Source organism: Triticum dicoccoides, chromosome 7B (assembly GCF_002162155.2).
Source record: "Triticum dicoccoides isolate Atlit2015 ecotype Zavitan chromosome 7B, WEW_v2.0, whole genome shotgun sequence".
NCBI lineage: Eukaryota > Viridiplantae > Streptophyta > Magnoliopsida > Poales > Poaceae > Triticum > Triticum dicoccoides.
Window position 1 is genome coordinate 372729818 of NC_041393.1, and position 72089 is coordinate 372801906.

Below are 72089 nucleotides of genomic sequence, written 5' to 3' on the forward strand. Positions count from 1 at the left end.
TGTACATATATATTATTAATTATTTCATGTTATTAGGTATTCAATTATTTATTATGTTCATGATGAAGATACACACTTAAATTTTTATGTTTATGTTGTACTAATTTCGTTTACTCTTCGTCATTGCAGGTGTGTTGACAGATGGTGGGCGCGGGTCGAGAGCGCTCTGAGCCTCCTTCCTCGGCGTGTGCAGGGAGGGGTGCTATTATTCCACCCTAGCACCTTCGGAGGACGCTGGTAGACAGTATGCAGACACTGGCGGACGCTTCTTCTTAGGCTGGGAGATGTCGGGGGAAGATGAAGAGGGGTGCTAGAGGTGGACTTGGTAGTGGGAGAGGTAGGAAGGCTGCTGCGCCTTCCTGGCCACTACCCTATCCGAGAGGAACTCGAATGTCCCACCAAGGATAGAAGCGCATACTGAAGACGCTTTGCAAGGTTGATATCATTACATCGTACCATTACATAATAGATGGGGATACATACAAAAGGCATAGAATGCCACATGAATTCAACAACATCATACATAAGAGCAACATCTGACTACGGATGAAACACAAATAGAAACTCAAACGACATCAACCCTGCTAGCCCAGGCTGCCGACCAGGAACCTATCCCCTGAACGAAGAAGAAGCAGAAGTAGAACTCCAAAACAAGCGAACTTCGCTCTCACGTCATGATCATCGCATTATTTGTTGTAGTAGTCTGTGAGCCATCAGGACTGAGCAATCCCATTACCATGGTATCAAGACTAGCAAAGCTAAATCGGTATGGAATGGATAAGTGGTGAGCTTGTAGCAAGCGACTAAGCAATGTATGGTGGCTAACTTACTAGTACAAGAATAAGATGAGAAGCTACGCAAACGGTTGCAAACTAGTAATGATCAAGAAGTGATCCTAAACTACTTACGTTAAAACATAACCCCACCGTGTTCTCTTCTCGACCCACTCGAAAATAGACCATCATGGTTACGCACGCGGTTGGTGTATTTTAATTCAAGTCTGGTGTCAAGTTCTCTATAACCGGACATTAAAAATTCCCATCTGCCACATAACCGCGGGCACGACTCTCAAAAGTTTAAACCCTGCAGGGGTGTCCCAACTTAGCCCATCACAAGCTCACGATCCATGGAGACAATCCTCCATCTCGGAAATCCGATCAGACTCGGGATCCCGGTGCACAAGACATTTCGACAATGGTAAAACAAGTCCAGCAAGACCTCCCGACGTGCTGACACCCTGATAGTAGCCACGCGTATCTCGTCTCAGGCCACGGTCGGATGAGCTAAGCTTACGGTCATTGAAACCCAAGTTGCCAAGGGGGCGCCGCAAGGTTCTCTAGTTTGGACCAGTGCCAGCAGCACTGGCCCCCCTGTATTATGTGGAATTACTCCTCAGGTAGCGCTAACTCCCTATGCGTTAAATTTAATATCAAGTTTAGTTGTTATGTTGGGCAAATGGTAAAATCAATGTTGGGCTTTTTTGGAAGACTTTTATTCAAAGCGAACTGTCAAGAGGGGCCCATAAACCCTCATCGTGTTAGGGACGCAAAATCAACGAACATAACACCAGTATGACGGAAACTAGGGTGGCAAGAATGGAACAAAACACCAGGCATAAGGCCGAGCCTTCCACCCTTTACCAAGTATATATGTGCATTAATTAAATAAGAGATATTGTGATATCCCAAGATATCCATGATATCCATGTCCCAACATGGAACAAACTGCAACTGCACCTGCAACTAACAATGCTATAAGAGGATCTGAGCAAAGCGGTATCATCGTCAAACAACGGTTTGCTGGGATGGCGAAAAAAGGTTAGAGGCTGTTTCATGGCAATTTGGAAGGCTTGATAAACAAGTGGTAGGAAACACGACATAGCAATAGCGTCGAGACAACTTGCATATCAATGATATTAGTGAGATCCAGGGCAACAGTCATCTTGCCTGAAATCCCGCTAGGAAGAAGATCGAGTCCATGAAGAAGACGAATGGGCATAGATGGACCAAGTGTAGTCGAACGAATCCTCACGATCGCAACGAAACGAATTATCGAGAAGAAGCACAAGCGGAAAGAAGCAAACAACATGGTAAACACACAACACATAAACATGACATGATGCTCAACCAAGTATAATGCATTACAAGGCTACAAGATGCTACTCATGGCAAGAGATGATGCATACAATAACATCACATCAAAGCAAGTTTAAATGAGGCCGGAAACAACAAATAACAATTCCGGAAAATCCTCAGATGCAATTTTTTAATTTGCTACTGTTTTACCCTATACACAATTTTAGAGTTGTTAAACATGCAAAGTAAGTGCACCATGTTATTCTATGCATTTTTCTATCCCATTTACATACAAAGTTTATTTAAAACGGAGCTACGGTTATTTAGCTATGAAATAAACCATTTTAGCATGTCATTTATGCAAATTAGATGCAAAGAGCAATTTAAACATTTTTAGCATGGATGAAAAATTGCAGATTATGAATGTACAGGAAAATCTGAGCATTTTACATATATGAGATGTTTAAATCCAATGCACAATTATTAAGTTATAGGCATGCAAAAAAATGACATTTCTGTAAATATGCACGCAGTGGAAGAATAGAGAAAAACCGCAGCGAAGAAAGAAAAACATACGCTGGCCAGAAGCAACATAGTGCAGCGGCCCGGTAGCGAAGGAGGCCCAAGCGGCTGGTTGTGTGGTGTGCAAAAAGATAAATAAGAGGAAACGTGGCAAAAATTGGGGTTGCTAGAAATCGAACCTAGAACCTCTGGCAAGCAAACAAGTGTGCTAACCACTGGGGTAGATGCGTGTGCTTGTAGGATTGATGCGCCTGGATATACTAGAGCGACGTCCGGAAGGCTGAGCCTTTTGCCATTGCTACGCAGAGAACACCGGCGCCGGCGATGGCGAGCTAGGAGGCGACGACCCGTGATACAAAGCAGCGACAAGCCTACAACAATGTGGTGTGGGTGCGCTCATGCATATGGAGCAGCTATGGGAGATGTGCGCATGGGGTTGCTGGAGCTCAAGCTTGCACTCGACCCGGGCACGGCACAGCTCGGCGAGCGACAGCAACTGCTTGACGGCACAGGGTGAGGAGCAGGGTAAACCACGAGCATGCGAGAACAGGGGGTAGATGCTACATGGGCGTATGGTGCATGCTCGTGGCGTGGATGTACGCGGCAGAGTCTCCATGAGATTATGCCCGTGACCATGAAACACGATGGGCAAGGGCGAGGGCTGTGTGCAAGTGCGCGAGCTGGAGGTGGCGTGGGTGCGGACAAAGGAGGGGAGTGCGCTGCAAGATGCACGTGTGCACGCGCTGCAAGATGCATACATTGGATCAAAACCAAACGAAGCAAGACAGAGAGACAGGGCCGGGCTTGGAGGTCAAGGCACTCGGCCACGGCCACGGCGAGGCGTGCAGCGGGGCATGCATGTGGCACTTGAGGCAAGGCTGCAGCGAGGCGGCGAGGTGAAGCGAAGCAGGGGCCCGAGCAAGGCAAGCAGGGACAAGATCTGGACGAGGCACGGCGGTGTTTCTCTGGAAGTTTCAGAGATTCGCCGGAGCAGCAAGGGCATGATGATGTCATGGATCTAGTAGTGACTCCGGTGACCTAAACGTGACAGGAAGAAGAGGGAGGGAAGCAGGTATACCTAGGGCACCCCAGGACACGGCGACGGTCACGGAGACGAACCGGCGGCAATGCGGACAAGCTCTGAACCCGACGCAGTTCCTGTCCAAGGAAGAAGGAAGCAGGGGAAGACGCCAGGCGCGGGACTTGGCGACACAGAGGAAGCAGACGAAGACTAGGAAGAAGATCGCGGCGCCCTTGGACACTTCTTGCTCCTGGCCTTGCTTGTAGTTAAAGAAGATGACGAGGAGGCCTCACAAACAATGGCGGAACGCGCTCGGTGGTTCTCTGATCCTCTGTTTCCTGAGGAAGAAGGAGAAACAGAGGGAAGGAAAGGGATGGCAGCGGTGACAGGGAAACCCTAGGGGCACGGACACCAAGCAGGGCTTCTTATAGGTGGCTAGGAAGGGTGCGGACGGCGAAACCTCGACGTCCGTGAAGTAGATCTCATGGCGCTAGCGCTCCTGAAGGCAGAGGAGGGAGACGGCTCTGTAGTGGAGCAGGTAGCCGCTAGGCGCTTGGGGATGGGCTGGACCTGGAGGAAGTAGGATGGCCCAGGTGGCTTCAGTCAGGTGAGTGGGCTGCTGCTTCTCCCTATGTTTCCCATTTTTCAACAACAGGAAGAGAGAGAGAGAAAAGTGTAGAGAGTTTGAAAAGGGATGTGGCAAAGATGAAAATTGTTATGAGCTCCTAGAATTATGTAGGATTTGAGTAAATTGATCTGGCAATTTTGAGAGCTAGGAAAATAATTCAAGTTTGAATGGAATTCAAACTTGAGCATTTTTTAACCCAACCAAATCATATTCAGATGAGCCGAAAATTGGAAGAGAGGGTGTAGGCATGATGAACTAGCATCAGGAAAAGAATGAACATTATTTGAGGCAGGAAAATGTCACTCAAGTAAATGGCTAAAATTTGAAAGAAACGAAGACGGAGATGGGGTTTGGTTGGAGATGGATTAACTTGAAGGGTGAAGATGCCAACAACAATGAAGATGAAAAGAAAGCGATCATATAGAAAGAGATCATACAATGACATACTCAAACACAATGAAAATGCAACAAGAAGCAAGATGATCATGATGCATGATGCAACAAAAGATAAGGGCAACATCCATAATATGATTGGTATGCAACAAGGATGGAAAAAATACAATCAACAATGAATATGATGCAAGAAGCAAAATGCCAAGGGCACACAACATGATCATGGCATGCAACATAGTTGAATGAAATATGCAAAACAATTATGATAATGCAACAAACACAATAAACATGCGACAACAACAAAAAATAAATGGAGGGCAACTGGAGCATCGGTCTTAGGGTGTCACAAGACAAGGAAAGGGGTGGACTTCAACCCGATCCAGAATCCCTTTGATCTAGAGATTCTGATGCTATCTGGTGGTGGGAGGTAGCATGGCTCTGTAGCATTGGGGATGGACTCATACATTGTCCTAGAACTCTCCCGGAGATCAAGAAGCGCCAGATGAGCTCTTATCCTAAGATAAGGACTCATCCACGGCCAATGGAGCTCGCCATGGAGGCTAGGGCCTAGGAGCTTCGGGTGGAGGCAAACAGGCAGGCAGCACAAAGGGAGAGGGAGTTGGAAGAGAGGACGTCTAGTCTGTTGGAGGCGGAGAGGAACCGGAACGGCGCGTCTAACCGGGCCCTATACGAGCTCCTCATGGTAAGTTTCACCTGGATATTAGCCAAATCATGCACGTAATGTCGTTTCATTACTAACTATTATGACTGACTCGTGAACACAAAATGTGCAGTCCGTGTGCGAGAAAAACAGTCAGACCCCTCTGCCGATGCCCCAGGTTGGTATAGCGGATATGGTGAGTTTCATTCGAATGGTCATTAGTTACTAGTATTCACATTTCAGTTGTATCATGCTAATGAGACATTGCAAATGATCTTTGGTGCAGCATGCCTCCTGACAAGCATCGACCGATCCTTCTCCATCTGGCACTAGCGCAACCCCGACCGGTCCTTCTCCGTCTGGCACTAGCGCAAACCCGACTGATCCTTCACCTCCATGATGATGGTAAGTTTCCCAAGTGTTTTTCGTAGCAAATGCATACTTAGCTTAAGAAATGAACTACTTAGCTCCAAAATGATCAATACTTAGCTTATTTCCTCGAAAATGACATAATAACCTTACTTTGCTCCAAAATGACATATTTTACCTAGGATAGCTATAAAATGACCTATACTTAGCATTTTCCCTCCAAAAAGACTTGATATGCTTAGTTAGCTAAACAATGGCATAACTACCTAGGATAGCTCAATAATGATCTATACTAGCTTAGCTAGTTCATTTATGAGATAATTAGCCCACTTAGGTAAAAATGGCATAATAACCTTGGTTTAGCTCCAAAATGACCTATACTCCTCGAAAATGACATAATAACCTTACTTAGGTCCAAACTGACATACTTTACCTAGGATAGCTATAAAATGACCTATACTTAGCATTTTTCCTCCAAAATGACAAAATAACCTTATCTACCTCTAGAATGACCGATTTTAACTAGGATATATCTAAACTAACCTATACTTGTCATTTTCCCTCCAAAATGAATAAATATGCTTAGTTAGCTCAAAAATGGCATAACTACCTACGTTAGCTCTAAAATGACCTATACTTAGCTTCTTTAGTTCATTTATGACATACTTAGCATACTTAGGTACAAAAATGGCATGATAACCTTGGTTTAGCTCCTAAATGACATGGACTTATCTTATTATGCTACAAAATGACATGGACTTATCTTATTATGCTACAAAATTGAATGAATTTAAGAAAAAACAGGGGCTATACAGGCTCTTTGCTGTCTGCTGGCAGACGACAAAGAGCTTTGCCATCAGCCAGTAGACGACAAAGCTGCTGCGTGGAAGCTACCTGTGCAACCTGGGGGGGGCACTGGGCTGGCCTATATGGTTGCTTTGCCAACTGATGACAAAGGGCAAAGACCTTTGCATCTTTGCCGTCTGCCAGTCGACGGCAAAGCACGTCGTTAACCCCTTAAAGGACCTAAGCTACCACGTGTGTCATCCAGGCCCTTTGCCGTCTGCTGGCATACGACAAGGCCTTTGCATCTTTGCCATCTGCTAGCATACGGCAAAGAGCCCTTTCCCGTAGTTTGTTCAGCCGGATGTGTTGCCATCTGCTAGCTGATGGCAAAGGCCTTTGCTATTAGCAAGTCATGCCTTTGCCATCAGCCATGGTAGACGGCAAAGTTCCTGATTCTTTTAGGATACCTATCATAAAGTCTCATCTCTTGCATTTACATTATTTGCCATTTGCCTCTTGTTTTCCTCTCCCCCACTTCTAAAACATTTTCAAAAAAACACAAAAATATTTGCCTTCTTATCATTTTTATTTTCGTTTGCTTTTTGTGAGTTAGGTTGCTTTGAACCTATCATCATGAGTGATTTTGGTATGATAGAAACAGAGGATGGTAGAACTCCTAAAACTGGACGTTCTGGTAATCTGGATGCTAAAACTTTTGTCTTGGGACAAGGGAATGTTATAGGAAAAGAAACCATTCAAGATTTTGTTGGGACTCTGACTTATGATGATGTTCCCATACTTAAAAGAACTAAAACATATGCAGAAGCTATTTCCCCTCTTGTTCTTAAACTAGAGAAAATATTTATTCGACACACCCTACCTTGCAAAGAATGTTTTATGGGCTACATGAGATAAAGGACCCTAAAGCTAAGAAAATAGCTACCCTTGTCCTCATGAATGAGTTTGATCATATAGTACGGGAAGCTAGGGAAATCTTTGATTTTTATGGTATGAGCCGTGAGAAACCAGTAATAGATGAGATCCTCTACAATAGTAATTATGTTTTAAGAACTTTGCTTGGCAGTAATCAAATCTTTGATGAGAACCTTACAAAGGCTATTCCTGTTTTAGATATAATCCAACAAGTTTTTAACAATGATAACAAAAATTATTCTTGGATTGTAGCCGGTAATAAAAGGGGATATGTCGGTGGACAACTTGATAATGCTAAAATTTCTATGGATGATGTGTTTCACATTATATTTGGAAAACCTCCTGACAAAAGTACTCTCATGGAAATTAAAATATGACTATATCTAGATCTATGCAATATGCCTAGCTAGGGGTGTAAAATAATAGCGCTTGTTGGGAGGCAACCCAATTTTATTTTGTGATTTTTGTTTTTTCTTATGTTTTTCAATAAATACACAATATTACATATGTAATAATTTTGTTTTGGTGTTTTAATTAGTGTTTGAGCCAAGCAAGACCTTTGGGATGCTTTGGTAGACCATTGATTTGATTTTGCTGAAAAATAGAAATTTTTGCATCTATAATAGAATTGTTTAAATTCAATGGAGCGTGGAAAAATTACGAATTTTTATGAAAGATTGATACATGAATTGCCTATGTTGTCCTAACTTTTCAAAATTGTTTGAGTTACATAAGTATGACTAATATTTGGGTCTTTACAGATTGTTCTATTTTGGACATATTCTGATTTCAATGTGTTGTCTGCTTATTTTGACGAATCTATGGGTAGTATCGGGGGGTATGAACCATGGAGAAGTTGGAATACAGTAGATATAACACCATTATAAATTTAGAATGAGTTCACAACAATACCTAAGGCGGAGATTTGTTTCATCATACTAACGGATCTCACGAGTTTTTTTTGTTGAGCTTTGTGTTGTGAAGTTTTCAAGTTTTGGGTAAAGATTTGATGGACTATGGAATAAGGAGTGGCAACAGCCTAAGCTTGGCCATTCCCAAGGCACACTAAGGTAATATACGAGGACAACCAAGCATCTAAGCTTGGGGAATCCCCTCTTTCATCTTCAATCCATCGGTAAATTTACTTGAGGCTATTTTTTTATTCATCACATGATATGTGTTTAGCTTGGAGCGTCTTGTATTATATGAGTTTTTGTTTCTTAGTTTTCCAAAACCACCCTTGCTGTACACACCTTTTGAGGGGGACATGCTTTACTCATGAATTTATAAGAATACTCTATGTGCTTCACTTATATCTTTTGAGTCAGGCAGTTGCTCTAGTACTTCAGTTATATCTTTTTAGAGCACATACGTGGTTTTATTTTGTAGAAATTGATGAACTCTCATGATTCACTTATATTATTTTGAGAGCCTTAAAACAGTATGACAATTTTATTAGGTTATGAATTCAGTCCTAGTATGATGTGCTCCAAGAGGAATATAATAAAAACTTTCATAAAGAGCATTCAATATATGAGAAGTTTGATTCCTTGCATTTGTTTTGAGATATAAAGATGGTGATATTAGGGTAATGCTAGAGAGTAGTTGTGGTCTTATAGAAATACTTGTGTTAAATTTGGTGATTCCCGAAGCATGCACTTATGGTCTATTGTTACGCGATGAAGTTAGAGCATGATATTTTTTTTATTGTCTTCCTTATGAGTGGCGGTTGGGGACGAGCGATCGTCTTTTCCAACCAATCTAACCCCCTAGGATCATGCGTATTACTACATTCCTTCGATGGCTACTAAATTTTTGCAATAAGTTTGTGAGTTCTTTATGACTAATGTTGAGTCCATGGATTATATGCACTCTCGCCCTTTCACCCTTGCTGGCCTCCCTAGTACCGCGCAACTTTCGCCAGTGCAATAAATCCACCATATACCTTTCCTCAAAGACCTTCCAACTCTATCTCCACCACTATGAGTTATCAAATACTCCCCTTACGTTAGAGGGCACACCAAAAATACATTTCTGCCTCCACAAGCTTCTGGTCCCATGAGATCCCATCTTGGGGCCTTTTTCGGCACTCCACCGGAGCGGGATTCAATCATGGAGGGCCTCTACATCAACCATGCCGCCCTTCCGATGATGTGTGAGTAGTTTACCATGGACTGAAGGGTCTAGAGCTAGTAGGTAGATGGCTTCTTCTCTCTCTCTCTATCTATCTCTCTTTGATCTTCAATACATTATTTTCCTTGGTGTTCTTGGAGATCTATTCAATGTAATCTTTTTTGCGGTGCGTTTGTTGAGATCCGATGAATTGTGGATTTATGATCACATTGTCTATGATTGTTATTTGAGCCTTTTCTAAACTCTTTGATGCATGACTGAGATAGCTTAGTATTTCTCTCTGATCTATCAATTTGGTTAGGCCTACTAGATTGGTTTTTCCTACAATGGGAGAGGTGCTTTGTTATGGGTTCAATCTTGCGGTGTCCTCACCCTGTGACAATAGGGGTAGAGAGGCACATATTGTATTGTTATTAAGGTGAAAAAGATGGGATTTATATCATATTGCTTGAGTTTATCCCACTACATCATGTCATCTTACTAAAGGCATTACTCTGTTTTTATGAACTTAATACTCTAGACGCAGGCAGGAGTCAGTCGATGTGTAGAGTAACAGTAGTAGATGCAGGCAGGAGTCGGTGTACTTGTCACAGACGTGATTCCTATATTCATGATCATTGCCTTAGATATTATCATAACTTTGCACTATTCTATCAATTGCTCAAGAGTAATTTGTTTACCGACCATATGCTTTATTCAAGAGAGAAGCCTCTAGTGAAACCTATGGCCCCCGGGTCTATTTTCTATCATATATTAAAAGATATATAAAACCAAAAACCTAAAAATACCTTGCCGCAATTTATTTATATTTACATTATTTTGCCTTTTACTTATCTTTTATATCTATCTCTATCAGATCTCACTCTTGCAACTGACCGTGAAGGGATTGACAACTCATTTTTCTCGTTGACTGAAAGTGTTTGTTAGTTTGTGTAGGTGCATATATTGGGGACTTGCTTGTGCCTCATACTGGATTGATACTTTGGTTCTTAACATAGGGAAATACTGATGTCTACTTTGCTGCATCACCCTTTGCTCTTCGAGGGAAAAATCAATGCAAGCTCAAGAAGTAGCAGTCACATGTCAATGTGCAAACTGATGAAAAACTCCAACCATTCCGCAATCGTAAGCATTTGATATTTTGGAATGGGAAAACCTTCTTGAAATTTGCTCATTGATGTTCACAAGAAGACATGCATTTGATATTTTGGAATGGGAGAACCTTATCAAATTTTGCTCATTGATGTTAGCAAGAAGACATGCATTTGATATTTGGATGGGACACCCTTTGCCATCAGTAACATCGATCGATTTTCTTTAGTTGTGAAGTAAATGTTGGCTCTAAAGTTTCAATCATTAAGATGCATAATCATCAATCGATTATTGTGAATGTTGTCTATGAATTGCCAGGCATGTGAGTTTGATTGCAATGTACAACCACGCTAAAAAGCTTCTCAAATTGTTTTTACGTGTGAAACTGCGACAAAAGTGGTGATCAACATGCGTCCTAAGAATAATGCTTGTAAGTATTGTTTTGCATGTTCATCTAATGCCACTGATACGAGAATTCGAACTAAAACTAGACTAAATTCGTTCAAACAGGGATGCATTTCATATAAACATGTCGGATTTCTTTATATTTCAAACATTCTTCAACGAAAAAGCGGTGCTCTTCTGACTCCAGAGGTATAATTATTTAACCTAATCTATGATCTCTGGTGCCCATTCCCCATGTCTAGCTGAGCCCCAAGAACTGAAGCTTCTTCTTCAACTCCACCTCGCCGCTCTCTAGCTACACCTTAGGAGCCACAGGAAGTGAAGATGTCTGACTCCACATCACTTCAAAGAAGGTAATCGACGGTCAATGTTCAACCCGCAAAGCTTGGCTTCAACCAGAGGGGACGAGCGGTGGCCTTACTTGGACCCAAGAAGCGCAGACCTACCATGTTCTACTGTTCCTTTTTGCCGGTGGGGCAAGGCTTTGGTAGAGCCAGTGATGTCCTCCACGTCATCACCGGCGAGGCGGGACCTTGGTGGAGCAGGAAATGTCCTTTGTCTCATTGCCGATGGTGCAGGGCCTCAACGGAGACGGTGATGTCCACTGCCTCGTTGCTGTTGAGGCGGGGCCTCGATGGAGCCCGCAATGTCCTCCGCCTCGTTACCAGTAGGGCACGGCCTCGGCGGTGCGAGTGATGTCCTCTGCTTTGTCGTACGCCAAACATTCCCCGCTTCATTGCCCTCCCTTGTAGGTGGCCGCAACCTATCCCAACCGCTGGCGGTACCGCCAGCGCGCGAGGTGACTCTCACTAGCAGTGTGGTACAACTCGAGTAGTGCCTCCTACTCTGCCTCCTCCGCTGTGATCGGCATCTCCTCTTGCAGATGCTCCTGGAGGAGCTGGTGGTTATAGACGGCATCGGCCTATGACCCCCAGAACATCTCCTCTTGCTGCTCCCTCACCATGTCCATGTATTGGGCATGGGCCTAGCCGATGGTCATGGTGCAATGCACCAGCGAGGATGGCTTGGAGGAGGAGGTTGGCGCCAGCTTGTTGATGACCACGTTCTCCATTTGGGACATCATTATCCTCTCGTCGCCTGCCGTCCATCGAGTCGGCAGCAATGGCTACCATCTCCTTGTTCTAGTTGATCGCCCGCCCGTTGCGGAGAGGGGTGGAGCACGAGGAATCCATGGTGGGAGTGGTGTGGATAGGAGAAAGGGCACGGAGGCGTCTGACTGCGGCTATGGCTGGGGCAGCACTTTATGTAGCAATGGTGATGGTGGAGGGACGGACATGTGGTGCCGGAGTAGCCGCCTCGGGAACCCCGTGCCATTAATGTGGGCGGCAAATGGATGGAAGGGTGGTAGTTGTGTCATTTGATAGAGAAGCAGTCACATGCACCAGGAAGCAGCGCAGACGGTGCTGACTGTTTGGGGGGGGGGAGTGCGCGCAGGCAAGGGTGGGGGTTTGGGTGGGCCAGGGTGGTTAGACTCATGCTTGGCAGTGGTCCGGTCCAGCAACCGGACATGCTGGCTCGCCAGTGAGTTTGCCGACCTCAGCGACGATGACTAGATGATGGATGAGGCTTCCGACCAAGAGCCGGCACTACAGCCAATGTTGGTTCATGTCATGTTAACCATATAGTAGGTCCACCCGTACTTCTAAGCCCTAATGGAAGAAGAGCTACCAGCGCAGGAGGACCAATGCTACAACCTCCATCTCCCCAACGAGCACCAACTCATGGAGGGACGAATCGCCGGTGAACAGGCGAGCGACAATACTATCGTGGACATGGAGCCCGATGATCCTGGTGTTGGTGTAAAATTCGATAGACATCGGGGTAGGGGTCCCGAGGTGTGGATCTCGGATCGAGGGCAACAGGAACAGGGAAACAATACTACCCAGGTTTGGGCCATCTTGATGGAGGTAAAACCCTACGTCTTGCTTTGGTTTATATTGATGGAGATGTATCGAATACAGAGTTGATCTACCTCGAGATCGTATGATGTGTTCTAACTCTAGGGCAAGGAGATGAGATTGCATTAATGTTCCCTCTACGAGCTAAACCCTTTGGCTTATATACATGTCAGGTAGGGTATATATGGGTAGAAGGTTAGTATCTTGTCATGGAGGCGATAGGAGAAATCTTGGAGTGTACATCAAGTCTTCGGGAGATGTAGTCTTGATCATGCCCAATCATGCGGCTTCCGGAGTCAACCTCGAGATGAATGAGGGTCCACCGTCCCATCTCGAGGAGCATGGTATGACTAGGTTAGCACCCTCTAGTCAAGGACAACGTTAGTAGCCCCCGAACTGGTCTTCTATGTCGAGGACGATCTCTTTGATGAAGATAGCCTCACATCCGAAGTCCTTGGCTTGATAGATGAGTTCCCCTTTGTAACTTTAAAATTGCCAAACCACACTTCAAATAAGATTTATCTTGCAAACAAGACTTAGCCGAGCTCACGCCTTGCCCCAAGAGGCGGGGTTAATTAACCTCGAAGGCCGACCACATAGGTGTGAACAGTGCCGCCTAGGCTGACAACATTATTGAAGCAACACGACTGATTGCTTTAATCTGCGTTGGTAATTCCCCGAAGAGGAGAGGATGATGCATCACATCAATGGTAATTAAGTATTTCCCTTAGTTAGGAAACCAAATTTATCAATCCAGTAGGAGAACCAAGCAACACTGCGTAAACAACACCTGCAAACAAACAACAAAAACTTGCAACCCAATGCGTAAGAGGGTTGTCAATCCCTCCTTAGTATTGAGATATATTAAATATATCTAACTAAACACAAAATAAGATAAGTAAAGAAAAAGTGCACCAAGGTATTTTTGGGTTTTTGGATAAATAGATCAGAAAATAATATGATAGGAAATAGATCCGGGGGTTGTATATTTCACTAGAGGCTTCTCACGAGAAAGTAACATATGGTGGGTAAACAAATTAATGTTGGGCAATTGACAGAAAAGCAAATAATTATGATGTTATCTAAGACAATGAACATGTATATAGGCATCACGTCCAAGATTAGTAGACCGACTCCTGCCCGCATCTACTACAATTACTCCACACATCGACTGCTATCCAGCATGCATCTAGTGTATTAAGTTCATGGAAAAACAGAGTGATGCAATAAGAATGATGACATGATGGAGACAAGATCTATTCATGTAGGAATAGACACCATCTTGTTAACCTTAATAGCTATGATACATGCGTGTCATGTCTCTTTCTGTCACTGTGATTGATCACCGTGAGATCGAACCCATAACAAAACACCTCTTCCCATTGCAGGAAAAATCAATTAGTTGGTCAAACCAAGAAGAAATACGAGGCTATAAAGATCATGTATAAAAGAGTTCAGCAAAGACTCAAATAATATTCATGGATAGATGTGATCATAAACTCACAATTCATCGAATCCCAACAAGCACACTGCAAAAATTCATTACACTAAATAGATCTCCAAGAACATCAAGGAGAACATTGTATTGAAGATCAAAAAGAGAGAAGAAGCCATCTAGCTACTACCTACGGACCCATAGGTCTGTGGTAAACTACTCATGCATCATCAAAGGGGCAAGGGTGATGATGAAGAACCCCTCCGTTGTCATTTCCCCCTTCGGCAGAGTGCTCTAGATTGGATCTCATGGTTCTAAAACTTGCAGCGGCTGGAATTGTCTTTTGTCGACTCCCCTAGGGTTTTGGGATTTTAGAGTATGTATAGAGATGGAGGTCGATGGAGGGGGTTCATGTGGGTTCCACTACACACCAGGGCACGCATGGGGGCCCTGGCGTGCCCTAGTGCCTAGTGGGCCCCATAGGCCCCCTCTGGTGCACATCTTTGGACTCCTGGGTGTCTTCTGGGCAGAAACAAATCTCCAAAAAGTTTTGTGGCATTTGGACTCCGTTTGGTATTGATATTCTGCGAAGTAAAAAACAACAACTCGCACTGGGCACTATGCCAATAGGTTAGTCGCAAAAAACGATATAAGGTGTCGGTGCACTAGGAACGGGGTCCCTAGTACCCCTGACTTATGCATGGACTATAGCAGCCTTCATGACAAATTATCTTGGCAGGGGACAAAGGATAAGTAGGAGAAACCGCTCTTCGTGAGATCAAGGAAGGCATTAAGAAGAACACATGAGCAAGGGAGATTTCCTCAAGGAAGCCTCCCTTGCCTGGAAGGAGAGCCCGGGCTGTTAAGACCGCCCCTGAGGGACAAGTTCAGTTTACCCCGGCAAGCCTTGCCGGTGCTTGCCAAGACTAGAGCCCTCTAGGCTCCTTGCCGACATGCCTTCACCAGGACACCACCATTCCACCTCATCGCAACCAAGTCATTTATTAGTGCGCTATTGAGCAGCGAGGTGGACCCGTTCAAGCATGTGGCAGCATCGAAGAAAAGGGATTAGCTTTATTTACACCCGTCTAGGAGGCGTATCAAGATAATAAGGAAAATGATGGATGAGCGGCACGGCAGGCTTGCCGAGCTTCAACCTCAGCAGGGCACCTAGCAGTGCATTAATGCACTTTCTCCTAACTGCCAGAGTTAGGTATGATAGCACTGTTAGCTATCTAATCACGTTCAAATGACTGTTTTCCCATTGTAGTCCTTTCAGCTATAAAAGGATGCCCGAGTTAACCTAGCAAAGGGTTCGAACCTTTTGACCCCTCACACTTGTACGTGTGTAGTCACAGTCCCCTAGGAGCCTTTGCCGGGTTAGTGCGCCTCGTGTCATCATCTTCCTCCAGTTTAATCCACGACATCAGGAGTAGGGTTTTACGCTACAAGGGGCCCGAACCAGGGTAAGGGAGATGCTCATCACCATGTTGTCCCCTGCTACTTCTGCTCTTTGTGCAACGTGGCCGTCCCCATGTCAAACCACAAAGGGGCACCCATGCCCCATAGGTGTTCGTGCTTCCATGCCGACATATTTGGCATGCCAGGTAGGGGGTGTCGCTTGTGCGAACCTGAAGCAGTAGCCCGCTCGTCGATCTTCATTGACAACTACTCCGTTGATGGATCCTAAGAAGAAGAGTGAAGCGGCGGCGCCATTCATTGCTGCGTTGATCCCCCACCCATGGCTGCGAGCACCACGAGTACCAGGGGCGCGGTGGACAGACTGGGCACCATGGGCGGCGCAACTGCCATGGGCAGTGCTGACATCACCCTTGCCGCGATCTCCTCCGAGCATGGGGCGCAATGACAATAGCACGGGGTTGAATAATCTGATTAATGACAAGCCTTGCCCAACAGTACGAATGTTCTCCCCACAGGGATGGGCGTTCGGCTAAGCTGTGAATCACGGAGAGTCCATCAGGTTTCCACCCTATCCAATGGAACAACCTTGTTGCTAAAAGAAGGATCGCGGCGAGGCATGCCTTTGTCTTATCCCGGCAAGCCTCACCACGCATTGTTGTGCGTTGCAACCTTGTTGCCTATAGATTGAGCATTGCCTTCTGCAAGTGAGAGGCTTCAAAAGAAGGGAAGGATCCGTGCCTCCACGACAGCGACGATTGCAATATTAAGAAAAGATAAGTTGTGAAACCTCCTTTGGTTTCGTGACTCTTTCATATTCGTCCATTGCGATTCCTTTGGTTTAAACCCTAGCGTTTGTATGAGATATCTATAATGCGAGGGGACCCTTCCATGATAGCTTGCGTCCCCATCTGTTTCGAGTCCGCTAAGTAGTCTTGGCGGCTGCATCGAGAACGTCCAAGGGAAACTTACGGTGGCATGTACGCTTGCAAGATGTTTCGGGCTCGCTCCCATACAACACAACTGGTGTTCTCCCTGGCAACCGCCCAGCATGCGCAGGATCAACAATAATACAAGAGTAAAGGGTAAATAAACTTAAAGGATAGCATCAGTACGAACAACTACTTAAGAGTACTATTACATCCCATAAAATAGCAACAAACTAACACAAGGTCAAATATGTTCTTTCTTGTTCAAGAGAATTCGTGCAAGATCAATCAGTACGACTGACCTGGACCTTGAGGATTATCAGAACCTTGTCTGCGACGAGGGCAACAATTTTGTCGGCTGCAATGGAGTCTGCATTCCGCAGCAACTTCTTGAAGGACTTGGAGATGTTGAGCCCTATATAGCGGCAAACTAGACTAACCAGCGTAGTATGGAGCACGTCTCGCTCAAATTTCCAGGATTCATCTGCGAAGGCTACCTCCCTGTCATCATGGTACATCTTCAATGCTTCAATCAAGCCATTGAAGAACTTGGACAGATGGCTGCTGTCAACTTCATGCTCGAAAGTGGAAAAACACCAACTTTTCATTTCCATGATAGCAAGCTGGGATGAGATGCGCTCGACTATGTTGACCAGCTTCTCTGTCCAAAGGGGGACCATCTTCTGTAGCTTCTCCAGCGTTTCCTCAACATCCTTTTGGAGAGTTTTCGAAGCAGCCATCTTCACCGACCAGGCCCTCTCTCGCTCTTTGCAAGATTCGAGGTTCTGCTCCAACCCGGCAAGCTTGGACTTCATGTCTTGGACTACGCCATCGGGAGTGACCAATTCTTGGCTCTTAGATGAGAGCTACATTTGTAGCTCCTCTAGACCTTGAGCTACTTTCTGCACCTCGGTTTGGAGTGCCTCGATGTCCTTGCCTTTGGAGGATGACTCTTCCTTCAGTTTGCTGGCCTGAGTCTCTACTTCTGACTTGGCGGTGGAAGTAGTTGCAGCCTCATCAACGACCTCTTTAAGCTTAGCGGCATGCTCCAAACTTCGGTCTCCAAGGCCTTTTGGTGATCCTCCTCTAGCTTCCGGGTCCGCTACTTCACCCGCTGCCATACCGTCCTGGGCATCCTTAAACCCGACAGCCATGGATTGCGAGAATGAGAAGTACTTTGCTAATTGGCTATATCTTCAGCATCAGTGGATCTTTTGGCCAAAGGAAGAAAAATGTGAGCAACTTTTTCTATGAAATCTTGCTCCACGGCACTAGATGATTTGGGGGCTCTGGGATTGGCTTGGAAAGTCATGATGTTAGTACTGGTGGGCAAGGTTGGCGGAGCCGCTGAAACTGGGGGCTCAACAAGCATTGGTTGCGGGCCAATGGCTTGGGATAAATCCACGACCGTCTAGGCAGGTTCGGATTAGTTGGCGGAGTCCTCCTCCATCACAACTTCAGCCTCTTGGATTAGTTGGCGGGGTTTTCATGGCAACAATCTTCATGGATTCATCTGCGACAGCTTGGCTTATCTCGACAACTTCCATGAGTTCATCACCCTTGGCGGAAAGAGATCGAGCTGAGGAACCAAGATGACATAGCAAGAAAACGAATGGAGCTTTATCAGTTAATAAAAGCCAGAAGAGGTAGATTCTTGTGGATACAACTTCACGGTACGGGAGTTACCTAGATGTACATGTTGGCAGGGGGCATCCCCACCCTCGGCAACCTATGTTGCCGGCGCATAGCCCTCGGAAAGACCCGCTGCTGGGGAGGTGCTAATGTGAACAACGTCATCAGTGGGAACCATTGCTGGTGAAGTAGTCCCCAAGTAGGAGGTGGACGGGGGGCTCTTGGCGGGACCAGCTTCTTGGCCTATCGCTCCTTAGTGCCCCTCTCTTGCATCCTTATCGCCACCAAGAGGACAGTGCGTGGCAAGTGCATCAACTGATTGTGGCGGGGGCACGTTCCCGCGCAGGGGGCTGGTCTAGGGGCTCGAGGCCACAGGGTTGTTCGCCATTATCCCCTGACCAGCTCTCAACGACTAGCCAGACGCCACCAATGACATGGCCCGCTTCGTCTTGCGGATTAGTGTTTCCTCTTCTTCTTCACTGGTACAATAAAGAGTCGTGTTAGAATTCACAAGATTGGGAAAAGTCGAAATATAACAAAAAGGAAGGTCACTTACTCTTCATCGGATTCGATAAATACAGCCACCTTGTACTTGGTTTTCGGTGGAGATTCCCGGGCCCTCTTGATGGCTGGTGGTTGTGAGATTGGCGGGGGTGGAACCTCATCTTCCTTGGGGATCTCTTCTCGGTAAGAAGGAGGCTTGAATTTGCCCTGTCGGGCGGGTTGCCAGTGGATGATCTTTTGTTCCCCGGACTTGGAGGTAGACTTCCTTACCATGGGAGCAGATCTGGCCTTGGAAGTGCTCGCGCTCTCCTCACTCGCCTTGCCGAGGGGACGGCATGGCGACTCACTGAATTGGAGGACCTCTTATTCTGGGTTCTCTGCCACTTCCTCCCCGGCAACGCCTTCATGGGCAGGCTCATCCCGTCCCTCCTCAACAGGCTCATCGTTGTCATCCTCCTCCTCATCATCTTCTTTATCCTCCTCTGCATCCCCTCACTGTCCTTGACAGAAGCCTTGGCCTTTGCAAGCACCAACCCACTAGCTTTGGTAATCCTGCTAGTGATAAATTCTTTCTCTTCTTTGGTGGTGGCCTTGACCAGGTCTCGCTCCTCTTGCTTGGCCTCCTCCACTAGCTCAGAAGCCCATTTCTCCTCATAAGACAATGATGGCAGCTCCCAACTTTCTGTGACCCCGGCAGTAGAGTAATCAGGCATCCATGCCAAGATGTCAGTTCATTTGCTATTTATCTATAGAGGCACAACTGCGGTCGGCAAATGGAAAGAGCCAAATTTGTTGAACAACTACTGGCATAGACAAGAGTGGCCCAACACTGGCGCCAAGATGTCAAGTTGCAGCCACGGCCAGGGTACAATCTCATGATGTCCCCGGCCTATCTCTCTGTTGCAGAGGGGCAATCCGGCACCGGAGGTAGTCAGCCCCAACCATTTCTATGGTTAGGCTGGCATCTCGCAGACGAGCAATTCTGATGAAGAATTGGTGGAGTTTCTCATCACTAGCACCAAGCTTCTTCCAATTATCATCGAGGCCTATATTCATCGTCTGCGGCAAGCAAAAGGTCGGGAAATTTTCCTCCTAAATCCAGTACCATGTTCCTCTCCATTCCTCCCACTTGTCGTGGGGTTGCCCAAGGACGCAATCTCTCTGGCCCTTCTTTCCCCTCGGGAACCATGTCACGCTCCCATACAGGTTGTTGTTCTCAACCCAGGGGAACAAAGAAATGCCGGAACAAATCCACATTGGGCGTTACTCTAATGAAGTTTTCGCAGAAATGGACAAAAACTGCCATACACGCCATAGCATTTGGGGTGAAGTCAAGCAATCTGAATCCATAAGTCGACATCAGCTCACAGAAGAAATCCGAGTATGGAGGCACGAATCGAGAGTAGAAATATGCACAGAAGAAAGGGTATGAATTGCTTGGAGTTGTGGGGCCGAAGGAAGAACCTTGGGGGATCCATGGCTATCGGTATCCTTCCCCCACATATAGGTGTACCTCTCTATGAGAGTATTGGCAGTGTGTCAGCGGCGAGAAGACAATATTCTCATTCCGCCGCTGCGCCAACTCCTCAAGTTGCTTCTTCTTCTGCTCCACCTTGGGGTCCAGTGGCTTGGCCGCCTTCTTCCCTTTCGCGGCGGCTGCATTGGGTGCCATCTAGGGCTAAAGAGGAAGGAGAGCTTCAAGATTGAAGTAGGTCAATCCTTGGGGTGGTGGTGGCGGCGGCAAGGGCGGTTTATTCTTGTGGAGGGGGAAGATGAACCAGGGGAAGGCGGAAGTGAACGGGCAGTGACTCTTCGCATTTTCCTTTTTATATGGAACACATGAGGGGGCTGGCTCTTTGTCGCCTTCCCTAGTCGCGCTCACCATAGAGCACTTGGTTGGATAACTGTGACGATGCCCACAATTTCACACCCCATGGTTAATGTGTTGACGGGACGTGGGGTCATAGAAATCTGTCATGATTGTAGATCGCAACTAAGGACTATGTCAGTTTCCTTCGCCGCACATGTCTGTGCATGTTGTTGGGCCTGACCCAATGATGCCTCAGACGCATGTGTGGGCCAGACCTGGGGGCTTCGGTGAACTAGGAATGGGGTCCCTAGTAACCTTGACTTATGCACGGATAATAGCAGCCTTCCTCGCAAAGTACCATGGTAGGGGACAAAGGATAAGCCAGAGAAGCCACTCTTCGTGAGATTAAGGAGAGCGTTATGAAGAACAGATGAGCAAAGGATATTTCCTCAAGGAATCCTCCCTTGCCGGGTAGGAGAGCCCGACCTATCGAAACAACCCCTGAGGGACAAGTTAAGTTCACCCTGGCAAGCCTTGCCGGGCTCGCCAAGGCTAGAGCTTCCCAGGCTCCTTGCCGGCAGGCCTTCACCACGACACCACCGCTCCACCTGAGTGCACCCAAGTCATTTATCAATGCGGTGTCAAGCTATTGAGCTTCTAGGTGGATCAGTTCAAGCATGTGGCAGCATAGTAGAGAAGGGATTAGCTTTATTGACACCCGTCCAAGAGGAGTGTCAAGCTAATAAGGAAAAGGATGGATAAGTGGTGCAACAGTCTTGCCGGACTTCAACCTCAGCATGGCACCTAGCAGTGCATTTAATGCACTTTGTCCTAACTGCCAGAGTTAGGTATGATAACACTGTTAGCTATCTAATTACGTTCAAATGGCTGTTTTGCCATTATGGTCGCCCCTTCAGATATAAAAGGAGGCCCGATGCAACCTAGAAAAGGGTTCGAACCTTTCGACCCCTCACACTTGTACGCGTGTAGTCGAACTCCCAAGGTGCCCTTGCTGGGTTAGTCGCGTCGTGTAATTGTCTTCCTCAAGTTTAATCCACCACAGCAGGAGTAGGGTTTTATGCTGCAAAGCGGCCCGAACCTAGGTAAAAGAGAGCTGCTCATCGTTGTGCTATCCCCTGCTTCTTCTCTTTGTGCAACGTGGCCGTCCCCATGACGAACCACAAAGGGGCACCCAAGCCCCATTGGTGATCATGCTTCCACGCCGACATAAAGTTGCTAGTAAATGTGTATAAAACATCCAAGAATGATACTTTAATAGCATGGAACAATAAAAAATTATAGATAGAATGGAGATGTACCAACGATCCAAGACATGTCAGGTAGTTACTTCGTGCCCTAAATCGTGGCCCAATGCAGCTTTTTTACTTGTGCGTCCCATCAAAGTGGATATCGTGCCAGTTCTCTTAGGGACATCATCAACATTTTGTTCCCCCATACACACACCAACATCTTTCACGGAGGAGTGGTGTCGGTGTCAAAACCGGCGGATCTCGGGTAGGGGGTCCCGATCTGTGCGTCTAAGGCTAATGGTAACAGGAGGCAAGGGACACAATGTTTTACCCAGGTTCGAGCCCTCTCGATGGAGGTAAAATCCTACTTCCTGCTTGATTGATCTTGATGATATGAGTATTACAAGAGTTGATCTACCACGAGATCGTAGAGGCTAAACCCTAAGAGCTAGCCTATGATGATTATGATTGTTATGATCGTGCCTATACGGACCAAACCCTCCGGTTTATATAGACATCGGAGGGGGCTAGGGTTTACACAGAGTCGGTTTACAAAGAAGGAAATCTAATATCCGGATCGCCAAGCTTGTCATTCACGCAAAGGAGAGTCCCATCCCGACATGGGACGAAGTCTTGAGTCTTGTATCTTCATGGTCCATCAGTCCGGCCAAAGTATATAGTTCGGCTGTCCGGATACCCCCTAATCTAGGACTCCCTCAGTAGCCCCTGAACCAGGCTTCAATGACGATGAGTCCGACACGCAGTTTTGTCTTCAGCATTGCAAGGCGGGTTCCATCTCCAAATACTCCAAAGTAATTATCGAACACTTAAATTGTGTCCGGGTCCGCAAGATGATCTTCACATACCACCGTAGAGAGAACGATATTTCACAAATGTAATCTACTAACGACTATAGACAACGTGACATGTCACTACGGTCGAGTCATTATTTGAACTATTTTTCCACAACCAGCCACAGTGTATATTGCAAGGCGGTTTCCTCGGCACGTCTTGTCGAAGCAGAGATGATGTCCCCTTATCACGGGATTCCCATCAATACGGGTACGGGTAACCCAACCGCACCATCAATCGCGGTGCTTGGGAAATAAGGGATCTTCAACGGGCAAGTGGGGAGGCGTACCATCTTCGTCGCCTCTATAAAGGGATAAGGATTTCCCTATTTTTACCCACGCTTTCTTCCTCCTCTTCTTATCCATTCTCGCACCCTCGAGCTCCAGCACCCTAGTTCACACCTTCTCCACACAGACAACATGTCGGAGCAGGGGGCAAGTGGGTGGCATCCATCGTGAAATAGGAGCATATCACGAAGCTGCGGGCGGCTAGATACTTGGCCGCAGATATTGTGAACCGGCTGCCAGACGCAGGGCAGATCATTCTGACTACGGGACCCCACGAGAGGGTAGTTTTCCTTGCCCACTTCATCCGTGGACTGGGATTTCCACTTCACCCCTTTGTCCGCGGGCTTATGTTTTACTATGGGCTGGACTTCCATGATCTAGCCCCAAACTTTGTCCTCAACATTTCAGCGTTCATCGTCGTGTGTGAGGCCTTCCTCCGCATCAAGCCTCGCTTCGGCTTGTGGCTACGAATCTTTTGTGTGAAGCCAAAGATCGTGAGCGTCCAGCAAGCGGAGTGCGGAGGCACCATGGTGGGCAAGATGCCCAACGTCACCTGGCTTGACGGCTCCTTCGCGGAGACCGTGAAAGGGTGGCAATCAGGGTGGTTCTACATCATCGAGCCGCGCGACGATAACTGGGCGGTAGCCCCCGAATTCTGATCCAGAATTCCCATGCAGCTCACCTCCTGGGAAAAGAAGGGCCTGGCCTAGGGCGAGCCTGCGAAGCTGACCGGACTTCAGAATTGCATCAAGAATATGGTTGACAAGAAAATCAAGCTTGTCAACGTAGTCCAGGTCATGCTCGTCCGCCGAATTCTTCCATGCCAAAGACGGGCTTTTAATCTGTGGGAGTTCATCCCGGACGAACACCAGACACTTCAAGAGCTCTACGTCATGACACTCAAGGACGCATGGAAGGTGTTGTTCAAGGCCTCCGAAATACCCCCTCCCACATCTGAGGACCGCGGACTCCACACCCCCCCCCCGTCCGGTGAGTTTTCTAACCATCACCAGATGTATTTTTCCCCAGCATACTCATGGGAGGATTTTAAGTCATCGTGTGTACTTAATCAGGAGTACGTGGAGACAGCGAAGCGGATCGACTGTCCGGCTCCACTGCCAGAAGGTCCAGCGACCTCTCTCCTGACGGAGATGCTAGTCCCGGCACCCTACAAGGCGCCGAAAAAGAAGGCCGAAAAGAAGGCCCCGGGGACCAGGAAGGGTCTCTGGCGTAAGGTCGTACTGAACGCCTCGTCCGAAGACGATGAGGCACACTCCTCCCACAAAGGGGAGGAGGAGAAGGAAAGGGCCACCCCATCTGGGGAGGCCGAAGGGCCTAAAAGGGCGGCCCAGGGGACCAGGAAAGGTCCCCGGTGCAAGGCCGTCATAGGATCGTCGTCCGAGGACAATGAGGCTGATTCCTCCCGTGGAGGCGGGGGGGGGGATCACGAAGAAATTTCACCTCCCTGCACTGGGAAGGAGAAGAAAAGGAAAGCCGCCCCGGGGGGGAGGCTAGAACGCCCAAGAAAGGAAAGGCGTCCCTTCCGGATTACTCCACCACGGCCGCCTACAGTGAGGAGGAGTGGCTGCCCAGGGGGAAGCCCCTAGTAAGATCGTAAGTATACGCACTTCAGTTGTACTTTAGTGCGACTTCGCTTCATAGTCTGTTATAACACCGAACACGCATATGCAGTCCAGCCAGGGCCCATCCCGAGGTATCCTCTTCGGATGGGTCTTTGAGCGATTCGGCGATGAATTCGCTCCCAACGGCCACTTCCCCTCGGCCTACGGATGACACAGAGGTGTTGTCCCAAAGGCTCCCTAAGCAAGGGGAGGCGACTCTGGCGACGCCCCAAGGTGAAATTCCAGACGCCGGGCACATGGGGCGCAATATCCCCGCAGATTGTGCCGACGGGGGCCGCAACAAGTCGGGCTCCCAGCCGGACACTGTACCGGAACCTCCAAAGGTTCCGGATTGGGGCAGGCATCCCCTTGCTAAGGAGGGCGGGTCGTCCGTGCCGATGACTTCCATTACGCCAGAGGCGTCGGATAGTCGGCTGGAAGTGCTTCGCAGTGCTTCCATGGATGAAGAGCGCCATACTCTTATGGGTGCGGTGATTCAGAAGGTTCGGTCCGCCAACAGTGGATTGACCGAAGCCTGCACCAGCCTCCTAACAGGCTTTGAGGTAAGTAATCAAAATTGTGTGAGATTATCACCCGATAGACAGTAGCCCCTGACACTCTGTTTGGTGTTCGAAAAGAAAAGGCAAACGGAGGGTCAATTTTAATCCGCAGGAGTCTAATATTAGGTGTCTATGTGAATAAGCAGGCAGTGCTGCTTGCCGCTGCTGCCAGCGCGGCGGAGGTCTCCGGACACAAGCGGAACCTAGAGCAGACCCAGGGAGAGCTCAGCCTCACGAAGAGGCAGCTCGAAGAGAACAAAGGTGAGTGATACCCCGTTCACATATCACAAAGAATAAAAATTGGTGACGCTAAAATAATGTTATGATTTCGCAATAGGGGCCACGACCGAAGTGGCGTCCCTGAAGAAGGTGTTATCCGAGGCCGAAAACAAGGCGGCCATGGAGCACATTGAGTGTGAAAAGCAAAATGCTAGGGTGGGCAAGGTATAGCAAGAACTCCAGGAGCTCGGCAAGAAGTTCGAGTCCTTGGAGCGTGACTTCAAGACGAAGGAGTCTGAACTTGCGAATGCCCATTTGAGTATGAAAGACGCCAAGGCCGAAGCCGAAAAGGCCCAGCAGGAAATCCAGGCGGCCAAGAAGATAGTGGCAGGTAAGACATTCTTTATGTAAAGCAAGCATGTGGAGGAGGCGTTTCTTTTACTTACCCGAATCCGGAGCTCCCCAGGGGCATTCGCAAATCTACCATGCAGCATATCGGATGCCACAGAGTTCTACCGTGCCGAAGAGGGGAGCTCAACGGAGAAGCTGTTCTGGTCCCAGTATGCTGGAGCCGAACACCCGATGCCTCTGAGTGACCAATTAAAGCAACTGGTTGAACTACACAGGGCGGCCGAAGTGGATATGAAGGATTTAATAGTCCGGATGTGGCCTGGTGAGCCCCTGCCCGCCAGCTACTTCGACTTGATAAAGCGGATGGTAAATGCATGTCGGCGACTGGAAGTGATCAAGTGATCCATTTGCATTGAGGGTACCCGCCGAGCCTTTGCCCGTGTGAAGGTGCATTGGGGCAAGCTGGATGCGGAGAAGCTGGTGAAGGATGGACCACCGGAGGGCAAGGCGCATCGCTATCCCGAGAAATATTATGATGGCGTTATGAAAGGCGCTCGCCTCGTGGCCGATGAATGTACAAAGGACACAATCTTTGTGTGAATGTACTCCTGTCGTGTTTGTAATATAAAGACGGAGTTATTTGCACTATGTAGTGCTTTGTTGATTTAAAATATTACCTTCTATGCGGCTGTTTATAAAATTCTGAAAGTAGGCCAGTCGTCGGCTTCCGCCCCCATGTAACTAGTACTGGGGTGTTCGTGGAAAACCCAGACACTCTTTATCCAAATATTTGGTCCATGAAGGAGGTGTTTGGCGCAGCGAACAAGGCAATCAGACTATGCGGCTTTATAACTTTCACTTAGCCATAGAAGTCTATAATTTTAAATTTCAGCGAAGCCCCTAGAATTCCGAAAGCCGAATTGGGGCGCTATATATGCCTAAATTGGATGAGGCCGATTCCTTGCCTAAAGCGGAAAAATCTTTAAGGATTTGAAGACTTCTCGAACAACGACCAGCTCTCGCAGCATCATGCCGGTCAATTTTCGGCTTCCGCTACTTAGGTGCTCGTTCGGAAGAACCGGGACACAATCGCAGTATTTCTCCCTGCGCTACCTTAGCCGATATAACAGAATGTAAGGTACCAAAACAAGGGAGCCGGGCTAACCCAACTATTAACCCAAGATATGATTCAGAGCTAATGCATATAATGCTATAAGTTCGGGGTGCCGCACTGTCGAAAGGGTTTGGACTTACCTTGCCGTATTAAGGGGCGCCGTAAGAAGCCCCTGGCAAACTGAACGTACCAAGGTGTACGGATGCAATAGTAAATAAACATTTATATGAAAAATGTGCAGATATGAATAATAACCTGACGCTATATATAATCTCCCATTGATGGATAATACGTCTAAGTGTATGTTTACAATGAATGCGTTAAGCAGAGGTAAATAGGACTATTTGTCATGTCCTATCCAAGGGCGGGCCGCATGTAGGTATATAAAACAGGTATAGTCATCGTGAATAGATTCCACCTAGGTATTCCCTTTGTGCGCAACGCCTTTTGCCTCCTCTGATTTCTCTCCTGTAAAAGTCCAATAATCCGACTCTTCTGAAGAGGCTGCCCGGAAGCAGGGTCTTGATAGATAAAGGGGGTTACTAAAGTATGTTGCGGCTGAACCACACTGGTGACTGTGTCACTATTGCGCCTCCGCCTATGCCCATGGTATTTTGAGTGCATAGTTGGGTACGCGCGGCACGAATGCTGCCTTAATGGGGCTGGAGCGGAGGCCGGATTGCTAATCGCGCTCTTGGAGTGCCTGGCGATCCTGTTGCGGGGTACTCCGGACTCGCTTGACGGTGTTCGGAGTTGTTGTCGTCGGATTGGTGGTTTTCCAGAGAAGGCTGCTTTGTACTTCTGCCACGAGGGCTGTAGTATGCTCTTCTGTACGGAGAGAGCGGTCCATGTTTCCATTGACTGTTATGACCCCGCCAGGTCCTGGCATCTTGAGCTTAAGGTATGCATAGTGTGGTACCGCATTGAATCGAGAAAATGCGGTTCGTCCAAGCAGTGCATGATAACCGCTACGGAAAGGGATGATATCGAACATTAACTCCTCGCTTTGGAAGTTATCCAGAGATCCGAAGACCACTTCTAGTGTTATGGAGCCCGTGCAACGGGCCTCTACTCCTGGAATTACACCTTTGAAGGTGGTTTTTGTGGGCTTGATCCTTGAGGTGTCGATGCCCATTTTGCGCACTGTGTCCTGATAAAGCAGGTTCAGGCTGCTGCAGCCGTCCATAAGGACTCGTGTGAGGTGAAATCCGTCAATGATTGGGTCTAGGACCAATGCGGCTGAACCGCCGTGACGGATGCTGGTAGGGTGATCCCTACGATCAAAGGTGATCGGGTATGCTGACCATGGGTTGAATTTTGGGGCGGCTGGCTCCATCGCATAGACGTTCCTCAATGCTCACTTTTGTTCCCGTTTGGGAATGTGGGTGGCATAGATCATGTTGACTGTTTTCACCCGGGGAGGAAATTTCTTTTGTCCCCCCGTGTTCGAACGCCGGGGCTCTTCGTCATCGTCGATGTGCAGCCCCTTGTCCTTGTTCTCGGCATTTATCTTACTGGCCTGTTTGAACACCCAGCAGTCTCTATTCGTGTGGTTTGCTGGTTTATCCGGGGTGCCGTGAATTTGGCATGAGCGATCAATTATGCGGTCCAGACTGGACGGTCCCCGATTGTTTCTTTTGAATGGATTTTACCGCTGACCGGATTTTGAGCCACTGAATCCGGCGTTGACTACCGTGTCTTCAGTGTTGTCGCCATTGTTCTGACGCTTATGTCTATTGCACTGTGGCTTGCCGTTATTGTCGAGGACGTTTGAAGTGCTGGAGTTTAGTGGCGTGGTGCTACTGCGAGCCAATCAGCTGTCCTTGCCTGCGCAAAAGTGTGTCATGAGTGTCGTGAGGGCCGCCACTGATTTTGGTTTTTCTTGGCCGAGGTGTCGGGCGAGCCACTCATCGCGGATATTATGCTTAAAGGCCGCCAGGGCTTCGGTGTCCGGACAATCGACAATTTGGTTCTTTTTAGTTAGGAACCGAGTCCAGAATTTTCTGGATGACTCTCCGGGCTGTTGGGTAATGTGGCTCAAGTCATCAGCATCCGGTGGTCGCACATATGTGCCCTGCAAGTTGTCGAGGAAAGCGTCCTCAAGGTTTTCCGAACTGCCAATGGAATTTGCCGGCATGCTATTTAGCCAGTGTCGGGCTGGTCCTTTGAGCTTAAGGGGAAGATACTTTATGGCGTGTAGAATGTCACCGCGGGCCATGTGAATGTCGATCCATACGGCGGGGTCTGTTGTGCCATCGTATGATTCAATGTTTAAGGGTTTAAACCCTTCTAGGAATTCATGATCCATCACTTCATCGGTGAAGTAGAGGGGGTGTGCGGCGCCTCTATGCCGGGCTATGTTTCTACGTAGTTCGAATGAGTCTGGTTGGCTGTGTTCGGCCCGGCCGGACTTGTTGATAGTGTATCCGGCATGACAATCATCGTCACGTGTTGGGGCATGCTCCCGTGATCTGTAGATCGATCTTGGCTGTCCTGCCTTGTTTTCCAGTATATCTTGCAGGTCCTGCCTATTGCCCCGGGCCGTAGTGTATTGGGGTAGGGGTGCGGGCTGGTATTCGGGCTGATACACCGTTTTATCCCGGCCATGAGGTGGCCGGTCAGCCATGTGGCGCTCGAGTCCATATTCCTCGGCTGCCAGGACTTCCGTCCATCTGTCTGTGAGCAGGTCTTGATCAGCTTGGAGCTGCTGCTGCTTCTTTTTTAGGCTCCTCGCAGTGGCCATAACCCGGCGCTTGAAGCGCTCCTGCTCTACGGGGTCCTCAGGCACGCCGAACTTGTCATCGCCGAGGCTAATCTCGTCTTCGGAGGGTGGCATGTAGTTGTCCTGATTCGAGTATCCGTCTGTCGCTTGTTCGTCTGGGCTGACCTACCCGTCTTCCTGTTCGGCCTGCTCGAAGGCAGGCTGATCGGGGTTGTATTCATCTTCGGCACCATACGGGTTGTTTCCGTCTCCTGTGCCGGTATTGTTGTGGCAGGGCTTGGAGCGGCGCTGACGACACCCATGCTTTGCTTTCTTCCTTCAGGGGTTATCCTCCATTGCCTCATCGCCATTGGTTTCTTTCGGAGTGTCCACCATATATATATCATATGAGGAGGTGGCTGTCCATCGCCCCATCGGTGGTGGTTCCTGTTCTTCTCCTACATCGTCATCCACACCGTCGATGTCTTGAGAGTCGAAATCAAGCACGTCGGTCAAATCATCGACCGTGGCTATGAAGTGGGTGGTGGGTGGGCAATGAATTCCTTCGTCGCCCGCTTCCCACTCGAGCCGGACATAGTTCGGCCAAGAGTCTTCTTACAAAGAGAGAGACCTTAACGAGTTTAGCATATCGCCAAAGGGCGAGTGCTGGAAGATATCCGCAGCGGTGAACTCCATTACCGGAGCCCAACCAGATTCAGCGTGCTCGGGGGTGCATGGACTGGAGCCTACAGTCGGACACGAGTCCGGGGGTCCGGTGTCACCGGCTTCCTTGGGGGTGAAGCCGGTGCTCGGCTCTACCACCGATGAGTGTGCGACCTCTGGGGCAGGGTTCATCCACCCGTCCTCAGACGGTGCGATCTGCCCAAGATTTAGGTCCGGAGCTCCTGCAGGTGCGATACCCCGAGTATTATCAGACAGCGGGTCTAAGCCGTACTCGTCGTGACTGTTCGGCGCTCCTGGCATAGGCCCGAATCCGTCGAAGATCAAGTCCCCGCGTAAATCGGCCATGTAGTTCAAGTTTCCGAACCTGACCTAATGGCCGAGGGCGTAGCTGTCGATCTGCTCCAGATGGCCAAGCGAATTGGCCCGCAGTGCGAAGACACCGAACACGAAGATCTGTCCGGGGGGAAAAGTCTCACCCTGGACCGTGTTGTTGTTGTTGATGATTGAAGGAGCCATCGAGCCTTGCAGCGACGACACAGAGGAACTCTCAATGAAAGCACCAATGTCGATGTCCAAACCGGCGGATCTCGGGTAGGGGGTCCCAATCTGTGCGTCTAAGGCTAATGGTAATGGAGGCAAGGGACACAATGTTTTACCCAAGTTCGGGCCCTCTTGATGGAGGTAAAACCCTACTTCCTACTTGATTGATCTTGATGATATGAGTATTACAAAAGTTGATCTACCACGAGATCGTAGAGGCTAAACCCTAAGAGCTAGCCTATGATGATTATGATTGTTATGATCGTGCCTATACAGACCGAACCCTCTTGTTTATATAGTCATCAGATGGGGCTAGGGTTTACATAGAGTCGGTTTACAAAGAAGGAAATCTAATATCTGGATCGCCAAGCTTGTCTTCCACGCAAAGGAGAGTTGCATCCGGACATGGGATGAAGTCTTGAGTCTTGTATCTTCATGGTCCATCAGTCCGGCCAAAGTATATAGTCCGGCTGTCCGGATACTCCCTAATCCAGGACTCCCTCAAGTGATATTTTTTACGAGCGCACCAGGGGGTCTCTTGGCCTTTCGACGGCCTTATAAGGGTAAGAAGACAACAATGCCAACAATCACGCTCTAATTTCCCCAGTCTGCTGCCGTCTTGGGTTCTAGCACCCAGATCCAATCTTCCTTTCTTCCGCTCAGCGAATCCAAGCTTGGTCATTTAGCCATGTCTGACCCCTCAAAGGGCACTTGGTGGCCCCATTGTGACAAAGCCCACTACCGTGGAGCTAGGCAGTGCGGGATACATCCCCGCCAACGTCACCACCCATGCTCTCCACGCCAACCAGCAAGTGCCTGCTCCAAACCTACGGGACCGGGTAGTCTTTGCCCCCCCATCACAGGTTCAAGGTTCCACTACACCAATTCATGAGCGGGGTAATGTTCTACTATGGGCTTGATTTCCACCAGATGGCCCCGAACTCCATCTTACACCTTGCCTCTTTCATCATGGTATGTGAGGCCTTCCTCCGCATCGAGCCGCACTCCAGCCTATGGCTGAAGATCTTCGGTGTCAAGATGAAGTCTAGCAACTCTGATCTGGCGGAGTGCGGAGGGGCTATGGTCAGCAAGAACTAGACGGTCGGATAGTTCTAGGGCACCTTCATCGATACGTTCAAGAATGGTAGCACGAGTGGTTTTACATCACTGAGCCGCTCGCCACCGGCTAGGTCGAAGTCCCAACCTTTGCTGTCGGGTCCCCTGAAGATGCTCAAGTCCCAGAAGGATAAGAACATTACCTGGGGGAACCCAGAGGAGATGGAGGCGCTGATCAAGAAGATCAAATGGTGGTCTAACAAGAAGAACCTCTAGCTAGCCGACATAGTAAATGTCATGCTCCACTGCCGCACCCTCCAGCTCCAACTCCGGGCCTCCCAGATGTGGGAGCACAAGCCAGAGGAAGCAGGGCCCGCCTCAACTTATTCTGCACCACCTTGGCCGGTATGTGGAAGCGGCTCCTCAAGCTGCCCAAGGACAAGACCCCTTAGGAAGGGGGACCTCGGTTTTGAGGTTGGCTACGACGCCTCACCGGTATGTTTTTGGCACACACATTTATATTCTACCTTTCTCGTTAAGTGAGACAGATTTTGTTGAATCATCTTGTTTCATATTTGCATAACTGGGCATCCAGGGTGCTGCAGATGTTGTGCCTGGCCCCACTGCCAGAGGGGGAGAGAACCCCTTTGCTCACGCCACTCCTAGTTGAGGAGCCGCACGTGGTGATCCCCAAGGGGCCGAAGTCCAAGAAGGGCAAGGTGTGTCTTCGAAATCGGGACACCTCGGTCACCTGGTCCGAGGAGACCCACGCCTCCTCCACCCATGAGGATGATGTGGGGGAGGATGAGGAAGAGGAGAACCCTTCCCTAAGAAGGAAGAGGGTGACGTGGAGGACGTCAAGGCCGGAACACGGCCCAAGGGACAAAAGAGGTTGAGGGAGATCCTCGGTCCGGGGCGGCGGCATGTTGTCAAAGAAGATTATACTCTCCTATGAGTCAGAGGATAATCCCATTGCTACGGGGAGGAAGAAACCGGTACCCCAGGGGTATGCCGCTATTTTAAAGTTTGTTTTGTACCTAGCCCTTTCAGAAGGATAAAACTTACCCGAGCGTCTTTCTATCGTCCACCAAAGGTGTGCCCCAGTGACTCCTCAAGCTTGTTGCCATCCGCCAGTAGGAAGCCAGATCCCGCCACTCCTCCCCCAGCTCAAGATGGGCTGGGAGAAGCAACGTCTACTCTGGTCCCTGCGTTGACACGACGGGGTCGAAGAGTTAGCTGTCATGGCCGAAGTTGAAACCTCGGTCCCACAAGGCCAAGGGACGGAGCCCCCGACGTCTTAAAGGGGGGGGGGTGAGCCAATCAATGTTCCAGCCGAAGTCTACTCTGACTCCATCGCCACAGCTAGGGAACCTTGTGCCCAGTACTCTAGTGTGGGCTTTGAGGTTTTACCCCCACCTTCTGCCCGAGGGTAGGCTAGCGCAGGCGGACTGAGGAAATAGAGGCAGCCTTAGGGCTCCTCCATCAAGGAAGAGCATCATGCCTTGGTTGGCGTGGCGCTCTAGGTCTTCTAGTCCACGAAGGCCGGAATGTGGGAGGTCTTCTAGGGCCTCGTCTTGAGCTTGGAGGTACTCTTCTACCCTTGTTTGGAAAATAATATTTCTGTGTAGGTTTACTTTACAAATCCATGTATCTATCCCAAGACATCTTCTCATGGCATTTTAGACAACACAACCACTGAGTAGCCCTTGAGCCCAATGCTAGTTTTAAGAAATTGGCATTGGGATCAAAGTATAGGAGGAGCAGAATGAGTAGCCCCTAGGACTCTGCTCGATGTGACATGTTGCTTGTCCGAAGTATCAATAGATTGATCATGTAGCTCATCATAAAGTGCTTGCGTGCATGTTTCAGCCTCGGCCCCGAGCTCGGCATCCGAGGAGATTGTGGAGATGAACCAAAAGCTTGATAGGTCCGAGAAGGACCTGGACTTGATGAACAAGCAGGTCGAGCAGTCTCAATGTAAGCGGCCGGTGCTTCATATCCTTGAATGTTATTTTGAACATGAATAGTGTATTGTTTTTCAAGTACAAGCTAATGCTACACTGCTTAAATGACAGCAGCCTTGGCTGAGCTTGATGGGCTCAAGGCCGAGCTTTTGAAGTCTCGGCAGGAGGTTGAGCAGCAGAAGGCTGCTGCCACCAAGGCAAAGAAGGACCTAGCCGCTGAAAAGGTGGCTAGGGAGAAGAACCAGACGTGAGTCCTAGAAGTCGAGAAGACCCTAAAGGGTGTGTTCGAAGCACACAGTACCCCTCAGGCCAAGGAGAAGAAGGTGAAGGAAGAGCTCAAGAAGCTCCGAATTACGCATTTTGAGCTCCAGACTAAGGCCCAGGCTGACCGCGAGGTGCTCCAACAAGTGGAGCAGATAGCCGCGGGTAAGCCATATTTACTTAAATGTGTGTTTGGCCGCAAAGGTTTCATCAAGCTCACCCTGCTATACTGATGCACAAATGTCTTCGTGGATCTTCTGAAGAGTGCAGAAGACGCCGGACATCACTTCGATCCGTTGGAGGGTCCTGAGGCGGAGAGGGACTTCTGGCAGCAGTTCCAACATTCACTACAACAATAACTACTTAATCATCGAATGAAACAGCTGGTTGAGCTCTTTCGCATGGCAAGGCCATCACTCCAGGACATCTACATCAAACTATGGCCTGCAGAAGCACTACTGACTAGCGTCTTCGGCCTCCTAGCTCGGCTGCGAGTGGCCTCCCCACAGGTGGATTTCTAGAAGCGATCTGCATGCCTGGAGGGATCATGGAAGGTGTACACTTGTGTGAAGACGCATTTCTAGAAGGTCGACGTGACGTTCGCTGCTGCAGACCCCCGCGAATGGAAGGTGGTTACCGTGGAGCAGTTCTTCGCTGAAGTGGAAGAGGGCGCCCGGGTTATCGAAGCCATGTGTTCAAAAGACACTTCGTATTTTTAGATAAGACTTTAGAATGCCGAAGTATGTGGGGTGTATAAAAACTATCTTTTGTTTTAGTGAGTATGGTTCCCTCATATGGTTATGTTGTTTGCTACTTAATATTCCTCATGTCTGGCCGTTTTGAACTAAAAGTGGCCAGTTGTCGGCTTCTACCCCAATGTGGAATATAAATAGGATGTTCCTTGAGGCAGTTATTAACCTTAGCCGACATCTCGGTACCCGGAGGTGGTCTGTGCTCATAGGAACTCGACAATCTGATTATAATGGCTTTATAACTTTCACTTAGTCATAGGAGTTTGACGGTGTGTGATGTGGTCGGCTTAGGTAGCCAAGGTCTATGCCAACACCCACTTCGGCTCATGCTATGATGCCGATTGTTTAACATGGGTGATTGCTAATGACACGTCGCTTAACGCGGTCTTCAGATTGCCGACTAGTTTTCGCTTACCTAGATAGTTAGTTTTTGGCTTTCTCCATTGAGACACCCTGCCAGTTAAAATGGCAGCACTATCGCAGCGGTTATCCCGTTACACCCTTAGCCGAATTTGTCGGGAACGTAATGGGTACACATAGGAGCCGGGCAACCCAACTATTGACCAAAATCTAGGTTCGAAACGGATGCATATAATGCAACATCCGAGACGTCGAGTAGTTCAGACGTATGTTAGGCCAGGAAAACAAAGCCCTTTAGCAGTTGTATCTTAAAGACATTCTTGTAGCTCACGGGCAATGCTTGTAACGAAATGCGTTTAAGGACCTTATGGTGCACAATTTCTTTATTTCATATGATCAATCTTCACATGCCGAGTTGTTACAAGAGGAAATAAAAAAAGGTACAATGCGATTAGAGATAATGAAGGAGTTAAATAAAAAGGGTGTGCTTTATCCTCGGGTTTATGAGCCCGAACAACTTCCTACCGCACATCTGTGTCTCCATGCTATTGACCATCTTATCTTCGGTGATGGCGAGTGCTACGTCTTGAGCTTGCGTTGGTTTTCCTCGAAGGGGAGAGGGTGATGCAGCAAGTGTAGCGTAAGTATTTCCCTCAGCTTTTGAGAACCAAGGTATCAATCCAGTAGGAGGCTCCTCAAAAGTCCCACGCACCTACATAAACAAACTAAGAACTCACAACCAACGCAATAAAGGGGTTGTCAATCCCTTCACGGCCACATGCAAAAGTGAGATCTGATAGAGATAGTATGATAAGATAAATATATTTTTGGTATTTTATAATACAGAGCAAAAAGTAAAGATGCAAATAAGAGTAGATTTGAAGAAAATATGATAAGAGATAGACACAGGGGCCATAGGTTTCACTAGAGGCTTCTCTCGAGATAGCATAAGTATTACGATGGGTGAACAAATTACTGTCGAGCAATTGATAGAAAAGCGAATAATTATGAGATTATCTAGGCTTGATCATGTATATAGGCATCACGTCCATAACAAGTAGACCGACTCCTGCCTACATCTACTACTATTACTCCACACATCGACCGACTCCTGCCTGCATCTAGAGTATTAAGTTCACAAAGAACAGAGTAACACATTAAGCAAGATGACATGATGTAGAGGGATAAACTCATGCAATATGATATAAACCCCATCTTGTTATCCTCGATGGCAACAATACAATACTTGTCTTGCAACCCTTTCTGTCACTGGGTAAGAACACCGCAAGATTGAACCCAAAGCTAAGCACTTCTCCCATGGCAAGAAAGATCAATCTAGTAGGCCAAACCAAACCGATAATTCGAATAGACTTGCAAAGATAACTCAATCATACATAAAAGAATTCAGAGAATATTCAAATATTATTCAAAGATAAACTTGATCATAAACCCACAATTCATCAGATCTCGACAAACACACCGCAAAAAGAGATTACATCAAATAGATCTCCACAAGAGAGGGGGAGAACATTGTATTGAGATCCAAAAAGAGAGAATAAGCCATCTAGATAATAACTATGGACCCATAGGTCTGTGGTAAACTACTCACAACTCATTGGAGGGGCAAGGATGCTGATGTAGAGGCCCTCCATGGTCGATTCCCCCTCCGGCATAGTGCCGACGAAGGCTCCAAGATGGGATCTCGCGGATACAGAAGGTTACGGCGGTGGAAATTGTGTTTCGTGGTGCTCCTGGATGTTTTCGGGGTATGTAGGTATATATAGGAGGAAGAAGTACGTCGGTGGCCGCCCGAGGGGCCCACGAGACAGGGGGGCGCGCCCTACAGGGGGGCGGGCCCTCCTATCTCGTGGACGCCTCGGTTGCTTCTTGGCTTGCACTCCAAGTCCTCCGGATCACGTTCATTCCAAAAATCACGCTCCCGAAGTTTTCATTCCGTTTGGACTCCGTTTGATATTCCTTTTCTTCGAAATACTGAAATAGGCAAAAAAACAGCAATACGGGCTGGGCCTCTGGTTAGTAGGTTAGTCCCAAAAATGATATAAATGTGTAAAATAAAGCCCATAAACATCCAAAAGGGGTAAATAATATCATGGAACAATCAAAATTATAGATACGTTGGAGACGTATCAAGCATCCCCAAGCTTAAGTCCTGCTCGTCCTCGAGTAGGTAAATGATAAAAAAAAGAAAATTTTCATGTGGAATGCTACCTATCATAATTCTCAATGTAGTTTTCTTTATTGTGGCATGAATGTTCAGATCCAAATGATTCAAAATAAAAGTTCATATTGATAAAAGAAATAGTAACACTTCAAGCACACTAATCAAAGTAATCATGTCTTCTCAAAATAACATGGCAAAAGAAAGTTCATCCCTACAAAATCATATAGTTAGGCTATGCTTCATTTTCGTCACACAAAGATGTTCCCAACTTCTGTACCCCCGATGACAAGCCAAGCAATTGTTTCATACTTAAATAATCTCAAACTTTTTCAACCTTCATGCAATACATGAGCGTGAGCCATGGATATATCACTATGGGTGGAATAGAATATGATGATGGGGATTGTGTGGAGAAGACAAAAAAAGAGAAAGTCTCACATTGACGAGGATAATCAACGGGCTATGGAGATGCCCTTCAATTTATGTCAACATGAGGAGTAGGGATTGCCATGCAACGGATGCACTAGAGCTATAAATGAATGCTCAACAAAAGAAAACTAGTGGGTGTGCATCCAACTTGCTTGCTCACGAAGACCTAGGGCATATGAGGAAGCCCATTGTAGGAATATACAAGACAAGTTCTATAATGAAAAATTCCCACTAGTAAAAGATAACTTATGAGACTCACTATATGAAAAACATGGTACTACTTTGAAGCACAATATATGAGACTCACTACATGAAGAACAAGGTGCTACTTTGAAGCACAAGTGTGGAAAAAGAGATAGTAACATTGCCCTTTTTATTTATTTTATTTATTTATTTTTTTATTTTTTTATTTTTATTTTTTTTCTTTTTCTTCCTTTTTTGGGCCTTTCTTTTTTCTTTTCTTTTGGCCTTTCTTCTTGTTTTTTTCTTTAGGCAATGCTCTAATAATGATGATCATCACACTTTCATTGATTACAACATATGAATTACAACTTGAAACTAGAACAAGATATGACTCTATATGAATGACTCCGGCGGTGTATCGGGATGGTGCAATGAATCAAGAGTGACATGTATGAAAAATAATGCATGGTGACTTTGCCACAAATACGATGTCAACTACATGATCATGCAATGGCAATATGGCAAAAGCAATGTAAGTCATGATGATGATAAATGGAATGGTGGAAAGTTGCATGGCAATATATCTCGGAATGGCTATGGAAATGCCATAATAGGTAGGTATGGTGGCTGTTTTGAGGAAGATATAAGGAGTTTTATGTGTGATAGAGCGTATCATATCATGGGGTTTGGATGCACCGGCGAAGTTTGCACCAACTCTCAAGGTGAGAAAGGGCAATGCACGGTACCGAAGAGGCTAGCAATGGCGGAAAGGTAAAAGTGCGTATAATCCATGGACTCAACATTAGTCAAAAGAACTAATATAATTATTGCAAATATTTAGTAGTCATCAAAAATCAAGTACTACGCGCATGCTCCTAGGGGGATAGATTGGTAGGAAAAGACCATCGCTCGTCCCCGACCGCCACTCATAAGGATGCACAAGCCAGGTACACTTCATGTTTCAAATTTGTTACACAACTTTAACCATACGTGCATGATACGGGACTTGCTAACTTCAACACAAGCATTCTTTAAATTCATAATCACCCAACTAGCATGACTTTAATATCACTACCTCCATATCTCAAAACAATTATCAAGTATCAAATTGATCATAGCATCCAATTCACTTCCTATGATAGTTTTTATTATACCCAACTTGGATGCTCATCATTCTAGGACCAATTTTTTAACCATAGCAAATACCATGCTGTTCTAAAAGACTCTCAAAATAATTTAAGTGAATCATGAGAGACTAGCAACTTCTTCAAAATTAAGACACCACCGTTCTCTAAAAGATATAAGTGAAGCACTAGAGCAAAAACTATCAAGCTCAAAAGATATATGTGAAGCACTTAGAGTATTCTAACAAAATTATAATCAAATAGGCTTCTACCAAAAGGTGTGTACATCAAGGATGATTGTGTTAAACTAAAAATCAAAGACTAATATAATACATGACTCTCCAAGAAAAACACATATCATGTGGCGAATAAAAATATAGCTCCAAGTAAAGTTACCAATAAACGAAGACGAAAGAGGGGATGCCTTCCCGGGGAATCCCCAAGCTTAAGATTTTGGCTATCCTTGAATATCTTGGGGTGCCTTGGGCATCCAAAAGCTTATGATCTTGCCACCCTTTATTCCATAGTCCATAAAATCTTTACCCAAAACTTGAAAACTTCACAACACAAAACTCAACAGGAAATCTTATAAGCTCCGTTAGTGAAAGAAAACAAAACCACCACATAAGGTACTGCAATGAACACATTATTTATTTATTTTGGTGTTAAACCTACTGTATTCCAACTTCTCTATGGTTTATAAACTATTTTACTAGCCATAGATGCATCAAAATAAGCAAACAACACACGAAAAATAGAATCTGTCAAAAACAGAACAGTCTGTACAAATCTATAACTAACGCCAACTTCTGGAACTCTAAAAATCTTACCAAAATAGGAAGTACTGGAAAATTTATTTATTGATCAGAAGAAGAAAGAATCAATGCAAAATCATGTTTCTGTGATTTATTGAATTTTTTCTCGTGAGCGCAAAGTTTCTGTTTTTCAGCAGAATCAAATCAACTATCATCATAGTTTACCCTATAGGTTCTACTTGGCACAAACACTAACTAAAAGATAAAAAAACATCTAAACAGAGAGTAGATGAAAGATTTATTACTAAACAGGGGCAAAAACAAAAAACACAAAGAAAAATTGGGTTTCCTCCCAACTAGCGCTATCGTTTAACGCCCCTAGCTAGGCATAAAAGCGAAGATAGATCTAACGAGTGCCATCTTTGGCACTTGATTCATAAGTAGAGCACTTGATAGATTCATAAGGTAATTTGACTTTCTTTCTTGGAAAGTGCTCCATGCCTTTCTTTAAGGGAAATTGGAATCTAATATTCCCTTCCTTTGTATCAATAATCGCACCAATCGTTCTGAGGAAAGGTCTACCAAGAATAATAGGGCAAGAAAGATTGCAATCTATATCAAGAACGATAAAATCTACGGGAACCAAATTTCTATTTACAACAATAAGAACATCATTGATCCTTCCCATAGGCTTTTTAATGGTGGAATACGCAAGGTGCAAATTTAACGAGCAATCATCAAGATCATGGAAATCTAGAATATCACGTAAAGTTTTTGGAATTGTGGAAACACTAGCGCCCAAATCACACAAAGCAAAACACTCATAATCTTTAATTCTAATCTTTATACTAGGTTACCACTCATCATTAAGTTTTCTAGGTATAGAAACTTCCAAATTAAGTTTTTCATCAAAAGATTGCATGAATGCATCAACAATGTGCTTGGTAAAAGCTTGGTTTTGACTATAAGCATGCGGAGAATTAATAACGGATTGCAACAAGGAAATACAACCTTTTAAAGAAAAATTATCATAATCAAATTCCTTGAAATCCGAGATAGTAGGTTCAATGTTATTAGAAGTTGTGACCTTTCCAATCTCACTTTTACGAAATTTAGCATCAAGATCTAAAGATTCTGAATTCTTGGGACGCCTTCTAGGCAAAGTTGATTCATCATCAGTCCATAATCATCAAAATTCATATTGAAAAACATAGATCTAATAGGAGACGCATCAATAACTTTAAGATATTCATCATTATTTTCATGTAACTTTTCTGGTTTAGCGGCCATCTTATTGACTAAGGTGGCTTGCTTATCAGAAATTTTGGCTATAGCGTTTTCAAGACGGGTAATTTGAGCATTAACACCATAAAATTCTCTATTCATATCATCAAGCTCTTTGTTCATAAACCCCAAGAAACCTTTTTGTTCCTTAAGCTCTTTTCTAAAGAAATTATTATGCTCAAATTGCAAATTCATAAAGCTTCTAATATTTGATTCAATCTCTTCCATCCTTTTGAGAAGGTGGTCATGACCCTTAGATGAAGCCATAAGGACAAATGGGCACACAAGCAAACAGAAAAAGTCAAGCGAAAAAGATAGGAGGAGATTGGGAAAGAGAGGGCGAATAAAACGACAAGGGTGAAGTGGGGGAGAGGAAAATGAGAGGAAAATGGCAAATAATGTAAATGCGAGGGAGATGAATTTGTGATGGGTACATGGTATGTCTTGACTTGAGCGAAGACCTCCCCGGCAACGGCGCGAGAAATCCTTCTTGCTACATCTTGAGCTTGCATTGGTTTTCCTCGAAGAGGAGAGGGTGATGCAGCAAGTGTAGCGTAAGTATTTCCCTCAGTTTTTGAGAACCAAGGTATCAATCTAGTAGGAGGCTCCTCAAAAGTCACACGCACCTACATAAACAAACTGAGAACTCGCAACCAACGCAACAAAGGGGTTGTCAATCCCTTCACGGCCACTTGCGAAAGTGAGATCTGATAGAGATAGTATGATAAGATAAATATATTTTTGGTATTTATAATATAGATGCAAAAAGTAAAGATGCAAATAAAAGTAGATTGGAAGAAAATATGATAAGAGATAGACCCGGGGGCCATAGATTTCACTAGAGGCTTCTCTCGAGATAGCATAATTATTACGGTGGGTGAACAAATTACTGTCGAGCAACTGATAGAAAAGCAAATAATTATGAGATTATCTAGGCATGATCATGTATATAGGCATCACGTCCATAATAAGTAGACCGACTCCTGCCTGCATCTACTACTATTACTCCACACATCGACCGACTCCTACCTGCATCTAGTGTATTAAGTTCACAAAGAACAGAGTAACGCATTAAGAAAGATGACATGATGTAGAGGGATAAACTCATGCAATATGATATAAACCCCATCTTGTTATCCTCGATGGCAACAATACAATACGTGTCTTGCAACCCTTTCTGTCACTAGGTAAGAACACCGCAAGATTGAACCCAAAGCTAAGCACTTCTCCCATGGCAAGAAAGATCAATCTAGTAGGCCAAACCAAACCGATAATTTGAAGATACTTGCAAAGGTAACTCAATCATACATAAAAGAATTCAGAGAAGATTCAAATATCATTCATAGATAAACTTGATCATAAACCCACAATTCACCGGATCTCGACAAACACACCGCAAAAAGAGATTACATCAAATAGATCTACACAAGAGAGGGGGAGAACATTGCATTGATATCCAAAAAGAGAGAAGAAGCCATCTAGCTAATAACTATGGACCCGTAGGTATGTGGTAAACTACTCACAACTCATCGGAGGGGCAATGATGTTGATGTAGAGGCCCTCCATGGTCGATTCCCCCTCCGGCAGAGTGCCGACAAAGGCTCCAAGATGGGATCTCGCGGATACAGAAGGTTACGGCAGTGTAAATTGTGTTTCGTGGTGCTCCTGGATGTTTTTGGGGTACGCAGGTATATATAAGAGGAAGAAGTACGTCGGTGGCCGCTCGAGGGGGCCACGAGACAGGGGGCACGCCCTACAGGGGGGGTGTCGATGTCAAAACCGGCGGATCTCGGGTAGGGGGTCCCGATCTGTGCGTCTTAGGCTGATGGTAACAGGAAGCAAGGGACACAATGTTTACCCAGGTTCGGGCCCCCTCGATGGAGGTAAAACCCTACTTCCTGCTTGATTAATATTGAAGATATGAGTAGTACAAGAGTAGATCTACCACGAGATCGTAGAGGCTAAACCCTAAGAGCTAGCCTATGATGGTATGGTTGTAATTGTGATCGGCCTCCTAAGGACCATCCTCTCCGCTTTATATAGACACCGGAGAGGGCTAGGGTTTACATGGAGTCGGTTACAAGGAAGGAAATATAATGTCCGGATCGCCAAGCTTGTCTTCCACGCAAAGGAGAGTCCCATCCGTACACGAGTCGGAGTCTTGTGTATTGTATCTTCACATTTCAATAGTCCGGACGATGTATAGTCCGGCTCTTCGGATACCCCCTAATCCAGGACTCCCTTAGTAGCCCCTGAACCAGGATTTAATGACGATGAGTCCAGCGCGCAGTCTTGTCTTCGGCATTGCAAGGCATGTTCCTTCTCTGAATACTCCAAGGTAATTATCGAACACGTAGAACGTGTCCAGATCTGAAATGATGAACAATGTCCGGTTCTGCAAGATGATCTTCACACACCATTGTGGGGAACATAGCATAAATCTGTTTTGCTGGCAATCCTTGTACATCGTACCCTTGCATCGTGGCCTGGTCCAACACGAACCAGCGTTTCCTGCTCCACCTTGACTCACGTTGCGAGGCAGTTTAATTGGCACGTCCTGCCAAAGCAGAGATCGTGTTCCTCTTATTACAGGATCTTTCATCAATATGGGCGTGTGTGACCCTACGGTGACTGTTGGTATGACTCTGTGTATTTTGGATAAGTCTCAAGCGGTCACGCTGAGGAGTCTTGATATTCCTCCCTTTTATAAAGGGGTCAAGGCCTACGCTTCTTTTCCACCCCCTGCTCCTTCTCGCACCTCGAGTTCTAACACCCAAGACCCAAGCTCCAACACCCCAGATCCTCCAATATGTCCGGATCTGACGCAAAAGGCCGGTGGGTGGCCTCCTCGATTCAAGAGGAGGACATCATGAAGCTTAGGGAGGTCGGATACCTGACTGCCGATATCCAACATAGTCTTCCTGCTTCGGGGCAAGTCATCCCTACGCCGGAGCCCAATGAGAGCGTTGTGTTCGTTCCTCACTTCCTCCGAGGCCTGGGCCTCACCCTCGACGCCTTTGTGAGGGGGCTCATGTTCTACTATGGGTTGGATTTTCATGATCTGGCTCCAGATGCCATCCTCTATATCTCGTCGTTCATTATTGTGTGCGAGGCCTTTCTCCACGTCTCCCCACACTTCGGCTTATGGCTCAAGAACTTTAATGTGAAGCCGAAGATGATCGAGGGGCGCCATGCAGAGTGCGGAGGTGCCATAATAAGCAGGAACACTGATGCCCCATGGCCAGAGGGTTCTTTCCCGGAAGTATCCGATGTATGGCAACAGAGGTGGTTTTATGCTACAGCTCGCAGAGGCACAAAGTGGGTAGCCGCCCCCGAGTTCCGCTCGGGCCCTCCGTCACATTTAGCGTCTTGGACCGACGTAGGACGGAATTATGGGTCTGCTGGCGATGTACCAGAACTGCAGAATTGCATACGGAGCTTATTGAGAGGGACATAAATCTTATCAGCATAATGCAAGTGATGCTAATCCAACGTATGTTGCCGTGCAAACGTCAGCCTATCCGGATATGGGTATTTAATATGGAGGGTCCGCGGGTTATTAAGCACTTCTTTGGCCTGGAGCTCAAAGGAATGTGTAAATTATTCTTTGGACCACAAGTAAAGTGTCCGGACACCATCGAGGATGCGGGCCTAAGCTGCAATCGCCTAGATGCCCAAGTAAGTAACCTTAAAGCTGAACACTTCATTTATATTTATCATAACTATTATTCTGAAAATCCCTCCGTGGCCACGAATGGCTTAACAAGGCGGAGAGAATCAGGTGTCCGGTGCCACTTCCTGAAGGCTCGCCTGGTCCAACCATTGCCAAGATACTTGGCCGGGTGCTCAGCAAAATCCCCTCAGGGAAAGGCGACGGAAAGGGCAGTGAAGCTGAACTTCACGCACTACGCATCCAAACCAGGGGAATCACTACCTCTCCTATGGAGGATAGCTGGGAAGGGGAGGTTAAAGTCTCTTATCCATGCAGGAAAAAGAGGGCCGCCTCCGAAGACTTGTAGGCGGAGACGCCCAAGAAAGGGAAGAAGGTATCACCAGGGGGCTCTGCCGTGACGGGCACCCTTACCGCATCGTGCCCACCAACGGGCCAGCCCTCCACGAGCCGTAATTTATTCATTAATTAGAAGGTATGGTTTTTCTCCGAGATCCATAACCGGGACTTCGTCTTTTGCAGTCCGACGAGCAGCACTTCTCAACAGAGTTCGTCTTCGGGGGATATTCGTCCGGAGATGATGGAGAGTGAGACCCCACCCACCTCTCCGCCTCATGAAGCGGGCTACACTGAGGTGTCGTCACGGAGGAGTCCGGATCAGCCGAGGCCGGAAGCGAACAAGTCAGTCACCCTGTGCCCGGAGCGTTTGGCTCCCATGGGGGCGATCGGCAGGGTCCAGCACAGTTCGATGTCCGGCCGGACGTACTGACGGGCCGTCTGGAGCGAGCCGCGCTCTCGGAGGAGCACCGCTCTTTAATGAGCATGGTGCTCATGAATATTTCGTCCGCTACCAGTGGTTTGAATGAGGCATTTACAAGCCTGCTCAAAGGCTTTGAGGTATGTAGTCAAAAAATACACTATTTTCTGGTTGTGAAGCACGCGCTAGGTGTGCTCCCTGTGGATAGTAGCCCCTGAGACTCTGGTTGCCTGCCATAGGCAGCAAACGGGGTATCACATAGTAATGGCCGAGCCGTACCTATGTGCAGGTATATAAGGATCCGGCAGCCGACCAGTCTATTAAAGTTGCCGAACTGAGGAGGCAGATCGGAACGATTGGTGCCGATATCACGCTGGTAAACAAACAGCTAGAAGAATCTCAAGGAATGTGCTCTGCTTCCCTTATTATGTTGTATAGGAACATGCGAGAGTGTCATAATTTTAATACAATATGTTTGCACTGCAGATGGTGCTGCTGCCGTGGAGGCCCTGAGGGCGGAACTTGCTCAGGCCAAGGAACAAGCTCGGGCTAGCATTGCGGCTGCCCTAAAGGCGGCCGAAGAATTGAGAGCCGAACAGGCTACTCATCGCCGAAGCGAGGAAAAGATAGCCGAAATGGCTGAGGAGTTGAAGAATGCCGCCGAACGGTATGTACTCCTTGAAAAGGAGAATAAGGCTAGTTCGGCCGAGCTGGACAAGGCACTTAATGTCATCAAGGAGATGCGGACCGAGATCTGGGGTATGCGGGAGGAGCTCCAACAGGCCGACAAAATCGTGGATGGGGGCTCCTACCTACTGCGGACAAAGTTTTTGGATCCAAAGTATGCTCCCCTGGCTGGGCGCTGGAGTCCTGCAGACGCATATGTGGACTTGACGAATAGTGCAGCTGACGCTGCCAAGTTCTTCAAGGATCAAGGTGATAAGGAAGTGGAGAAGCTTTTCTGGTCGTAATTCAATGCTCCCACTCATCCGCTGCTGTTAAATGAGAAGGTGGCTGCTGTGGCGGAGCTTCATAGACTATCCGGGCTTGCAATGCGGTTTGTAACAGACAATCTTTGGCCGAAGGGTCCTAAGCCAGATAGCTACTTTGGTTTGGTGCAACAATTCCTTGGGGCCGTGTCTCCGATTGACGCCATGAGGAGGTCGGCGTGCATAGAGTGTGCACGGATGGCTCTTGCCCGCGTTAAAGCCTATTGGACGGATATGGAGGCCACCATTATAGCGACCCAGGATCCGGCGGGCGGCCAATATCCCTGCCGAGCACTACTTGGCGCATGTTACAGAAGGTGCCTACCTAATAGAGGCGCAATGCTTGAAGAATGTCCTCTTAGAGTGATAAGTCGAATCATTGTAAAAAACAATGTTCATTTTGATTATGAGGCTATATTTATACTTTTTGCCTGAAAATATGATTGTGTCCCATGTACTGCCGTTTTTATATGTATAAGGAATCCGAAAGATAGCAGTCGTTGGCTTCAGCCCCCACGCATACAATGCAGGGGTGTTCACGAAAAATATGCTTAATCACACTTGATCCAACGTCTTGGTCCATTAAGGAGGTGATCGCACGTTGAACTAGGCAACTGGACTATATAGCTGTAACACTTTTGCTTAGCCATGGGAGTCTAATGGTGGGTCTACTATGTAGCCCCTGGTACATTCGCGTGCATCTGAATACGGGCGCATGTGTACAAGGCCAAGAAACGGCCCTTCATTAATGCGGAGGAATCCTTAGAGATTCCGGTGAGTCTTTGAGTGGTTGAATAGTCTCTCGATGTATCATGACAGTTAGTTTTCGGCTTTCTCTACTGAGGCCTCATCCGGAATAACCAGGGCACAATCGCAGTAGTTCTCCTTTGGCCTGCCTTAGCCGATAATAACGGAACATAAGGCGGCAAACCCAGGAGCCGGGCAAACCCAACATTTGACCAAAGATATGATTTGGAGCTGATGCATATAAGGCCAAACTCGTGACGCTGAACACTCCCGAAGGTATTCGGTCTTTGTAAAAGAAAACAGGCTGACGAAAGACTTCTATAAACCCTAAGGTTCCAGGTACGTGCGATGAATCTGTCATGGCGAAATGCCAATAACGGCAGTATCCTCTGTGGGTATGGAACCCATGGGATGGTTAAACAACAAGAGGCAATAGAAAAGGTTTACACAGGGGCTTAATCTGAAAAGAAACATGTTGAACGGGGCCCTGCTGCACGTCTACGCCTTTGTCTCCGTTGTGCCGTATCCTGGAAGGGTATCGGGCGGACGTTGTTTGTGGAAAAAGAAAACTCGTAGGAGAGTACAACGTAAGTATGCGATTAATAATAAAAGTGTAAGATGTTGGCCTGCCCGTAAGGTTGAGCCAGACGTGGGGCTATGTTAAATATTTACATCCCCTAGTATCCGCTATGGGATTGCATAAATGGTGCCCTGGTTCAGTTTTATTCGGGCTACCGGACTTGTCTAACTGTGTGTGTGGTCGTAATGACCAGTCATGTTTTTGATATTTGGAGGTCGCTTATAGTCCGGCCGCCAGGGCCATCGTGTTTTCCTTTACGCGTGAAGAGCGCTCTCTGATTCCGCTAATGGTGATGACGCCACGTGGAGCAGGCATCTTGAGTGTAAGGTATCCATAGTGCGGCAATGCGTTGAAGCGAGCGAAGGCCGCTCTTCCAAGCAATGTGTGATAGCCACTTTGGAAGGGTGCAATGGTGAAGAGTAGTTCTTCGCTTCTGGAGTTATGTGGGGAGCCGAATGTTACTTCTAGCACGACGGAGCCCCTGCCGTGGGCGTCAACGCCTGGTATCACCCCTTCAAAGGTGGTGTTGCTTTGGCTAATTCTGGATGGGTTTAACCCCATTCTGCGGACAGTGTCCTCGTATATTAAAATGAGACTACTGCCGCCTGTCGGATTTCGGGTTCCGGCAAACCCTCAAGGTTCGAACTCTGGGGTGCGCGCGAAGATCACACCTCCTACCTACTCACGTCTCGTCGCCTCGCAAAGGATCTAAACTACACGAAGAACAACACAAGGGACACGAGGTTTATACTAGTTCGGGCCACCATTGTGGTGTAATACCCTACTCTAGTTTGTGGTGTGGTGGATTGCCTCAGGGGATGATGATGAACAATACAAAGGAAGAACTGCCTCACGAGGGGAGGAGTCCTTGTGGAGGTGATGCCTCTTGGGAAGGATTCAATCCGGATCCTCTCTACTGTGGTGGCTATCCCTATTTATAGAGTGAGGCCCTGGTCCTCTTCCCAAATATTGAGCGGGAAGGGCGCCAATAATTGGCCATTTTGAAGGGGAACATCTAGTACACTTATCCTGACTAAAGTTGGTCCTCGCCTGCCAAAGGCTCTGATGATGACGCCGGCTTGGGCTCCACGATGACCTCCATCCTGCCGTTTTACTATTCTTGGTCTTGTTGCACCGAAATGGTTGCCTTTGCTTGATACCCTTGCGTGCGCTTGCCCCCTTTGCACCAAAGAGGAAACAAGAACTCTGCATAGGCAGGTGCCCACCTGGCGCCCGCCTGGCTTCGGTCATCATGGCTTGCGTCACGGGCACCTCGTGAGGTACCCCGCCTTGATCTCTCCGCCTCCTCGCAAGACAGCCTGACGAGGCCGTGGCTGAGGAAGCTTCCTGTCATCTGCCCCGCGAGGCTTGGCCCCTCACGAGGGTCTTGAGCTTGTGTTGATGAAGATGGGCCGTATTGGGCCACCCCTTGAGCCATGCCGTAGGCCGCATGCAGGCAAGTCTAGGTACCCCCGTTCCCAGAATGCCGACACTGCCGTCCATGAGGACGCGGGTGAGACGGTATCCGTCAATTATTGGGTCAAGCACCAAGGCCTGTGATCCTCCGCGCCGAACACTAGTTCGGCCGTCCATGTGATCGAAAGTGATCGGACGAGACATCCAGTGATCAGATGTGGGTACGATCGGCTCTAGATCGTGCGTGTCTCTGGGCGCGCGTTCATGCCTTCTTGTGAATGTGTGAGTCGTGTGGATCATGTTTACTGTTTTAACCTATGGAGGAAATTTTTTCTGTCCCCCAGTGTTCGGCTGGCGATGTTCATCCTCGTCTTCACTTGGTGTTTCCCTCCCCTTGTGTTCGGCATTTAATTTGTCGGCCTTCTTGAAAACCCAGCATTCTCTATGCGTGTGGTTCGCGGGTTTCTCCGGGGTGCCATGAATTTCGCATAGTCTGTCCAGGACTCTGTTCAGACCGGACGGTCCCTCTTTACTGCCTTTAAATGGCTTCTTTTGCTGATCAGGTCGAGAGCCCCTGAATCCAGCATTGACCGTTGTGTTATCCGGGCTCTCTTCTTTGTTTTGGCGGTTGTGTTTAATACGCTGTAGCTTCCCATTGCCATCCCTTATTTCGGATGTGTTGGGGTCGCTGGTGCCTTTACGGGCTAACCAGCTATCTTCACCCACGCAAAAGTGGGTCATAAGGCCTGTTAAGGCTGCCATTGTCCTTGGCTTTTCTTGGCCAAGGTACCGGGCGAGCCATTCGTCGCGGATGCTGTGTTTGAATGCCGCTAAGGCTTCAGCGTCCGAACAGTCGACTATTTGATTCTTTTTAGTGAGGAATCTGTTCCAAAGCTTGCGGGCGGACTCTCCGGATTTTTGGATTATGTGACTTAGATCGTCTGCATCCGGAGGCTGGACATACGTCCCTTGAAAGTTGGCCCTGAAAGAGTCCTTGAGTTCCTCCCAACTCCCGATTGAATTTTCGGGGAGGCTTTTCAACCAATGTCGAGCTGGTTCCTTCAACTTGAGGGGAAGGCATTTGATGGCGTGGAGGTCATCCCCACGAGACATGTGAATATGCAGGATAAAATCCTCGATCCAGACCCCTGGGTCTGTCATTCCGTCGTATGCCTCTATGTTCACAGGTTTAAAGCCTTGCGGGAATTCATGGTCCAGTACTTCTTTGGTGAAGCACAGGGGGTGAGCAGCCCCTCTGTATCTGGGCGTGTTGTGGCATGTAGTCGGCTCTTGTTGTGTCTGGTGCTTATTCCGAACTGGTATTTGGCTTGTATGAGCATTTGGGTGACCATAGTACCTCGCCGGGGTGTGTCCTTTAGATCCGTAGATGGACCTGGCTGCACCGGCCTTCTTATCCAGCTTCTCACGTAGATTGTGCGCGGTGTCAGTAGCTGCTCTGTTGTGGTTGTGAAGCGGTACGTCCGGTCTCCTGGTTGTATTATTCTTTGGTGGAACGACCTCGTCGTCGAATGCTGGTAGTAGCTTGCGTTTTTGATAGCTTTTTGTATGGCGATCGTCGCCATACCTTTCTTTAGTGTCTAGCACTTTATTCCATCTGTGACTGATCTTTTCCTGTGCGGCTTTAAGCCGTTGTTTATGCTTCTTCAGACTTCTTGCTGTGGCCATAAGCTTTTGGTGGAGGTTGTCTCGTTCCACTAGTTCGTCCGGAATGGTGAATGCATCGTCGTCCGGACTGTGTTCCTGTTCTGGGGCGGTTTCATGAGCTCGTCCCTCCGGATCATTGTGATCGGGTATATGCTCCAAACTCGGTTTGGCGTGATCTGACTCGTCCTGCTCCATCGCTGGGTCCATGTGGTCGTTACTGCCTTCGAGGTTTATTGGTATATCGATCCTTCTTGCGCTCTTGTCGCTATTTTTACTGTTGCTGGACTTTGAGCGGCGTCTGCGCTGCTGTTTTGGCTTTTGCCCAGGTGTTTTATCTTCCGGATTATCGCTGTCGTCCTTCTTGGGTGTATCCACCATGTATATATCGTGTGACAAGGTAGTAGTCCCGCGCCCCAGAGATTTTGGAGCTTCTCCTGCATCGTCGTCCTTGCCGTCGATGTCTTCGGAGTTGAAGTCAAGAACGTCGGTTAAATCATCGATCGTGGCAATGAAGTGGGTGGTGGGTGGGCAACGAATTCCCTCGTCACCTGCTTCCCACTCAGGCCGGACATAGTTCGGCCCATAGTCTCCTGAAAAAGAGAGAGACTTTAATGAGTTCAGCATGTCGCCAAAAGGCGAGGGCTGGAAGACGTCCGCAGTGGTAAACTCCATTACCGAAGCCCAACCTGGCCCGACTAGCTCGAAGGTATGCGGACCGGGACCAACAACCGGATACGAGTCCGGGGGCCCGAGGTTACAGGCCTCACTAGAGGTGAGACCTGTGTTCGGCTCCACTGCCGATGGGCAGGCGGCCCATGGGGCAGGGTCCACCCCTCCGTCCTTAGGCAACGCAACCTGTTCCGGATTTAGATTGGGGGCTATTGCAGGGATGGTATCCCGAGCATTGTCCGACAACAGGTCTAGGTCGTGCTCGTCGTGACTGTCCGGCGCTCCTAGCACAAGCCCGAATCCGTCGAAGATCAAGTCTCCGCGAATATATGCCATGTAGTTCAAGTTTCCGAACCTGACCTGGTGGCCAGGGGCGTAGTTGTCGATCTGCTCCAGATGACCAAGCGAATTGGCCCACAGTGCGAAGCCGCTGAACACAAAGATCTGTCTGGGGAGAAAAGTATCGCCCTGGACCGTGTTGTTGGCGATTAATGACGCCATAAAGCCTTAAAGCGATGACACATAGGATCTCTCAATGAAAGCACCAATTTCGGTGTCAAAACCGGCGGATCTCGGGTAGGAGGTCCCGATCTGTGCGTCTTAGGGTGATGGTAACAGGAAGCAAGGGACACAATGTTTACCCAGGTTCGGGCCCTCTCGATGGTGGTAAAACCCTACTTCCTACTTGATTAATATTGAAGATATGAGTAGTACAAGAGTAGATCTACCACGAGATCATAGAGGCTAAACCCTAAGAGCTAGCCTATGATGGTTTGATTGTAATTGTGATCGGCCTCCTAAGTACCATCCTCTCTGGTTTATATAGACACAGGAGAGGGCTAGGGTTTACATGGAGTCGGTTATAAGGAAGGAAAAATAATATCCGGATCCCCAAGCTTGTCTTCCACGCAAAGGAGAGTCCCATCCGGACACGGGCCGGAGTCTTGTGTCTTGTATCTTCACGCTTCAATAGTCCAGATCATGTATATAGTCCGGCTCTCTGGATACCCACTAATCCAGGACTCCCTCAGGGGCGTGCCCTCCTATCTCATGACCGCCTCGGCTGCTTCTTGGCTGGCACTACAAGTCCTTCGGATCACGTTCGTTCCAAAAATCATGCTCCCGAAGGTTTCATTCCGTTTGGACTCCGTTTGATATTCCTTTTCTTCGAAATACTGAAATAGGCAAAAAAAACAGCAATACGGGCTGGGCCTCCGGTTATTAGGTTAGCCCCGAAAATGATATAAATGTGTAAAATAAAGCCCATAAACATCCAAAAGGGGTAATATAATAGCATCGAACAATCAAAAATTATAGATACGTTCGAGATGTATCAGCAAGGATTAATGCGGACTGCATGTAACCTCGGCCATGCACGTGCTTGATGTGTTTGCTGGTCGAGTCCTTTGAAGAGTCTGCAGCTATCTGCTGCGTGGTCGAAGCCACGTGAGTATATTTTTACTAGCTAGCTCCTTAATAGAACATTGTTGATCTGAAAGCTCAAGGCTCCATCACTCCTCGGTCTAGCCGATCCGACGTTTCCATTGGTTTGGATCCTCAGGAGTAGAGGGGATCTTTAGTGCGAAATTGTGCACCCTAGCGACATAGTGCCCCTTCCAGGGGAATCGCAAGGAGCCCATACCCCTATTTAGGGTATGGGGGTGCATGTCCAAGGTCGACTGGCATGGCCCGCTTACACTTTGAAGAGCTGGGGTGCGTTTACCTCAACGGGATGCCTCCTCGGATACCTGCACCTTGGCAGGAAAGGACGCAGTCTAATCATCTGTCCGGAGAGAGCATTCTGTGTTACCATTAACTATAATAACCTCGTTAGTTCCTGGCATTTTAAGCTTGAGGTAAGCATAATGCGAGACTGCATGGAGGCGAGCAAATGTGATGCGCCCTAGGAGCACATGGTAACTGCTTTAGAAAGGGACGATGTCGAAGATTAACTCCTCACTCCTAAAGTTCTTGGGTGACGTGAAGACTACCTCCAGTGTCATAGTGCCCATGCAATGCGCTTTGAAGCCTGGTATGACACCTTTATAGGTGGTGGTGCTGGTTTGATCCAAGATGAGTCAATGCCCATCTTCTGAACCGTGTTCTCGTAGATTAAGTTGAGGATGATTCCTCCGTCCATAAGGATGCAGCTCAGATCAAAACCATCAACGATTCGGTCCAGGACGAGTGCGGCCGATCCGCCATGCCTGATGCTGGTTGGATGGTCATGTTTGTCAAATGTGATTGGGTAAGCCAACCATGGGTTGAACTTCTGGGCAACTGGCTCTAGCACATAAATGTCTCGAAGTATGTGCTTCCTCTCCCTTTTAGGGATATGGGTAGTGTAAATCATGTTTACTTATGTTACCTCATTAGGAAACTTATTTTGGCCTCCATTACTGGGTCACGGAGGTTCACCACCTTGCCCTCCTATTTGAATACCCAACAATTCCTGTTAGTGCGGGTTGCTTGTTTTGTCAAGAGTTCCATGGATTTGGCACGGTCGATCCAGGATCTTGTCTAGCTGGCTAGGTCCATCCTTGTTCCCTTTAAAGGGTTTTCTTTTTTGTCCGGATCTAGGTCCGGTGAACCCTGCATTGACTATTGTGTCCTCTTTGTCGCTCCCGCCATTTTTATGCTTGAATTTATTTTTATTACATTGCGTCTTTCCATTGGTGTTGCACGTCTCTGAGGTGCCTGCCTCACCATTATGGGTACTACGGGCAAGCCAGTTGTCCTCTCCGCGCAAAAGTGAGTCATTAGCAAGGTATGGGCTACCATGGTCCGTGGCTTATCTTGGCCGAGCTGGCGGGCAAGCCATTCATCTCGGATGTTATTCTTAAATGCAACAATGACTATAGAGTCGGAGAAGTCTATGATCTGGTTCTTTTTAGTAAGGAACCTATTCCAGAGCTTCTGGGCAGAGTCGCCGGGTTACTAGGTGACATGATTATGGTGATCAACGTTTTGAGGTGTGACATAAGTGCACTACTAGGGAAAAGCTTAGCAGTAGCGTGTGTTTTTGGCCTATCAGTTGCGTGGCGCTACTGATACGATGCTACAGCTAAAGATTATCAGTAGCGTGTGTCCACCCGCGCTATTGCTATATCCACTTAGTAGTAGCATTTCCTGGGAAGATCGCTACTGCTAATTACTAGTAGCGCTTCTGGCAGCCCGCGCTACTACTATTATTCCGTATTCTATTTCTTTTTTATTTCATGTTGTATTCATACACCTTTATACAAGTTTTCATAGAGTAGCAATTTAGAGATTGTTTTTACATTATAATGAGTTATTACATCACTGCGTGAAAGAACCTGGATTAGTTTCAGGACATCCACTTGAAACTAATCTGCGGTTCTTTCACCCAATGATATAATAAATATCATCATCATCATATCATTAACAACTTATCATCATAATACATCATTGTCATATAACACCTCCTCATGATCATCATTTTTATCAATAAAATATCATATAGCAAGTTGGTCACTAGTCATAATCACAACTCCTCCTCATCATCAACTCTAACACATTGTACCACATAATAACACATTGTACCTAGGACCTACTTCTCTCTCATAGGACCTAGTACCTTCTCTTAGGTAAAATAGCATAAAACTAGATAGGCTTTGACTCTCCATCATGGAGAATGGAGATTATCTTGTCTCCAATTCTTGCCCTTCGCACAATGTTGCGTCCAAGTAGCTCCCTCCGAGTGACAATACATTTTTTCCAATATTTTATTGTCATGTCTTCATTCGTTTTAGAAATTTGATATGAATAGGAGTGATTTGTAGGATGACATGGCCGTATATTCAAAACATCAAGGTGACCTTTCTGAAACATCAGATGAGGCACACACACCTGTGGGATTATCTGTTGAAAAACATAGTAATAACTTCATAGTTAGCAATGTAGTTCAGTTTTAGAAGAATTTATGCAAAAGATGCACAGATGCCGTAATACTAAAAAAAATCTTACCATGACATCTCCATGGATGTTAGCAGAGTTCAACACGTGCACTAGTGGCACGTATTGACCATAATGTGGAGGAGTTTGATAATACATATTCTAATTCTTAAGATTAGTAAGAAATGCGATCAAATGATTTTTCTCCTGATAAGTTACTTCTAAGCCATCTGTGTAGTAGGTTCTGCCAACCATCTTTCACACATTCTTTGAAGAATGAAAATAAGCTGTTAATGGAAATAAGTTGTCAACTATTTTGAAATAAACAATAGAAATTACTTAATAACTAAGTTTGAGAAACTCACATAGCGGTAGAATTGGAAGTGTATCAACAAGGACCCAAATGTCCAAATTGCTTCGGCGATGTTAGGATCACCAAGATCCATGGTGACAAGCATACCCTCAGGAAAATCATACATCGTGCAAAGTGCTTCCCAATTCGGGCAACCAAAATGGGATACGCTCTTCAAATTGTATAGATTTACCTCAAAATCCTTACCATGATGGGTCCTTAGGTGAATTTTATTTGTTTCCATACTTTCATGATCTTCAAAATCCATCCTATTCAAGACATAGCGTCTTGCATGTCATGGGATAAGCTAGTCGAATTGTAAAAGACAAAAATTACACGTTGAAGTACTAGAAGTTGAGCTTAATTACGAAAAAAACACTTAGCGTCGTAGAGTACCGTTTCAACATCAAAGGTCCCATGGAGCGTAATGCTGAAGCACCGACCTTCTACCAAGTGAGGCCTGTTGCAGAAACCCTGGTTGTTGCCACACTAGGAGCACTCCGCGAGACTTTCTTCCTACGACATTTCCAATGTTCACAGTTCAAAGATTAAACCTCTAAAATTCAATATATGTACTACAAAAACTAAATTAGATCATTATTATTCAGCACGGGTTGACTATCGGTCTGTCGAGTCTTTTTTTGAGAACTCTCAGCTCACGTGGTGTATATATTCGACAGTTGGTGTTGGTCGCTCGTCCCTTTGCCCCCGAGTGCATTAAACCAAAATGTCTAGCACACGGGAACAAAGGAGAAGAGACCCCCATGACAAGAGTCAGCATTCTTCTTCTCTCATATATGGTGGACACACTCCCTCACTGATTTTTTGACCGTCGGTGATGGTCGTTACTCCTCCTTCCCCTAGTGCATAACAAAGGTCTAGCACAAGGAGAAGAAGGAGAAAGGACCCCCACGACAATAGTCGGGTTTCTTACTCTCTCATGTATGGTGCGACTTTCTCCCTCACTCAATTTTTGATTGTCATGTATGGAGCCTCAATAGACTTAAAGTCAACCCGAAATGTCGTTCAATTAACTTTCATGAAAATTCAGGCCTCTCGATATTTCCTACATATTCTAGCACAAGTTATGCAAAAATTCACGGAAAAATCCGGCACAAGGACATATCGAGCGCCTGTAATTTTCCAGAACGGAAATTAATCAACACTCCGGCAAAACATAGACCACTCGGAGGTGTTACCTGGAAACATGGCCACTTGGGCAAGAACATATCCTATTTGCATTCAAACTTGATGGTCATTGCATTCAAACTTGATTGTCATTGCATTTCAATGGTTGAAAATATGAACAAAAACATTTCAAAATATCTTATAGGACTCATATTGACATGGAGATTTGGCTAGTCTCACCTCGAGGTCGGAGGGGGTCTATGACAGGGACGACGGCGCCGACGACATGGAGATTTGGCTGCAAAAACAAAATAGTATTCAAAATAGTGCTCTCCAATTTGAGCATTCAAAATAGGAGTAGTTCTCCAATTTGAGCATTCATTAAGCAAAATTAAATCATAAAATAAATTAGTTTTAAAATGATCATGCATTCAATAAGCAAAACCAAATCATCTCTTGCGTCTGTACATCGTCAAATATTATCACTAATACATCTCGAATACTATCATACATATAACCTCACTAATACAGCGAAAACCCTAGCGAACGATGGGTATTGGCCCAGGCGGTGGACACACAAAGAGAAGGAACCTTCACAGGATCATAGCTCCAATGAGATCCCTGAAGAAACTGTCAGGTATTGGAGAACCTGCCCTCCAACACAACCATGTAGCGACAAAAGTGCTCGTCCTCCTCCATGACACGATGACATACCACCTCCACGGGGTCCTCAAGCCTCTGCAGCATGACTGGCCCACGCAACCGCCACCAAAGAAGGTTTGCGTCAACGACGGGCTGGCTCCTCACCAAGTTGCGCCTCCCGGAAGGTAGCACATCCTAGTACCAGCCCGACGAAGCCCAGTCCCGGACACGGCCCCTCTGATCAAGCTGGCCTCCTCCATCGAGGCGATGACGAGGATGCGGGATAGGCATCGTCGTCGTTGATGCAGGAATAATTGCTTTACCTAAAAAAGTAAAGTAGTTCTATTAATTTTCGTACTAAAAATAAATCAGTTGTATTAATTCAACTAGTTCAACTAAGCACTTACTATAAATAAAGATAAACTAGTTCTTCCTAAAAATAAACTAGTTCAACTAGTTTATTTTTTCCTTACTAAAAAAACTACTTCTATTAATTCAACTAGTTCTTGCTAAATATAAACTAGTTCAACTAGTTCTATTAATTTTCTTACTAAATATAAACTAGTTCTATTTTTTTTCTTACTAATTCTATTAAACACTTACTAAAAAAATAGTAAAAACAACTATATTGAATTTTTATCTCTAAACTAAACACTACTGCCCTAGTTAAACCCTAGAGCCCTAACACTACTGCCCTAGTTCTTAAGCATCTACAAGTACTGACTAGTTAGATGAACTCTACCTAGGTACTTAAGCATCTACAACTACTTAAGCACTAATTCATGAAACCTAGGAATTTGTCCTAAAAACATATTAAGCATCTACAACTACTGCCCTACTTAACATCTAGTTTACAATTAAGCATCTGCAACTACTGCCCTAATTAGCATATAATTCGATGAACCCTATCTAATTAGATGAACTATAAAATTTGATGAACCCTAGCTAGGCAGAGGTAGGGGAGGAGGAGGAGGAGGTGTAGGCGTGCTCACCTCGGGCACCGGTAGAGTTAGGGAGTGGCCGAGGAGGGGAACGCGGCGTCGAGGTTGGGGTCGGGGCTCGGGCGTGCGGTAGAGGGCAGCGATGTAGGGGGGCGTCGAGGTCGGGGTCGGGGGCGGCGTCGAGGTACGGGTCGGGGGCGGCGTTGAGGGCATGTGGAGGGCGACGGTAGAGCGCGCGGTGGCCGACGGTGATGTACGGCGACGACGGCGGCGACAGCTAACGAGTTGGATTTTGGGGAAGTGGCAGTGGGGAAGAAGAACCGCGCGATTAAGTCAAAAGTAGCAGTAGCGCGGGCCAGGAAAAGCGCTACTGCTACATTAGCTATAGCTAACTTTGCTATAGCGCTGGATGACAGAGCGCGCTACTGCTAAGTTAGCTATAGTGTCTGTCCTGAAAGCACTCTGCTGCTACGCCTTTCTCCTTTATTTTTATTTTTCATTTATTTTCCTTCACATTTTATTTTTTTCCTTCCCCCTTTTCTATTTCTTTCATTTTCATTTTATTTTCCTTTCATTAGCAGTAGCGCTTTCTGCATAAAACACGTTGCTACAACAATCTTAGCAGCAGCGCGCTTCGCTTAAGCTCGCTACTACTATTGATAGCCTGGCGAGAACAGTAGGGGAATTGTAGTTGTAGCGCTTCTTTGCGAGACATGCTACTACTACAAACTTAGCTGCAGCGCGTTCGGTTGTCGTGCGCTAGTGGTAAATTTAAGTAGCGCGTCTTTTTGACCCGCGCTACTGGTAAGTTTCTATGTATAAGGTTTTCCCTAGTAGTGGTGCCCTGGAAATTTGCCCGAAAGGAATCCTCACGGGCTGCCCAGCTACAAGTAGAATGAGGAGGTAGGCTATTGAGCAAATGCCTCACCAACCCCTTGAACTTGAGCGGCAAGTATTTCATTGCATGGAGGTCGTCTCCATTAGTCATGTGTATATGAAGAAGAAAAATCTTTTATCCATACTGTTGGGTTCGTTGTCCGGTCATATGATTCTATATTGATGGGTCTAAACCCTTCTGGGAACTGGTGTTCCATAACCTGATCTGTAAAACAGATCGGGTGGGCTAGACCTCAGAACCGAGTAGTATCATACTGGAGGTCAGGGGAGAGCCGTGTGTAGGCTTGATTTCGGGCGCGGTTGTTAATGTCTACCTAGGCAACATAGCCATCAGGCCAGGCGAGCGTGCATCCTCTTGATCCATAAATGGACTGAGGAGGTGCTTGGTTTGCCTCGATGTGACATCCAATGTCATGAGGGTGTACGTAGTCGACAGGGTCCTTACCATGATGCTGTGGTGCCGTTTGAGTGCAGAAATCTTCCAGTGTTGTCCTGTCCCGCCCTCTAGGGGGTCCGTCATGCCGGTCTGGTCGTCCACTTGCTAAAAGCACGTCGTTCGTTAGCTCTTCGTCAAACTTGGGCAACATACGTCTACGCGGGTGATACGTCTTCATAGTATCTACTTTTCGTAACGCTTTTGTTTTTGTTTTGGACTCTAGTTTGCATGCTTGGAATGAAACTAACCCGGACTAACGCTGTTTTTAGCAAAACTACCATGGTGTTGTTTTTGTGCAGAAATAAAAGTTCTCGTATCGAAACAAAACTTTTTGGAGATTTATTTCAGAATAAATAGAAAATACTAGGACCAAGAACCACCGGAGGGGGTGCCATGGTTGAGCACGATACACCAGCACCCCCCCCCCTCCAGGTGCGCCCTAGTGGGTTGTGCCCACCTGGTGGTCCTCATGACCCTAATTGTGATGCTATAAAATCCTATTTTTGGAGATAAAATAGGAGAGGAACTTTCACCGAGTTTCATGACATGGAGCCGCCACCTCCTGTTCTTCATCGGGAGGCCAGATCTGAAGCCCGTTCAGGACTCCGGAGAGGGGAATCTTCAGTCTTCGTCATCACCAACCCTCCTTCATAACCAATTCCATGATGTTCCCCACCAAAAAAGTGTCCTTTCTCGATACATAACATTGTATAAATCAACCCAAGTCGGGAGTGAGTAATTCCTTTGTAGGCTCACTGGTCGGAGAGGAGTTGGGTGATATTCATCATGTAATCATGTTAGTTTTGTTTTGGCTTGATCCATAGTATCCTCTATGTTCTAAGATTGATGTTGTTATGACTTTGTTGTGCTTAATGCTTGTCACTAGGGCCCAAGTGCCATGATTTCATATCTGAACAGTTTATGTTTTCACCATTATATCTATGTTCTAGATCCGATCTTGCAAGTCATATTCACCTATTACGTGTTATGATACGTAAACCCCAGGGTGACAGTAATTGGGATACTTTCCAGTGATGACCGTAGTTTGAGGAGTTCATATATTCACTATGTGTTAATGCTTTGTTCCGGTTCTCAATTAAAAGGAGGCCTTAATATCCCTTAGTTTCCTTACGGACCCCGCTACTATGGGAGGGTAGGACAAAAATAGTCACGCAAGTCTTTTCCATAAGCACGTATGACTATTTATGGAATACATGCCTACATTATATTTATCAACTGGAGGTAGTGTTGTATCACCGTAGGTTATGATGGTTATATGATGAATATCATCCAACGAATGCACTGATCCAATGCCTACGAGTTTTCCACATATTGCTCTTGCCAAGTTACTATTGCTATAGCTACTATTACAACTGCTACAAAATCATTACCCTTACCACTCTTACTATTACCACTACTATCAAACTATCATACTATTGTGCTACTGATCACATTGCTGCAGATATTTAATCTCTAGGTGTGGTAGAATTGACAACTCAACTGCTAATACTTACAAATATTCTTTGGCTCCCCTTGTGTCGAATCTATAAATTTGGGTTGAATACTCTACCCTTGAAAACTGTTGTGATCCCCTATAGTTGTGGGTTATCAGCGAGTAAGACTTAGGCGCACTATGGCACCGCTCCTCGAGATCTTGCTCGGCCTAGAGTATTTTGACCCATTTATCGTTCAAAGTGTCCTTGTTGTCCTGCAACTGCTGCTGCTTCCACTTCAGGCTGCGAGCGGTGGCGATGAGACGTCGTGTGAAGCGCTTTTGTGCAATGGGGTTTTCGGGGACTATATAGTTCTCGGTGCCAAGGCCCTCATCCTCCTTGGACTCAGGCATGTAATTGTCATCTGCCCCTTCAAAGAGGTCATCGGGGTCATCCTCCCTGGGGATTCGTTCGGGGTTAACACGTCGCCCTAGAGGCTCGATGGTCCTCCTTGGGATTGTAAGTGTTATCGGCTGTTCCCGCGCTATTGTCAGTAGTGGCGTTATTCCTGGCCGTGTTCCCTGTGTTGCCCCTTCTGCTTCTACGCCGACATTTGGGAGGGGAGTTGGGAGTATTGACCATGTTGACATTGTAAGTAGCTGTTGTGGTCCACTTGCTTGTGTTTGTTTGCGGTGAGGTGGTCACTGTAAGGCCATCGACATCTTCATCCATGTTCGTGGCCTCGTCATAGTCTATCACATCAATTAAACCATCTGAGATCAAAAAGCTCTAGATCCAGTCTAGCATCTCATTAAGGTGAGATAACTCCTTAGGATTGATGGCCTGGGCATAGGCTGGGTTAACTCGACGTAGCATCGGTGGTACGGCCAATGCATCTTCGGCCACGCCAGGAACCAGAGTGGATTCTAGATCCATGATCGGGATCGGTTCAAAGCGCGATACCGAATTTGAAGCCAAACTCTAATTTAACTCGGTGCTGGGTGTAGTGATGGAGTCATCTAAGGTGGGGGAGGGCAGCCCCTCCGTGCCTCCCAGTGTTGGAGGACCTGACGCGTCGTCCTCGAGGGAAGTCAGTTCCAAAGTTGAGCTTGTGATTCTCGCCAAGCCATGAATCTGGCCAGGAGTCCAGCCTGACAGGACAAGCTCACCGTAGGAATCCACGGTGTAGTCGAACCCTCCATAGGTTACAACCTGATCGGGGGCATAGTTCTCGACGGTGGCCAGATGGCCCGTCCAGTCGATGCAGAAAATCATGATATCGAACACAAAAAGTTGGCCGCATGCATACACATCCCCGTCTCCGGTGCCATAGTTGACCTGCAGATGAGCCATCGATCCGTTGCTGATCTCACAGTGGAACTCTCAATGGAAGCACCCGCGTCGGTGTGAAATCTGGCAGACCTCTGGGTAGGGGCCCTGTGCTGTGGATCTCGGATCGAGGGTAGTAGGAACAAGGAGACGATGTTTACCCAGGTTTGGGCCCTCTTGATGGAGGTTAAACCCTACTTCTTCCTCTAGTTTATATTGATGGAGATGCATCAAATACGGAGTTGATCTACCTTGAGATCGTAAGATGTGTTCTAACTCTAGGGCTAGGACAATGTGATTGCATTGATGTTCCCTCTATGGGCTAAATCATTTGTCTTATATAGATGCCAGGTAGGGTATCTAGGTTTACGAGGTCGGTATCTTGGCGTGGTGGTGATAGGAGAAGTCTTGGATTGTCCGTCAAGTCTTTGGTAGATGTAGTCTTGATCACGCCCAATCGTGTAGCTTTCGGAGTCCACCTCGAGATGAATGAGGGCGCACCATTGTCGGTGCAACAAACATTTGTGTTTGCCACCCACAGTTGTGCACAGGCGTGTTGCCGATCATACATCAAATACCAATGCGTAACACAAGATGAGCCAGAGAAACCGCTCTTTGATAGATCAAGGAGCGCACTAAGAAGGCCAAGTCAACAAAAGAACCCCTCAGGTAGGCCTCCCTTGCCGGGCAGGCAAGCCCGGTAGGGTCGAGACCGCGCCTGAGGGCCAAGACCAGCTCGCCCCGGCAAGATTCCCGAGGCCGCTGAGGGCGTCCTGGACTAAGGGGTCCTCTGATAGCCGGACTATATGCGTAGGCCAGACTGTTGGGCTATGAAGATACAAGATAGAAGGCTTCATCCCGTGTCTGGATGGGACTCTCCTTGGTGTGCAAGGCAAGCTTGGTGATTCGGATATGTAGATTCCATTCTCTGTAACTGACTTGGTATAACCCTAGCTCCTCTGGTGTCTATATAAACCGGAGGGTTTGGACTTCTAGAGTTTAGTCACAATAATCATATCCTCAAAGGCTAGACTTCTAGGGTTTAGCCATTACGATCTCGTGGTAGATCAACTCTTGTAATACTCATATTCATCAAGATCAATCAAGCAGGAAGTAGGGTATTACTTCCATAGAGACGTCCCAAACCTGGGTAAACATCGTGCCCCCCGCTTCCTATTACCATTAGCCTTAGACACACAGTTCGGGACCCCCTACCCGAGATCCGCCGGTTTTGACACCGACATTGGTGTATTGAAGACTAATTGGTTAAGGGACTGATATGTTTGTGAGTGTACACAAGCTCTATAAGTCAATGAGGAGATTGATATAAACAGTGCAAGTCGACCCCTAAAAATGAATGTCTTCAGCTAAAGACTTTGGTTCTCCTGAAGACTTTGAAAGTGAAGAAATTGGTGTGACCGTGAAGACTTGATATTCTTGTGAGGACTATGAAGAGTGAATACTTTTGTTTTCATAGGTTCATTTTCTTCTTCTTGATTCATAGGAAACACCGTACTATTAAAGGGGGTCGAGGTAATACTAAGGAAAGTAATTTCCAAGTGATGCTCATCTCAAAATCCTACACCTACCCAATCCTTCGAGTGAAGCCATTGGAAATCTCGTATCAGTTTAGTCCATTTCTTCAGTGACAGAGACGAAGATTTTCTGGACTCTGAGGAATTTGTTCTGACTGGGGAGTTAGGAATTCACCAGAGCGGATTGCCTACAGAGTGAGGAACACTATAGCCTTGAGGAATTCGAACCTAAAATATCCGACCGTTGCGGAGCCGTGCGCCAGCTGTTCCAAAATATCCTACCTCCTAACGGTCATATCAGCCAAGGGCATTTATGTATTATCATGTCGGGCTGCTCCCTAGGCTATAAATAGCCGCCCCCTACAACCACTATCTGGTTGGCTGTTCCAAGAGAAACTGACACTTGTCATTTGAGAGCATCCCATCCTCCAAGGACTTTGAGCAAAAATCATCAAGTGAGGAAAACCCAAATCCCAAACCCAGACCTACAAACCCCAAAGTGATTGAGCATCACTGAAGAGATTGTTCCTGTGTGGAACCGACGCTTGTTACCTTTGAGGATTGTGTATCCTCCAGACGGTTAGGCGTCATAGTCTGAGCATGTCAGTGTTCTGGGAACGGGGGTCCCCAGACTTGCCTGCCCGCGGCCTATGGCATGGCTCAAGTAGGGGGGCCCAGTGCGGCCCATCTTCATCGACTGGAGCTCAAGACCCTCGCGAGGGGCCAAGCCTCACGGGGCAGACTGCAGGAAGTTTCCTCAGGCGCAGCCTCATCAGGCAGGCTAGCAAGGAGGCGGAGAGATCAAGGCAGGGCACCTCGTGAGGAGCCCGTGACGCAAGCCATGACGATCGAGACCGGGCGGGCGCCGGCCTGGGCAGTGTCCTTGTTTCCCCTTCGGTGCAGGGGCAAGCATAGGCCAAGGCATCATGCAAAGGTTACCGTTTCGGTGCAACAAGAACAAGACCTACAGAGCGGCAGGAAGGAGGTCATCATGGAGCCCAGGACGGTGTCATCGTCAGAGCCTTTGGCAGCCGAAGACCAACTTTAGTCAGGATAAGTGTACTAGATGTTCCCCTTCAAAATGGCCAATTGTTGGCGCCCTTCCCACTCAATATTTGGGAAGAAGCCCAGGGCCTCCCTCTATAAATAGGACTAGCCACCACAGAGAGAGGCGATCTAGAGAGTGAGAGAGAGCCATCTAGCTAGATCAAGCTATCGAGATCTTGAATCGACCCCTCCGAAGGGACACCACCACCACAAGAACACCCCTCGCGAGGCTGTTCTTCCCTTGTAATATTCATCATTAGCCCCAGAGGCAACCCACCACACCACACACTGGAGTAGGGTATTACACCACGATGGTGGCCCGAACCAGTATAAATCTCATGTCTGTTGTGTGTTCTTCTTTCTAGCCTAGATCCTTTGCGAGACTTTGATACGTGAGCCAGTAGGGGAAAGATCTTCGCGCGCACCCCAGTGTTCGAACCTCAAGGGTCTGCCGGAACTCGAAATCCGACAGAGCACCCAAGAGGAATTGTGGGTTGCCGAGTGACCAAGTCTGTGAAGGTCTGTAAGTCACCTGTGAAGACTTACCACTACTGTTGGGTGAGGTCTGTGTGATCTTAGCTCAAGGAGAATACGGTGTGGACTGTGTGTCCTCGAGTTTAAATACTAAGCCGCTCCAGCCATAAGTACAACTGTCACAGCAGTTGGAACTGGCCTATCAAATCATTGTCTTCACCAAGCCAACTGGTTCTATTTCCTCAACCCTTTCATTTCCACAGTTATGTGTTGATGAACCTGATCATTACTATGTGAAGACTTTGACTGAAGACTGTCTCTAATTCCTCAATCCTAATTATTTAGTCTGTTTTGTCTTCATCCCACTTATCATGTGTTTACACTTTCTGTACTCTGTGTTTGTCTTTCATTTCATCATGATGACTATGCTGTTGCTCTGTTATGCTTATACCTGAGTACTTATTCCGCTGCAAGTAGTTCTTCGCTTAGGAATTTACTCACCCTGAAATTCCTCAGTGAAGAATTCATAAAAATCGCCTATTCACCCCCCTCTAGTCGACGTAATGCACTTTCAATTGGTATCAGAGCAAGGTACTCCCTTGTTCTGTGTGATTTTGGTTTAACCGCCTGGAGTTTTAGTTATGTCGACTGCAGGTATGATCAAGGTCTCGGCTGGGTGTCCTACCTTTGACGGGACGGACTAACCCTACTTGAAGAACAAGATGTGTATGCATCTTGAGTACGATCTCTAGTATGTTGTGGAAAATGGCGTTCCCTCAATCACTCCGTCTCTAAATGCTACTGATGTGAAGAGATTCAAGCAACTCGATTCTCAAGCGAAGAATATCATATGTAGTCATCTGAGCAAATGTCAGTATGGCAGAGTGAGTGCTCTGGAAACTGCTAAGCTGATTTGGGACAGGCTGTCCAAGGTCAATGAAGGAGTCTCAACTCAACGTTACTCCCGAGTTGATGTTCTTTGCAATCTCTTCAACCGCTTCAAAAGACTTGACAACGAAAATGTTCATCAAACCTTCGATCGCCTCACTGACATCTCAAATGAGCTTCAAGCACTTGGTGCCACTGATCTCACCGATCATGAGGTGGTGAAGAAATTGCTGAGATCACTTGACACCTCATTTGATACCCTCGCACTGATGATTCAAGAACGAGCTGATTACAAGTCACTTGATCCCGCTGATATCCTCGAGAGGTTAAACACTCATGAGTTCCAGCTTGCTGAGAAGAGAGATCTCTATGTACTGAGCTATGGAAGATCACGTGCACTGAAGGCCGAGGCAGTATCTGAGTCCGAAGCTGAGCATTCTGGTAGCAGCGTTGGTGATCCTGAAGAATTGAGCCAGGATCTAGCAATGCTCGTGAGGAAATTCCAGAAGTTCTCTCGCCGCGGCCGTTTTGGAAAGTCTTCAAGAAATGATGATTCCTCGTCCCGTGACTACAAAAAGAGAACTTGCCACAAATGCAAGAAACCTGGTCACTACATGTCTGATTGTCCTCTATGGGAAAAGGAATCAAAGAAGAAGAAGTACAAAGATGACGATTCTGATGACTCAAAGAAGAAGAAATCTTCAACGTCTTCATCATCAAAATCCTCAAAGTCTTCATCTCACAAGAAGAGCAATTCCAAGAAGTCCCGGGCATTCATTGGCAAGGAAATGGACTCTGAAGCAGAATCTGAGGATAATGTGGAAGAGGAGGAATCTGAGGAATCTGACTCTGGTGTGGCTAGCCTAGCCCTCGCTACTGCTTATGTCAGCAAGTCCATCATCAGCACTGAAGAAAATGACTTCCCCAACTCTGCTGACAAGGGCAACGATGACTATGCTCCCACCTAATGCTTCATGGCAAAAGGTGCCAAGGTACTCAAACATTCCCCCTCTGACTCTAGTGAGGATGAATCAGATGACAATCTTAAGCCTAGCTATTCAAAACTTGCAAAAATTGCTGTTAAACAACAAAAGGCTTTAGAAAATATTCAAAATCAACTAGACAGAAGCGATGACCTGTTGGTTGAGGAATTGTATTGAACTAAGACTCTGACAGATAATCTTCAGAGACTTCAAACTTGGTTTGACAACCTTCAAAATCATCATAACACTCTCTTAACTGATCACGAGAAGCTTTTTTATGAATTTCTTCAGAGAAAGCAAGATCTTCAGAAGTTAAAAGCGAGTTATGAAGATCTTCATAAGGAAAATGATTCATTGCTTGCTCAACAGATCAATTCCGCCCAGGAAGAATTTATTCCACCATGTCTTAAATGTATTGAGCGTGAATCTGCTAATTCATCACCTGAATGTTCAAATGCTTCTATTGCTGCAAATTCTTCAACTATCTCTGTGGTCACAAATTCCTCATCTGAGGATACCACAAGTATCACTGACGAAAATGCAGGGCTGAAGGAATTGTATATGACAGGCATTTACAAAAGCCTCAATGGGCATCAGACTCTATGTGATGTGCTCAAAAGCAGATCTTGAACAGGAACCCTAGGAAAGAGGGTATTGCCTTTGAGAGGAAACTCAATGATGATGGGACCTACTAGAAACCTAAGCAGTATCCCAAAACCTCATGGGTTGCTGCAAAAGGACCTCCTGTAGATCCTTGCACTTTATCTGGCTTTACCTGTGATTCTTCATATTCCTATGAAGAGTCATTTGACTCCAACTATAAACTGTTTAAGAATCAGAATGGTGAAGTATTTGCTCGATATGTTGGAACTAACAGCAGGAACGGTCCCCCTATGAAGAAAATCTGGGTTCCTAAAAGGTGCCTTGAAAATCTTCAAGTGAATGTCATCATGACACCATCCATTAAGAATATGAACCCCAGATCAAGTTCTTCATATGGATCAAATTCTTCATATGGATGAAATTCGTCACGCGGATCAAAATCCTCATATGAACATCATCGTGCTAACACTTCTGTTTCGCAAGGAAAGTCTAAGAGCCATGAATATGTGCATTATTCTTCAAACCATTGTGTTCATAAGTCCTCGAAGAATTTCTCTGCTTATTCGTATGCTTATCCTAACCACTCTTCTGTGAAACTAAGTGCGTTGGCTTCTATGCCATCATTTTCTTATGGAGCACGCAGAATGATGAACTCTTTGCCACCCCTCTAGTTGTGGATGGTGAAGAAAAAGAAATAATCTCTTATGCAGGGTCAGGTCTCCAGACGAACTTGATCGTGTGAAGAATTTGCTGGAGACCTGAATGCGCTTGAAAGGACGCAAGCTAATCTTGAAGAAATGAACCATTCATTTCTCACGTCCTCATATTGCTATATCTATTACTGTTGATGAAATTGATATCATATTCTTCACTGATGAAGTATATGGGTTCGTAAGTTGCACTAATTCATCTGCAGGATGAACAACCCAAAGCTACTGAGTGGGTCCTCGACAGTGGATGTACAAATCACATGACTGGTGACATGAGCTTGTTGATGGATACTAATTTGTCACCATCTCATCTGAAGCATATCACCTACGCTGACAAAGGCAAAAGCAAGGTATTGGGTCTAGGTAAGGTTGCAATATCAAAGGATAAACACATCGACAAGGTCATGCTTGTTGAGTCCTTAGGATTCAATCTTATGTTTGTCTCAATGCTTTGTGATCTTGATATGGTTGTTGTCTTTGGCAAATTTCGCTGCCTTGTGCTAATTGAATCAGACAACTCCAAAGTCTTTGAAGGCTTTAGGAAAGGAGACTTGTATATTGTTGATTTCTCTACAGGACCACAGCCTGCCACATGTATACTTGCAAAAGCTTCAGAATGCTGGTTATGGCATTGATGATTTGGTCATGCTGGGATGAGGAACTTGCATACACTCGCAAAGAAGAAGCACGTCATTGTCATCGAGGGTGTCAAATTCCTCGAAGATCATCTTTGTGGGGCTTTTGAGGCTGGAAATATCACCAGAGCCAAGCATCCCTCGAAGACTATCATGACCACTTCTCGTCCCTTTGAATTACTTCATATGGATCTATTTGGCCCTACTCATTATGCCACGTTCACTAGTTCTGCATCGTTATATGGCTTTGTCATAGTTGATGACTATTCTCATTACACATGGGTGCATATCATCACTTACAAAAATGAAGTGCAGGAAGTCTTTAGATGATTTTCCTCAAGGGCTTCCACTAACTTCGGTGTGAAGATCAAGCATATCAGGAGTGATAATGGAACCGAGTTCAAGAACACTGGCCTCGAAGAATATCTCGATATGCTTGGTATTACTCACCAATTGTATGCTCCTTATACTCCTCAGCAGAATGGCGTTGTGGAGCGCAAGAACCGAACTCTTGTTGAGATTGCCCGCACTATGCTTGATGAATACAAGACGCCTCAGCATTTCTGGCCTGAAGCAATTGATACTGCGTGCCACATCATCGATAGGGTATACCTTCACAAATTCTTCAAAAAGACCTCATATGAACTCCTCACTGACAAGAAAACCAATGTAAGTTATTTCAAAGTCTTTGGTGCTAAATGTTGGATTAGAGATCCTCACCATCACTCTAAATTTGCACCGAAAGCACATGAGAGTTTTATGCTTGGTTACGGAAAGGACTCGCACACCTACAGAGTCTTCAACATCAATCATCACAAGGTTGTTGAAACTGTAGATGTGCGGTTCTATGAAAGTAATGGCTCGTAAAGAGAGTGCCTACCTCCTGTGCTAGATGAAATGCCACCTGGGGAATCCATCAAGTCCAAAGCTACTGAGGATGTCATCCCTACCGAAGAATCTGCTGATGAAGTCATTCCTGATCATGAAGAAAACCACGTTGGTGCTGCTGAAGAAACTGGCCCTGAAGAAACTACTGGGCCTAAGCAAAGTCGTCAACCCGCATATCCTCGCATAGCAAACGAAGTGCAGATCGAGAAGATCATCGATGACATTCGTGCACCAGGTCCTCTCACGCGCTCAAAAGCATCACATTTATCTAACTTTTGTGGACATTTTGCATTTGTCTCTATCACAGAGCCCACTAAAGTGGATGAAGCATTCATGGAATCCGAGTGGATTCAAGCCATGCAAGATGAATTGCATCAATTCAAGCTCAAAAATGTGTGGGAGCTTGTCAAGCGACCAGGCACACACAAGCACAACATCATCGGTACCAAATGGATCTACTGCAACAAACAAGACGAAAATGGCCTTGTGGTGAGGAATAAGGCTCGTCTTGTAGCTCAAGGCTACACACAGGTTGAAGGAATTGATTTGGATGAAACTTTTGCACCTGTTGCTAGACTTGAGGCTATTCGCATATTGTTTGCTTATGCTACCCATCATAATATCATCTTACAACGAATGGATGTGAAAAGTGCATTCCTCAATCTAAGCTTGAGGAAGAAGTATATGTTGCTCAACCACCAGGTTTTGAGGATCCAAAATTTCCAGATCACGTCTACAGACTCAACAAGGCCCTCTATGGCCTCAAGCAAGCACCTCGGGTTGTGTATGACACACTAAACGAATTCCTCATCAAGAAAGGCTTCAAACCCGACAATTGACCCAACTCTTTTCACCAAAACATATGATGTTGAATTATTTGTGTGCCAAATAATGTTGATGATATTATCTTTGGTTGCACTAATCAACATTACAGTGATGAATTCGCCTATATGATGAGCGAAGAATATCAAATGTCTATGATGGGAGAGTTGAAATTCTTCTTAGGTCTTTAGATTCGTCAACAATACAATGGCATATTCGTGTCTCAGGAGAAATACCTCAAGGATGTGTTGAGGAAATTCAGCATGCAAGATTGCAAAGGCGTCAAAATTCCTATGCCCACAAATGGCCATCTATGCACTGATGAAAATGGTAAAGACTTCGATCAAAAGGTATACCGCTCCATGATTGGCTCTTTATTGTACCTATGTGCATCTAGGCCGGATATTATGCTTAGTGTTTGCATGTGTGCCCAATTTCAAGCTACATCGAAGGAATCACACCATAAGGCTGTGAAGCATATTCTTTGATATCTAGCTCACACACCAACACTTGGATTATGGTATCCCAATGGCTCTTCCTTTGATCTCATTAGAAATTCAGACTATGATTATGTTGGCGATCGGGTGGACTGCAAGTCAACGTCAGGCACATGTCATTTCCTCGGACGATCCTTGGTATGTTGGTCCTCGAAGAAGCATACTTGCGTATCACTCTCCACTTCAGAAGCTGAGTACATTGCTGCTGGATCTTGCTGTGCTCAATTACTATGGATGAAGCAAAC